The 72089-nt window shown below is 36.3% G+C and overlaps 1 long non-coding RNA gene across 1 annotated transcript; it reads left to right on the top strand.

Annotated features, from left to right (window-relative positions):
* The first annotated feature begins 36157 nt into the window (after positions 1 to 36157).
* Positions 36158 to 62144, top strand: LOC122238667. The gene is made up of 3 exons (XR_006217710.1): positions 36158 to 36524; positions 37642 to 37734; positions 61865 to 62144. It is a non-coding gene; the product is annotated as an uncharacterized LOC122238667 (long non-coding RNA).
* Positions 62145 to 72089: the final 9945 nt, after the last annotated feature.

Below are 72089 nucleotides of genomic sequence, written 5' to 3'. Positions count from 1 at the left end.
GTGGGAAACTTTGATCCACAAACTGATCTATGCCTGTTATAGACCTTGTTATTACTTTCTATTTTTCTCCTGATTGTTGCATACTCTTTCAAAAACCAGCTGACTATACAAGTTGTCTCTGGGAGCAGATTTCAGAGCAAGAGTGGTATATAAAAGCACGTAAGTCTCTTTTTTTTAATCAGAATTTATAATGTTTGAAATAGACCTTTTATATTTTCATTGAGAGTCTAAGTTCACTTAAGTGTAGTATTTAATGTTAATGTGTACTTTATGTTGTTAACATAATTTAATTTCTCTGTTTGGTCATTTTCACTCAAAGAGCGATTTTAAATTGCATAATACGAATTGGAGCCCTATTAAGTAATTCTGCCTTGTTTATTTCTTAGCTAACAATAATGGATGAAAGCAATTTGCATATATTTTCTTAGTCTGTCACAAAATCCTACAGGAACTTGGTAGATGATTAACAAACATGAAGCTTTTTGTTTTAATATTGAGACATTTTCTAGAATATTTCTGCATTGGAATGAGAGTTGAGTAACATACACAATTACCTCTTGTGCATCTTAGAAACACCTGCTAGGAACCAGTATGCAGGTTAACAAAACAGAAAGAAGGTATATCCCTCTTGACAGTGAGCAACTGTAAACATCCTCGACTGGAAGCTGTGAAGCCACAGATGGGCTTTCAGTCGGATGTTTGCAGCTGCCTACTGCCTCAGACTTCAAGGAGCAATTATCTTGTTAACTAAAACTGAATACCTTGCTTTCTTTTTGATTCATTTTTACAGAGCTTGGGTGAAAATGGTATGAATTAAATGACTTTTAAACTATCTCTTTGCATCTTCAGAGGACTTCAGCGGGGCAGGAGGAGAGGTGCTCTGTGTATTGAATTTGCAATATCAAAAAAGAAAGGGAAAGAAAAGAAAAGAGACAAAGTATTCCTGAGAGAAGTGAGGAAATGTTTTATAGTATTTCTGTTCTAAAAAAAAAAAAGTGTACTAGGGCAATAGTTCACAAATCACTCTAAACAGTGATTTGTCCTGCTGTTTATATGTAATTTCAAAATATGTGTTTTTTAGAGCCATTCACAAACATTTCTATGAATGAAACCTAAATTATTTGAAAACAGAAAAAAGCAAAGCCCAGAGTAAAGAGTTAATTCACTTTCACATTATTGAATTAAACTTATTTCCTCATAGGTTCAGTCTTTAAGTAATAAAGTAGTTTTCAGTTTAAAAAAGTACCTAAGAGGGGCGCCTGGGTGGCGCAGTCGGTTAAGCGTCCGACTTCAGCCAGGTCACGATCTCGCGGTCTGTGAGTTCGAGCCCCGCATCAGGCTCTGGGCTGATGGCTCGGAGCCTGGAGCCTGTTTCCGATTCTGTGTCTCCCTCTCTCTCTCTGCCCCTCCCCCGTTCATGCTCTGTCTCTCTCTGTCCCAAAAATAAATAAAAAACGTTGAAAAAAAAAAATTAAAAAAAAATAAAATAAAATAAAAAAGTACCTAAGATAAACCAATCTTTGAAAAATCTATTCTTGTTTAGGCTGATTTTAGGCCATTGTTGATACTGCCTCCATTCAATTGAACTGTTGATTTGTTTTATGTAATAGCACATATCTCTTAAAAGTGATACATGCATCAAATGCTACCCTAACTATATGAAGGCATCCTAATACTTTTGAAAGAATCCTGTTATGGACCTCTGTGAAGGATCCAACAACTTGTCTTTTTTGTAAATCTATGTCTTATGGCAGATTTTTTAAAATATGAGACACTTAAATAGTAGAAATGAGATACATAAAAGGAGATGAAAATGGCATCCTTTGTCCTCTAAAACACTGTATTTTCTAAACATGCGTTGTTGCCATTAATGTAGAATTTATAGTTATTGTTTCCTATTTAATACTCACTGATGATGTCAGTAAGAGGTAATACTGAAACAGTGTGACCACTATTTAAATTTTGTCCAGGCTACAGTTGAACATTCTCATTAGCTGAGATGGAAGGAGCATGTATAGAAGTGCCTTTAAATTTCTTTCATACATAAAGCCATCAAGTGAAAACCTCAATTAGTCATGCTGGGCCATGAGAGGTTAGTAGGCTGTCACTGGGAGGGATGAAGGCTTTCCATCTGCTAGGCCTTGAGGTCTGGAATTAAGAATGTGGCTTGTTTTTTAATAGGTAAACTTAAAACACTGAGAGCAGGTAACTCAGCTATGTCCCGGGGAACTTAACCACATTTCCTAGGTAAATTATGATAGGTTTGGAGAAATGAGTAAACTTTTCCTAGTTCTTTGACCTTCACTTCTTTAGATTCTCCTCCTATGTTATTTCATATCCCCGACCTTGCCTCATTGCCCTCTAAATTTTCCATTTCCCACCTATTTAGTTATTTGCCTCATTTAAGTGATTACATATTAGAATATTTTAGTTTGTAAAAATCACAACTTTCTCAAATATTCTTAAAGAAATATAAATCTCCAGAAAATATGCCGGATAGTTTTGAAATTAATATCTGTAATATTTTATGTCTCAGGCCCTATATTTCACTAGGAAAAATCTAAAATGCTATTTTAAAATAATTCAAAAGTATCCTGTTTATATTTGGAATAAGATCTGGATGCAATTTTTTTATTTCACAAAAATATCCAACTTTTAAAATTTACAGTGTTAGATATCTACAACTACATAGAGTTATTTGCACTTAAGTAGGATAAATTAATATTTAGCATAAATTAGAAACTGTTGCTAATTCCTTTCATGTGGTTTTCCTTCTTTATAAAAATTTTTAAAATTTTATGTTCATATCAGCATAGTAACATATCATGTATTATTAGGACATAAAACTCTTGAAATGGGCCACCATAGGTCAGTTACTGAGAATAAAACATTGTTAAAATGTGTGCTAGATAAATATAACATGACTGTTGCTGTAAAGTTTATAATGTAAAACAAAAAATAGCACCACACTGAGTAATCATCATAACTATTGCATGTTTAATTTTTGTTTGTGATTTGCGAAAATAAAAATGGGTACATCATTAAAAGGGAGATTTCTATAGGAAGTGTAAGAGGTCTAAAAGTGGCACTGGTGACTCATTTAAATGATACTAATTTTCCCTGACCATAAAACTCTAATTTGAACCTGGACTCCATTTTGTAGTGATGCTACCCATAATATTACACATGTGTAAAATCTTTCCTCTGTTAAAGAATAACTAAAACCAGGGGTGAGGACAATGAGGGCAAAGGAAGCTACATAAGAATATAGTCTTAGTAGCTATACCTGTGAAACATATCCTTGCCCAAACAGATGCTATCACAATTGCCTTGTTTTCTTTAAAACTGTAGCTAAATATTATGGTTGGGGTGTGGAGGGGAAATATCTTTCTTGAGTGGTGTCATTTGTGGTGGCTTAAAAATTATAATGTAAAGATACCAGTTGTTTTTCTGTATCAGAGTGCAACTGGAAGTTATTTTTCTTAATATTTAAAATGACTTACTGAATTCTTAAAGATGGTTCTTAGTGAACTGTTTTAGCAGTCTCACTACAGTAATGGAGAAAACTTTCTTCATATGGTACTATGTCAGAATAAATATTCTAGTTATAGAAAATATGGTTGATAGTATATGCTGTAGTTGTTTGTGTGCACTGACCAAGCTATTAAATCATTTAAGAGATTGGGTTTTTTATGATTATTGTTTTTCCCCTTCATTTTTACTCTTCTTGATGGCAAAAATCCAGTAAATAAAATGAAGAAAAAAAATCTCATCCTCTGAATGTGCTATTTATTAGAAATAGTAGTCAGTGAATTAAGTATTCTTAACAGGCTTCTTCAGTTGTTACACACGAACAAGTATCTCTCACTAATACACACTTCTTAAATCTTCAGTGTGGGGAAGGTGGTGGGCAAGTTAATATTGCCAAGTGATACTTAATCTGCCTTTCCTAATTTGTATATCTAATTATTATATAAACTTAATGATGCAGTACTTTGAGAGTAGAGGCTTTTTAATGCAAATTAAAACAAAGTAGAATGGGGATTCATTCAGCATAAACACTAAATGTGAACTTACTGTCCCCAAAGGTTTCAGTGCCCTGCATGGTTAGAGAAATTAATGAATGCACTCCTTCAGGTACCTTAACAACGGAGTAAAATCAGAATCTCTCCACAGCTCTCATTTCAAAAATGACACCATGAGATCTCACATATGAGGTACCTTACTGGAAAGAGTGTTGGAAAATATAAAATGTTATGCAATGTGGTAATGTGTCATAAGCTTGTTATTCTCAATATGCTTCTTTGCAGAGACTGAACTACATTTCTGAATTTTGGATTTGGTGTTTTTCAGCTAAGGAGTTAAACTCTGGCAAAGAATAAATGTTGATGATACATACCAGTGAAGGAAAATGTATGTAAATAAATGTCTCATGCCATAAAAGAGTAGTACTTGCAGTCAAGATTCCCACAGTAGAAATACATTTATTTGCAGGATGTGTGATGTTAATGAATAGAAACTATTGTCCTGCTTAAATGATTTATTTGCACTGAGTGTTAAGTATGTTGAAATGAGTGTGAGAATTGGTAAAAGTTATAAATTCAAATATTCAGCTTAGAGGATTGATGTTTTATACATAATACATCTTTCCAAGTGCCTATTAAGGAAATTATTTTGCTCAATTTCTTACTCTTTGTTATGTTAGATAAAATTATTTTTGGAATTACAATCTTTCAACTATGGAATGCCCATCTGGAAAATCTAATTTTGAAACATTTATTCTTTTTCATATGCTTTCAGTAGCTTTCATGGCCATATAAGATATATAGTTTTCTTTTTCTAATTTTCATTCTACTCTCTTACCCAAGTAAATATGTATTTTGCTTAAAATAAGTTCTGACAGTCAAGCATTGAATAAGAAATTAGGAAATTTGCACACTGTTCATGGGAAGAATAATGTTCAGCTGTATCTTGAACCAATCATCTAATCTTCCATAGTTTTGGGGCTGATTCTCTTGATTTCTTGAAACTTATTCCTAAATCTCTGAGTAGTTAAAATGAATCATCATGAATTATTAGAAATTCTAAAAATGTAAGGCTAATCAATTTAATCTATTAAATCTATTAAATTAACATAATAGCAATTTAATATATATATATATACCGTATATATATATATATATATACCATATATATATATATATACGGTATATATATATATATACCATATATATATATATATATATATATATGGTATAGAGAAGAATCCATTCAGGTGGTTGTTACAAATTCAGTGTGTGTGAATGTGTATGATATGCTAATAGCTAATTAAAACAAGGTTTAAAATCGCTTTCAGTTTCTCACCTGAGTTAACACCAGGACTAGTAGTAGGAGAAGTTATGGTTATGTTAAGGGTTAGAAAACAAGCTCCCAGGAGGCCTATGAGCAGTCCATCCCCTGAATCTTGGATGAGGTAGCTCACTTTTCCTGAAAAAGTATAAAACTCCTAGGGTTGACTCACACTTAACACTACTAATTATTTTTAAGTTAGGGAAGAATAGGAGAATACCCATGAAAACAGAAGGATTTTTTTCTTATGAAGAGCGATTAATCTGTATCTTAAATCAAGGTATTACGTAAGGGCTACTGTGCATAAATGCTGTACTGCCCCTCTTTTGGATCCTCTTCTGAAGGAGGTCTTTATGATTCAGCTCATGCCCCATCTTCTGCTGTCCCCAGCTTTTAAAGCTGAAGCCACATCGGAGTTCTGCAAACAACCTTGCTCTATTCCTTTGCATTCCAAGCCTTTGCCTCAGCTCTTGCTCTGCATAGATTGAATACTCTTATTTTCCTCACGTGTACCCCAAAACACATACAGCCACACACACATATGTGCATGCACACTCCTACTTTAAATATCATACGTCATGTCATTTCTTCAGGGGAAGTCATTCCTTTCTCTTCAGGCCATGGGCTCCTTCTTTGTCCTGAGATAGGAATCATAAGAAGCAGTTCATCTTGTGAGATTCTGAGGGGAGATGTATTTCAAGCAGAGGGAACAAACAGTAAGTGCAAAGGAACAGAAGTTGGATCAGGCAAAAATTATAAAGTGTTCTGGTTTGGAGTGAGCAAGATAGGGTCAGAGAAGTAAATAAGGGACAGACATTGTAGGGCCTTGTAGGCCATCTTGATGAGTTTGAATTTTACTGATAAGCATCAGATTAGTACTTGTTACTGTGAAAAGTTCTCTGAATTTTGGATTCAGTTTAACTAAATGATAGGACCTCAATCATGACCGACCCTGTCAGAATGTGGCTAATATAACTGCTTGCTTCAATAAATATTGAATACCTATTTGTATAAATAATCATGAATGTTAGGGGCTTAAGGATACAAAGTTGAAAAGGACTTGATTCCTGTGATTGCTAATAAGAGTGGGATGAGATAATGTCATGTGGACCAGAAACCCAAGATTATGTAAATTCTACCTGAGATTAGCTGCCCCTTACTGAAAAGATCTCACAGGAAATACATACTAAAAGAAAAAAACAAACAATAATGTCACCAAGTAGAGCATCATCTTCGGCCCCAGTATGGAATACAAATGAACCAGGCTACACTGGGGAATCATTTATTTCACATTCCTTTAGCCTAGAGCACTCATATCAAGCAGTTCTATTTATGAGAGCTCTTGAGTAACAGAGAGTGTCTGAGATGATGAAAGAGAAAAATAGGGACCCATCCCAGAACATACCTTACCACTTACTCTTAGGAGGAAAAACAGCCATGAGGGAGTTTGTCCAAATGGGATAAAGACAATGCCATGCCATCGTGAACCTTCAGCTGAGCCCAAGAAAGTATCAGCAACATTCCTCCTGTTTGTGTATGTATCTGAGGTAGGAGCAGGGGAGGAAGAAGGAGGAGGGCATGAAAGGGTACTAACATGCACCTCTATTCTCCCCTCAAGCAATTTTTACTTAGGTGGAGTTGGTGAAATACACGTGACATTAGTAATAGTGGTGCATCGTGTCCTAAGTAGTGGTAATAATAATGAAGTACTGGCTGACATTTATTGAGGGTGTGCTATTGCCAGGCATTGTTCTAGATGCTTTGTATTAACTCACAGTTTAGTCCTCACAATAGTCCCATGAAGGTGGGTGCTATCATAATTTTATAGATAAAAAAACTAAAGCACAGACAGACTAAGTGATTTGCTCAGGGTCATTTAGCAAGTGGCAGAGAACCTAAAATAAAAAATAAGAAGTGATGAAGGATTGTGGAAAGCATTTGAGCTATACTTTCCTCAAGTTGAGGGCGTGAGGAAGTACAAGGGAGAGCGATGTTTGAGCGCAGGGAACGTGCATGCCAGGAAGGTGCCTGGGCTGGCCAGATTGCTGCCTGATTGGCCCCCTTAGCAGGTCATGGGGAACCAGGAAGCCATGCAGTCAGAAACTGCTGGAATATTGTGGAAGTTTTGAATATGTGGCACAAAAATGTCTCTTTAAGCTTATGGCAAGCTACACTTTTAAATCGTGTTGAATTATAGGATAAAGTTATTATGCAGAAATGTTTTGTTTCCCTTGAAAGCTAGAAAACAAGGGATGGCTCTCCCTGCATCTGTAAATAGGCTGCTGTTTTTCTTTCTTTTTGTAGTTGTAAAGAATCATTCATGCCAGCGTAGTTAATGAGCTTCCGCAGCTGTTAAATGAAATTATATATTCTGTTCAACTAGGGCCTTCTAATGCTGCCATTGTCTCCTGGCCATCTTGGTGTCTTCTCTAGCACCAGGATACTTCTAAATCACAATGGCCTGAGTTGTTCTTAGTCCAGGAGATTCTGAGGTCTGGGTCAGATAAGCCTGCAGAAAGAGAGGCTATTTTAGCAAAGGTAGTCATAATAGGATGTTATTTTTCTATATCACAGCTGCCCTCTTCAATAAGGACTGTGAGGAATGCTAGAAGGGAACTATTCACAATTGTCTAAAAAAGATTTTTAAAGCAAAATTCTTATCCATCAAATTACACACAGACACTAACTTTCGGTCTTCCAAGTAGGGCACTTAACCAACTGCATAGATAGCTCTGGCTGAGGGATTTGACTGTGACTTGCTTCTTCTCTTCCTTCATGATGTTTCTTTGTTCCACACTTGTCAGAAGTGGAGCTTCCTGGTCAGGTCTTTTAGTATATGTTTGAAGATTTTCCAATCCCCCAGACTATTATTGCTCTAAATTTAGACTTTCACATCTAGTCTTCCTCAACTGTTTCTCTGAAATGCTCACTTTCCTCTTATGCACTCAAAAAATAATGTCACCTCCCCATGTGCCACCAGGAAGTCATTCCTCATTCTCATGCCACTGGGCTCCACTCTGGATCTCTGATATGCAGCCTGCTGACCTCTCCTGGACTGTGCTCAGTGGGGGTCTTCGCCCTGCTGTGGTAGTGGGACTGGTTGTTCCAGATTGCGGCTAACTGTACAAGTTTCTCTCACTGTGTGGGATTTACAAAACTCCATTGCTTCTTCACAAATGCCCCTTTTTTCCAAACACCTAATTCTCTCTCCTTCTCCATTGAAAGATGTTTGGATTTCTTTCCACAATATATGGAATATATATATTTCTTTCCAAAATATATGGTATTATTGTACCATATATTTACCACTGGGAAAAATTATTTGCTAGGCAGTATTTGACCATCTACTGCATGAAAAACCTAGTCTATGGCTTCTGGGTTAGCATAAATAACTAGTTAAAAGTTAATCCTGGTGAAATATTAATTTAACCAATTAAATGATACCTAAGAGTTGAGCAAAGGAGAACCAGTGAATGAGCATAGGAAACAAAGATGCATATGAATAGATGCATGCAGACATATGGCAGCTACATATACTTTCCATTTCTTTGCCTTCCTGACTCTTATAAGGCCATTCCATAGGTGGTCAGCCGTTTGTTATTTACTCATTTGAGCTGTTTGCATAATAGGTGCCATTAATCTCATTGTGTTAATCTGATCATCAATTATATCCATCTGCTCCTAACACCACAGCAATATGTACATTCTCGTGTAAGCTCTTGTGCATGCCTTCACTTTTATTGAAGAGGAAATTTATTTCAATTAAAAGTGACGAAAATATTTTTGAAGAGGAAAAACATTGATTAATAAAAAGAGAAAGCCATGAGAGCTTTTCATGCCTTGGTCTCTATTTATATTACTAAGGAGATGTTAAAAATACAGTCTGGAGCCTAGCATATATTCTGTTACTGGAGCATAACTGCCACTTCTGAAATATTGCTTAATAACATGTTTTCAAATAATCTGATGCCATCTCTGCCAAATTAATCTCTGAACTAATGAGAGTCCTTTCTGGGCTTTACAGATCTGCCTAGAGATATGTAATAAAAGGTTTATACTCTAGGAATGCTACAGTGATAGTATTTATGTGGCTTGGCTAGAAATAGTCGCTCTCTTAACATGGTGGGTGTTTAAGATGAAGACTGTCCCTGGCATTGTACAGCACAGTAAGAACATTGGCCTGCTGACTAAACAAATATGATTGCCAAAGTGAATTATTAAATTCCAACTGTCCTCACTTGCTAGAGAATTTCACTCCTTTTTCTCCCACACAGCTTCCTACTTTTTATTAGATGAATAGTTTTCAGCTCTTGCAAATAATTGCTGTATTTTGCTAGTCATTACTGCAGCAGTTTCCCACTGTTTATATTTTGAAACTTGCACTTGGAAGAGTCCCGTTGAAGCAGAACAAATAAATATGTGTGTGCATCTGTGCAAATATTTATCTAAAATTTCATTATTAAAAGTCCCAGTGAACTTTCAGTCTAACCACTGTGCCTTGTATCACTTTTGAGACAGTCACATCATCAGGCTACTGTTACTTTACTAAACATGGGTGACTTCATTCCAGTGTTTCCTTTAGAGGACTATTTGGGAGACTCCCTTCCAATAGAGGAAGTGGGTTGATGAGGGCCAGTGTTCTCATTCCAGATCCTTCACATCTCTGAAAAGCTGCATCCTTTGTAGAAAATAGATCTGTATGTGTGCCAAAGTGTAACCCTGATGTTCATCAGGGGAGGGAGAGGAGGTCACATATTCCTTGTCTGTTTCAGCAGTAATCCTCCCATTTGGCAAGAGTTTGAGAGGAAGTATTTAACAATGGGATTTTATAAAATTCAATGTAGTAAAGAATGTTTTTATATTTGAATAGATCTAAGGAAGTTTTCTTTTTCTCCCCCCTGATAAGTGGAGGGTATTTAAGGGTAATGGTATCTGTGGATTTGTTGAGAGGATTTGGCTCTTTTATTGAACTTTGTGGAATAATTATTTTTCCATTTTATCATTTCCATGAAAGGTAATCCTCAGAATAAAAAGCTGTAGTCTCTTCATACTGATCTTAAATATTTTGCTTAAGGGGAATTGGTGAGGAAATAACAGTCTCTCAGGAAGGTTTAAAACTGTGATTTTATTCAGCAACCAGAGCTCTTTTAATGTCTCCCACCATGCTAGAAACTATGAAGTTATTTTCTTTTGCACACTCAAAAGTATTTTTAAAGTCTTAAACCCAAATAGCTTTATGTTAAAAATAAAAAGTTGCACAAAGTAGAGGAAATGATGCTCTTGTCATCATCCCCTGTTTGCTTCCAACCATGTGAGGACTTCAAAGGCTGAAGGCACGTTTTCTAGGTCTAGGGCACCTATCAGATAGGGTCAAATGGTTAGTTAGCAGTTACAGTCGAAAGAGGCCATCTGCTGAGGAATAAAGATAGACCTCTTTCCTCTAAGATGCACTAGGTTTATAATCTAGGATAAAAAAAATGGTGTAGGTCTTCATTAGCCAGTAACCCATGTCACCATAATACAGAGCAATAGTTACCCAAAAGTGTTTCAGTGTCTGCTACCAAAAAAAAAAAAAAAAAAAAAAGGAAGGCAAAATAATCACTAATGCAAATTTTAATTTATTATACAGTCTATTTAGACTTTGTTAATATCTAGTCTTTAAAGTAATTTTAAGCAGATATATTTGGCACAAGATCATCAGAACATCACAAACCCTTCCTCTTATTAGGGACATTAAGTTACTTGGTCCACATCCCTGTCAAATGGCAACTCCATCAATTGGTCATTCAGACAATATTTCATTATCTCCTGATCTCCTATTTTGCACATAAAAAATTCATCCATTCATTTGATAGGTGTTTACTGAGCCCTTCACACAGAGATATGGCAAAGAACAATGCAGCTTCATTTCAAGGAGTTGGTGACTTAGAAGGAGATAAAAACATGAGAATTATTGATTGCATGAGAGAACCTGTGGTGGAAGTCGTGTTGAGAGTTTTAAGAGGAGGGGTGTACAGAGAAGGTCTATTTAACTTAGTGTGAGAATCAGGAAACAGTTCACAAAACTTTTTGAACATATTGAAGGACAAGCAGACCCTAGGTGAGTGGGTGAGTTGAGCAGATACAACAGAAAGGTAAAGAGCACTTACAAAGGGTGGAGGTGTGGAGAGCAGAGCCTACTTAGGAAGAGCAACTGGTGGATCATGCTGCCCAAGTAAGTGTGAGAGGAAGACCGTGGACATAGCTGAGGAATATGACATTTAAAGATGAGCAGCAAAAGATGCCAGGAAAAGAGCCAGGAGAGGAGGAGGAAAATGAGGCCATAGGTATAGAGGGAGTAGAGAATTCAAGAAGGGAGAAGTCCAGAGTATCAACAGCTTCACAAAGATGAAAGAATGTTAGCCTTGAACAGGAGAGGCGTCTTGCCTGTAAATAAGAAAAGATGAGTGGACATAGAACAGACTTGAGCTGGGACACAGTAATGTACTTTATGACAGAATGAACCAGATGAAGTAGGGAGTGAGGTAAGTCACGCCTGAGAGGGATGAAAATAGGGAGGAGGAGCAGGTTTGAAGAAGCTGCTGTGAGCATAGAAAAGTTGACAGAGGAAGCTATTCTGTGCTTCACTGAGGGTCAGCTGAGATTAGAGGCCATAAATTTGGAGAGACATGTATCCACTTGTTAGTGTCACTTTTTCCAGACTTAAATTCAAAATCCAAATATAGGCACAAAGGATGGGAGAGTATTATGCATTGGAAATCCCACCTGAGAAGGAAATGTGCCATTGGTTTGGGGCACCATCACTGTCACTATAAGGGGAACATGATGTTGTATGCAACTTTGGGCTATTTTGATAAATTATATATTTGGCTTATCTAGAAGCAGCTGTTGTAACCCCCTGTCCTCCTGTCAGCACTCAAGAGTCTTTGGTTGTGCCATGACCTCAAAGTGCCAAAAGTCCACAGATCTGGCTTGGCTCAGTAGAGTTTGGAGTGGAATGTTACATTTCTGTGACTTCTCATATTTATTTCCCTCTCTTCTCAAGCATTACAGGCTGACCTGTATACTTCAGTGCTTCACCGTGTACAGTAGTATCTGATTTATTTGACCCTATTCAGGAATGAACTGATCCGCATAATTTCTAGATAAGTGAATTATTTCCCATTTAAAACTAAAACAATTATTTCCCATTTAAAACTAAAACTAAAGACAATTTCTAAGATGTATTAACATCGGTCTCTATAAAGAGAGTAATGGACCTTATTTATAGCAGTTTCTTGATGACTTTGGGCCATGGCTATAAATATCAATTAGTGGACCATGTATGCCTGTTGAGTGCATTCAAGCCTCTGGGTTTTGTTTGTTTGTTTGTTTTCAGTTTTGGTTTTGGGTGTTTAAGAGTTTTGAGGGGTCATTTCCTTGATAATTAGTCTGCCAAATCACATATCTTACATTGTTTTCTGACTGCTAATCTTCTGAGTAGCAAGGATTCCATGCCTGATACTTCTGTATCCCACATAGCACCTAGAACAATGCAAATGGAAGCTCCATAAATACTTGGATAATTTCTAAAGACAGCACAATTCTCTTAATGTCGACAAAATCACATTAGCTTTTTGGGGAGCAGTCATCAGTATTATCCAGGTTGGGCTTAACGTCGATTAAAACTCATTCCTTTTTTTGCATGAATTGCTCTTTTGCCCCAGTTGGTACTTGTTTGGCTCAATCCCTGAATTTAAATAGGTATTTACATTTATCCATAAGACAACCCAAGAGCAGCAGTTATGTCACCTTCACTGCATAAGAAATATCTTAGAAATGTTACCTAATTGTTAAGTTAGATTCAACCTGTTGCACTAACCTGTCAAAGTCCTTTTGGATTCTGGTCCAACAGAATTTTATGTCTGATTGGGAAAGCCTTCATTCTCTAGTTTAACTAAAGATACTGATAAAGATTAAAATTGTTGCATACGAAATGTCCATAATCCTGGCTCTCAGGGCTCTCCTCCAGGTTGATCTCTTGCAGTCCTCGGTTCCTTTGGGGTACAGTTGTTGAGCAGTGAATCTTCCTGATTGTGTTAGGATCCAGATTAAATTTCTCCATAAGTACATGAAAGACTTGGTCAAATACACTTTGCCCAACATATTTTCTCTGTCTGCCTGTTCAGTAATCCTATCAAAAAGGGAAGAAATAAAAATCAACACCCCTATTGTACTAATAATACCTGCCTGCCTTCTCTCCCGGGTCCTTCTCAGAAAAGATAAAAGATAATTTTGGATCCCAGAGGATTTCAGACATTGGTGTATTCATTTAATAAACATATATTAAGCAGTTATTCTGAACTGGACTCTTGTGCTAAGAGTTTAGGATACAGCTGAACAAGTCAGACATTGTCTCTGCCCTCCCCAGAAATGTCCATTATTGCCTGGATGCTCTCAAAGAAGCTGATGGGTGGGGCTTGAGTGTAAAGCAGCTGTTCTAAGTAGTAGACAGACCAAAGCTGGGAAGTAGCATGTGCAGAAGTGGAAGTTTTTCAAGTTACTGAAATTATAACATAAAATATGGTGCCAAGGTCTGGAGAGATTGGGAAACTGGCTGAACTATGAAACAAATAAACCCTAAGAAATTGAAATTTGGAGCAGCTTGTTTTCTAAAACATTTGGTGTTAATAGACTTCACTCTAGTAATTCAAGTGCATACTATGGATAACTTTCACACACACTGGTTAACATGCTATAAAAATGCAACTGTCATCTGAAGTAAATGTCTTTTGAACTTAGAACTGCCATGTAAGAATTTCGATTCTTTTGCCACAGAGGGAAAAAAGACCTAGCAGAACAATGAATCAATTTTTTACTACATTGCCTAAATCTAATGTTCTTCAGAGAGTTTTCAGAGAATTACTTTCGCAACATCCATCTCTCTCACTGTTTCTCCAAAGGCCTCGTATTAATCATTTCCTGAAAGTCCTTCTTTGTTTAGGTGTGTGCTACACCTGGGCTGACTCTTACACAGACTTCAAAGTTAATCATACCCCATGCTAGGATCTCAAAAGGACCATAGGTGGAGAAACATAAGATAAACGGCCCAAGACCCCTTACCCTAGCTCCATTCCTTTTCCCATTTGCCAGTGCAACTTATTCCTGAGTCTAAGTTTAGTAGCCCCACTAGAAAAGACTGCATGAAAACAATGTTCATTCTTCCTTTGGAGCCCACTCCTTTCAGGAGCCTATGTGTCCAGCTTCCCTTCAACCCTTAAGAGATCCCATAGGCCAGGGTGTTTGTGCTCAAACCCAGAAGTTACGTGTAAGACAGAAGGGAAAGAAATGTTTTCTTTTCCTCTTACTTTGTATATGTCCTGCTAGCCTCTACTTCCCTTTTCATGAAAAATCCTTGTTTCTCTATATAGTAGCTTCTGGCATAAATGGATGTAACACTCAGATGTGGAAACTTACCTAAATGAAATTGGGCAAATATGTGACACCAGATATAAACACGACTCACTCCCTTGCTTCATTTAGTCTTGCTTCTTTTAGTTTCAGTAAGAAAGGCCTTACCTGACCCCCACCTCATTTAAATAGCACTCCCTTCCAACTGATCACTTAACCAGCTATACTTCCCTTGAAGCGTTTATCACATCCGTCAGATTATATGTTAATTTCTTAACTGACTTTGGCTCTTCACAGATACCCCGAGATCAGGGACTCACTGCTATATCCCTATAGTCTAGAACAGTGCCTGGTACATAGTAAACCCTTAAAATTTTTAAAGGAAAAACGCCTATTAAATTTTGACAATTAAGGGGCGCCTGGGTGGCTCAGTCGGTTAGGTATCCTACTCTTGATCTCGGCTCAGGCCATGATCTCACAGTTTTGTGAGTCCGAACCCCACATTGGGCTCTGTGCTGACAACGTGGAGCCTGCCTGCTTGGGAGTCTCTCTCTCCTGTCTCTCTACCCCTCCCCAACTCGTGCTGTGCCCCCCCCCCAAATAAATAAACATTTTAAAAAAACTTTTTTTAATTTTGACAATTAAGAACATTGAGGTTCATCTTAATAAGGGAGGTGCTGTTATCATTATCTGTTTTAAAACTTAGTATATTGAAGTTAAGAGCTTTTCCAAGGTCACACAAGTGGTAAATGGAACCAACATCCAAACTCAGACCTGCTGACTCTGTTTATTCATATGACCCTATAAAATGTCTCAAAATAGAGATAAGTTAATTTTATAAATATTTATTGACTTGTCTTTATAGGAAAACCATAGTAAGCATAAAGGGCAGTGCATTAAACTTTATTTATCACAAGCGACTGCTTATCATATGTCAATGTCTTATCAGAATGAATAAGGCCAGAATATCAATTATAATTAATCTGAAGTTTACACATCAAGCGCTCCAGTTTTTCTCCAGCAGCTCTTAACATGGAATATTTATGAAAAAGAAATGGCCAATTCAATTTCACTTTTCATTTCTTTTGTCTAATTCTAAGGTAACTAACTTTTCATTCTTTGACCTTTAATTCGTGTTGCGGTATTTTCCTCCCCTTGGATAGAGAGGTGAGAGAGTGGGGAAACACATCTTTCATGTTTATAAAGTATGCTTCTTCCAAACCCGCAGATGTCTCTTGCTTCCCTAGAGACACTCGGGCGCTGGTGGTTAAGCAACTAGATTTGGAACCACTCAGATTTTTTTTTAGGCATCTGAACTTTTTCTTGCTTCCCTTGCAAACTCCCCAGTCTTTAGATGAGTTGGAAAGGTTATGTACAGTTCTCAAGTGAATTTTCAGATGATAGAGTTTCATTTTTTCTTCACAGATTTTCTTGGGGGAGGAGACAGTAAACTGGGCCAAAAGTTTTGATTTCGCAAAGATAACAAGATAACATATTCTTTTATCGTAAGACCTTTTTTTTACTGAATTACAACTGACATACAATATTGTGTTAATTTTAGGGATACAAGATAGTGCTCTATTTTTATGCATTATGAAATGATCATCATAACAGGTCTAGTTACTATTACCATGCAAAGTTATTACGATACTACTGGTTATATTCCCCGTGTTATACATTACATCCCATCACTTTCATAAGACTTTTTATCATAGTTTATTTTTTTCATCTGAAACATACTTTCAATTTTAATATAATGGAAAAAATGAAGATCTGTGATTAATCTATGTGTGTAAACACAATTTGACATAGAGATTAAGTACCATTGTAACAAAGTCACAAAATATTTTACTACTATTTGCTTTTAAAAATTAAGCACATTTTCTTCTTTGCTTGATTCTACTGGGTTCTGTTTTGTATCAAAAGAAGACATTCTGTCATGTCAATATACAATAGCAGTAAAAAACTGCACAAGGATACCACCCTCGGTGCTACTGAAAAGAAATCATTTTCAAAAGTTTTCTTAAAATATATGGAGTCACCTATTCAAGTTTCATTGAATATAATCAGCCACCTGAGAACTTTTTATATTTTTGCTACTATTTTAAAACCACAGTCAATTACTGTGTGGTGAGCAAACATCTTTTATTTGAATGACCTAAAAAGAGTATTACGTCATTTATCTAAATTTCATCATTGTGAGGCTAGGTGCTCTTATGTACTTCTTTGTTTTCTTAAAAAATTATTGAAACACTGAGGAAATATTAACCAAAATGTTCCCAAATAAAAATGATTATGATATTATTCATACCCAAATATTTTAGTTTTTGCCTATTAATTTATGGTGTCTCCCATTTTGTGCAGATGCAGTCATGTGGTATATTGAAAGTAGATTATGCCTTTAAAAAATATTATACTTAAATATATTAATCACTTAAATGACTATATCATGTTTCTATACCACATTGTACCAAATTACTGTACTGTTAAAATTGTTTTCATTTTGATGAAAATATAGTTTCATCAACTCAAAATATATATCAAAATATAGATTTTTATTTCCATATAGTTTTTCATTCTATCACTTCAGTTTTTTCTATCACTTTATTTTTTATGGGAGACTAAATTAGGCAATTTCACCAAGTCCAAAACAGATTTTTTCACTACACATGAATATAACAGATTTGCTGGGGGCCACGCCTGTGCTGTGTATATGTTTAAATGTTGCTAATTTGGTAGTTGCAACATGCTAACTCCAAAAATTCATTTACTTGAATTTCTTAGTTACAAAAAATTCTAGTGATTTCTATTTTATTATTTGTACTTATTCTTTTGGTAGTTATGTACTGATATGTGGAAGCAGGCATTTCTTGACTTCATTATTGCATACTGAAACATTGATAGGCAAGGAATAATAAAGACATTGCATGATTCCCCAGAGAATTAACTTGATATTTTATATAGTACCCCATGAAGTTATAAGAGACTATAAAGTATCCAGATACATCTGATCCTCTTGTACTTTTATAGACATAAAGCTTTTAGAACCAGAGTATACTTCTGTTCTTTCATACTTCCTCTGCTTAGGATGTGCGTGTTTACGTAGATGCTGAGAGAAGTAAATCTGAGTTTAGATCTTAACTTTTGTGTGATTTTGAGCAAGTTTGAACCTCAGTTTCCTCATCTGTGTGGGTTTATTTACAACACTATGTTAATTTGCATTTGGCATGTGGCTTGGAATGTGAAAAGCACTCAGAAGTGTTAGCTATTACTATTAATGTCTAATCAAACATGATAACCCTAAACTGTTATGTGGCTTATTCAGATAATTCAGAGGAATTAACTTTTTAAAGTTTATTTATTTATTTTGAGAGAGAGAGGGAGAGGGAGGAGCAGAGAAAGAGGGAGGGGTGGGGAGAGAATCCCAAGCAGGCTCCACGATGCCAGCACAGAGCCCAACAAGGGGCTCTATCTCACAAACCACAGTATCATGACCTGAGCCGAGATCAAGAGTCAGACACTTAATTGACTGAGCCACCCAGGCACCCCTGGAATTAATTTTAATAAATGCATTTTCTTTTTCTATTTGGGAAATTAATAACATTCAACATTAACAGTAATTGATGGCATTAGACCCTCAAACATGCTGTACTAGATGTGTTTCCTAAAGCAAATCTAAGTGATGAAAGCATGCTCTCATCATCATGAAGTGCATGTAATGCTTCTGCCTATCAACAGGGAGGATTGTGCACCAGGTAGTATACTGTAATAAACATAAGGGTTGCCCATTATGACTTTATAACCTAAAAGACAACACAGTGACAATAATAGAGACTGTTGCTCTTTCATAAGTTGATATAAATAAATTGTAACAGACTTCATTTAATAAGAGACAAACTGTAACAATGGGTAATAAGCTGAACAAATTAAAGTCTATGCAAAAGGAAATATAGAAGCCATAGTGGACCACAGGACAAACAGTAATCAAGAACTCAGGCATCCTGCTGAATAGTAGGAGTGTGAGCTGTAAAGTCAGGCAGACCCAAATCTGAACTTCTCCATCACTTACGAGCTCTGTGACTCTGGATAACCTCACTGAATCTCAGAAGAAGGGGAAAAAAACTGTTCATTTAAGTGCACCATTTGTTGCCCAATAGACACATAGTAAATAATTCTTTGATTCTTATCTTCCTCCGTTATTCACAAAAGTAATGTGAAATACATACCAACCATAATATATTTGAAAACTGGCCAATGACTCCTTCAACATCTTCATCTAGCAGTATATAAGAGAACTGGAGTTACTAAATTTGGAAGTCCATTTAAAAGAAATGAATGTTCTTCTTTTCTAATGTAAGCATTTCTAATATAAGCGTATACATTTCCCTCAACATATCTTAACCGCTTCTCACAATTTTGATGTTATATTTTCATTTTCATTCAGTTCAAGATACTTTCTTATTCCCCTTGTAATTTCTCTAATGACTCATGGCTTATTTACACAAATATTGTTTAATGTCCAAATATTTGGGGATTTTATAGATATCTTTTTTTTATTTTTAGTAAGGGAACATATTCTGTATAAATGCATTCCTTTTCACTGTATTGGGATTTTGATTAATGTTCTGTATGTACTTGAAAAGAATATGTGTTCTGCTGTTGTTTGGTGGAGTGCTCTATAAATATCAATCAAACTGGTTTGTTTCGTAGTTTTGTACAACTCTATCATCACTAATTTTCTGTCTATGTGTTCTACATATTACTGAAAGAAGCATTACTTAAGTCATCAACTATAATAATAATTGTCTATTTCTTCTTTGAAGTCGGATAGTTTTTTGCTTCATGTATTTTTGAGTTCTATTATTAGATATACATATACTTATTGTTATAAATCCCTGCTGTATTGATTCTTTTATCAATATGAAATGTCTTTCACTCACATAATACTTCTTGAAGTCTATTTTATCTGTTCTTGTTGTAGCCAGTGAAACTTACTTATGCATACTGTATATCTTCCCAACCTTTTACTTTCAAGCTGTTTGTGTTTTTATATTTAAAGTGTATCTCTTACAGATAGCTTATAGTTGAGTCTGGCTTTTTTATACATCTTGACCCAATAATATGTACCTTTTGATTAGAGTATTTAGTACATTTACATTTAATGTAAATAGTGATATAGTTGAATTTGGGTCTGCCCCTTTGCTCTTTGTTTTCTATTTGTGTCATGTATTTATTGTTCCTTTCCTGCCTTCTTTCATGTTAAACAAATATTTTCTAGTATGTCGTTTTAATTATGTTGGCATTTATAGCCATATTTCTTTGGTTACAATAAAGATTATAATATGCTTCTTTATTACAATCAAATTAAAATTATTGAATTAACTTTGGAGATTATATACCTATGTAGGTATGTATGTATACATATATGTGTATATATATATATATACATATATGTATATATATATACACATATATATATACATATATATATAACCTATAACTCTATAGTTTCATTTAGGTCCCCTCAATCCTTTGTGCTGTTGCCACATATATTACATATATATTTTTTAAAACCCAAAATACAGTGTTATACATTTTGCTTTAAGCAATCATGTGTCTTCAAGCAATTAAGAGATGAGAATTATAAAAGTAATATTAAAATCCCTGGGTAGTTATTAAAATAAATTATGTATCTAAAATCTTATAATTCATAATTATAATATTAATTTTGAGAATTTCCAACTGTTGTTTCTTATTACTTTAAAAAGTGTCCCAAATATCCAGTAAAGAACAAGAAAAGTACTAGGCAATCAACCAGACTCACTTGTTCTCTGATAAAATCTTAGTCAAACCATACATGATTATTATCATGGACTTCAGGTTTGCTTCCCAAAAGGCAAAACTGAAAATATGAAATATTTGACCTCCAAAGATCTATTTATTGTATTTTAGGTCATTTAACGTGCATTGTCATTAATTGTAATTTTCTAAAAGTGAAGGCTTAGGGCGATCCATTTTAATTTAGTTTAATTTAATAACTATAGTTTAATAACTATGAAAAATATATGGAAAGCCTTGTAAGATAGTACTTGTTTGTTTGTAATGTACATTTCTTTCCAACTGAGTAGAGAACCAACATTGCTTTAGGTTACAGTGACACCTGGTGGTACTGTTTTTTAGAATATTTTCTGAGTTCATCTGTTTTGTCTGGGGACTTTCTTTAAGTAATCATTTCATCAGCTAGGATGTGCCTTAAGAGGACTCTCTCTTCCTGGCCCTATATTCTTTTCTGTGGCAGGGATACTTGAGCCAGAAGCACTACTGACAAGAGCAGCCAGTATCCCTTACATTTCCCACCTTGGGCAAAAAAAGAATAAAAGAGATCTGTGACCTTGAACAGGAGAAAACTAAGGCAGAAAGAATAAAGACATTGTCACATGTTAAAATTGGAACTATTAAGACTAATAGCATGTTATGAAGTATTTATACAGATATATATTTATTAAGAGTGAACTTGGCATACCCCATGAGATACATCTGTATTATTTTATCATTTTATAGATGGAAAACCTGAGGCTCAGAGAGAGTTTTAGAGAGTACCCAAAGTCACAGAGTACCAATTTGGTTAAATCTGTAGAGAGGTGAGAACTCCACTTGAACCCTCTTTCTAATTTTGTGAGACAGAATCTTCATTTTAATTTAAAAATTAAATCTGTGTATATAGATATAATTTTATATAATGTGTATAATATATATTATTTAGATAGTGAGTACATTCTCTTTTTTAAAAAACCAGTTTATTGCCAATAAAGTTGAAATTTTTTTCGATAACCAGCCCTAGTTCCTTCTTCCTTTCCCCATAGGTCACTACTGCTGTCATTTTGGTGTGTAGCTTTCCAGAAACATGCCCCCCAACACACACATACACATCCTTTGTATTAAATGTAGGGATGGGTTGTGTGTTTGGTACATAAAAGAATTTGGCCAAAGAAACTTTATTCTGGTAAAACCTCTTCAGTGGAGAGATTAACCTCATCAAAATATGAAGTTGTGCCACTAAGTATTATAACATTTTGATACTCTACAGCACTGGCAGTTATTTCTAAAGTTACTTCAGATGTCTGTAGTAAATATTTAAGATTTAACTTAAATATTGGCAGGACCACCATTTGAGTTTTCTAATGAACGTTCCAGTGGAAACACTGCCAGAATAACTTCTCTTCTGTTACAGTATGACACTCCCATTACTATGGCTGGAGCCAAAATTAGAAGACTTTTAAACACAGGACCCACAATTATTTATTGCAGCTGAAGTTATCAGGATAACAAGTGGTTTCTGTGAGTAAAGCTGTGCTCACAGAATATATGGGAAGAGGACTCCAAAAATTGCCTTTAAAAAATGTTTTTGAGCCCAGTTTTTCTACCACTTTCATTGAAAATTTGCATACTTAACAGGAAACTATACTGATAGGCAGTTAAAATTATTAATTCACCCACATTTTCTTATCTGGGTACAATAGCTTAAATGAAATAGTAAGTGTAAAGGGTAAAAAAGTTAAAGGAATTAAGAACCCAAAAATTTTTAAGGAAAGCATAATTGAATAGGTTACATCACACTGACAGGTCTCCTAACTCTCTTTGAATCTACTTATAGCATTCTACACAAAGATGACACAAACTATTGGCTATTCCCTCACAACTATAGAATTTATTAGATTTTAGATTTAAGCTATAGTGACAGCTTGAGACAGAAACACTTCAGCCACAGATTTAAGGGATAGAACTTTGGGGAGCAGGGAGAAGAGCTTTTTCTCCAGGATAAACATGAGAAGGTTAATTAAAGAAGGAATGGACTTTCTAGAGCAAATGATTTGAAAATAAAACCATGGAATTTTTGCATTGGATAAATCTCCCAACTCATAAAATGTCTTAATTTTATGAAGATATTCTGCACCTATATCTATTTTAAAGTCAAAATATTATTAATTATCCATGTATTGTAACATGGTAAAAAAGTAGTCTACACTTGTAGTTTTCCTTTAGGATCTCTGATAAATACAAACTAGAATAAGTTAGAGTAGAGTTACTATAAGTAAAAGAAGCTGAAAATAGAGTGCATATCACAACATTTTAATTATGATTGTCTGATAGTTGTTTCCTGGAAATTTCTGTATAGTCCATTATTCATTGAGAGTATGTTGGTCACATTGTGGGAGGTTTGGATTTAGTTTTCAACTGAAGGAGAGAGGTGATGGCTTCCTATTAAATTTTCATCTCAGAATGTGCAAAATGAAAGGAGAATGGAAGGTGAAATGGCAAGTATATGGCCCAGACTAGAGAAGAGAGCAGGTGGCAAAGTAGCTTGTGGAGATAGGCAGGTAGAATAAGATGCAAGCAGGCATCCTCACCAGGGAATTTGCAACAGCTTAAAATGCAACAATGATAGGATATCTGGAGCTTGACTAAGAATTAATAGGGCAATGATAGGGCAAGACATGAAGAGTTGAAAATCCTGAGTACACAAGATACATTAAGCATTGAAAGTAGTAATAATGATTTTTCTCCAGTCAGTCATCCATGGTACTATGGAGCTCCTACATTTTGACCTAAAAAGTGAGATTTGGAGAAGGCTACTGTGTATCCTGAAAGCTGATGGGTACTATTGCAGATTTTATTTTAAATCAGATAATAGATTAAAAGATTTTTAATACAAAATGTACCAAATGTAATCAGATATAATATACACTTGAAATAAATTTATCTTTTCATTTAGCGCTCAAAGGGACCAAATTACTTAGTTTATCAGAGATCGGTTCTGTGTGACTAAAATGACTGTTAAATCAGAAGCCCTACTTGAAAAGAGTAGATTTCTTGTTACGACAGGACCTTCTCTGACTTGTCTTTGAGTGGTTAAAATAATCATTTTATGTAGCTAAAATTGTTTTAATGACTGTATTTAGTTAGGGTGTGGTTCTTCCCAGTTAGAACATTGTAAACTCTTAAATGATTATTCAATAGTCAGAACCAACTATTAGGGTCATTTCCTTTCTTTCTTGTCCATTTATAAACTGTTTACATGCACTTCTCCTCCGCACTGTTTGTACCCTGATTTTTCTTCATTTGGAATCCATCACAAAAAAAATTAAAATAAATGAAACTTCCATCATGAAAAGTTAACTTTCCAAAAGGTTTTGCTGTCGTTTAAGAAAAGATTGCTTGTGATGCAGTAATTTATCTTCTTAGGTATAAGTTCCTTGGAAAAAGTAATGGAGCCTAACCTTGAATTATTTGGGAGTTTAAAAATAAATTTTCAGGAACTGGTTAAGTACTCGTTATTTATTTAAAACCCAAATAACCATCTTCAAATTGTTAACAAATTGCCAGGTGGCACATGGCATCATACATTTACTCATTCATTCATTCAGCACACATTTACTGGGAACCTCCTATGGTGCCAAACAAACATGTTGTAAAAATATTTCAATTAAATGAAATGAAGTGAAATGAAACATAGTGTTTTATAGAGATATAGGCAAGCAAATAATTGCAATAAAGCTCAAGTGCTGTGATGGAGGAATATTCAGAGTACCCTGATGGTCAAAAGGAGGAATAAACAGTTCCTCCCCAGGCAGGTGGAAAGGCACTGATATTAGGGCTGGCAGTGGCCAGAGGAGGCTTCAGAAGAGAGAACACTGGATTTGGGGTTTGAAGACTGTGTGAGCATTCGCCACCTGGAGGGTAAGTGGAGGTGCAGAAGCAGGAGAAAAAAGAACAGGCTTATATGATTCAGTCCTTCAAAATGTCTTCATCCCTTCAGTTATAACAGAATTAAATATTCCTTAAATGTGAACTTACGAAATTCCCAGCCCGGATCCACTCAAGGTATCATTGGTATTCTTCTGAGCTCTTTCCTTTACCACCCCTCTTCATATCCATTCCCTCCTGTGTGAAAGGCCTTGTCACCCAAACCAGACTTGGGAATTACCCAGACTTCTCCATCTCCTCAAGCAGTCATTCACTGAGTTCTGTTCTTTTTCTAATTTCCCATATTTATTTTCTGTGGGTCCTTACTACTACTTCCCTAATTTAAGACTCTCATCCTCTCCTTTATGCAATTAAACCTTATTTTCCTTATCTGCAGCCTTACGTTAAAGTACAGGCATGGTCATGCCACTTGCCTGCTTATAATCTTTCACTGGCCTCTATGGTCTGGAGATAATGCCCACATTTCTTAGCCTGGCATATAAGGACCCCCATCATTTCCCACTCTGATCTACCCCCTAGCCTCCCCTTAAAAAACCTTAATTCTTGAAGGTCTCAGCATACATCATCTTTGTCTTTCTTTCTCCAGCTTTGTAACTGTTTTTTCTGGTATGTTTAAAACTACACTATCCCCTTTCCTGCCCACCCCTTCCAAACCCATATTAGCACCATCTCAACCTAGCCAACCTTATTCAATCTTCAAGATTTGGCTTAGGTTTCAGTCAATTCAGTAGTGTCATTCTGACCCACCACAGCACTTGTCACTCTTATAACAATGGTTATGTGTCTGTATGAAATATTAGGCCATGTTTTTCTCCAGGGCAAGGATGATACCATTCATTTCCCATCACTCAGAATTTAAAACATGGTTGATAAATGACAGGCACTAACAAATGTTTGATAAATGAATGATGAACAATGTCCAGTAATAGTTTGAAATTAGGTGCCACTTTGGTTTACAATGTGATGTGGAAGGTTGTTTTGTGATATATAGTATTGATGGTTTTCTTTTTCACCAAGTGTTTAGTGCATCATAGATCAATATAACAAATGAGGTCCAAGCACCAGTTGAATAAATCATTTTTAGAAAAGAACTTTAGATATTGACTAAGTCTGTTTATGTATATGCCTCTAATTACAGATTTACTTCCAAATATTAGATTTTTTTTAATTTCAGCGTTTTGTTGGCAATTTACAATACACCATTTTATGCCTATAACTTGTGTCCTAGCATATTTACATTTTCCCATTTGATTGAACTTATGTCTACGTAACCCATAATTAAAATAACTTTCAGTAATTACACTGATGGATGGTCTTCTTGTCTGCAAGCACAGTTCAGCCATTGTTCTCAGTTACATGCAGGAGTGAGCCTGAACAAAGTTGTATAGCTCAGAGAGTGAGAGGCTGGATTTCACATCTTCCCACATACAGAAAGGAAAGGGGCGCCATTTAAGGGATGGGTAAATCACTTGAGACCATTTTGGGAAATCATGGAATATTGAAAATCCAAAAATAACACAATCCATGAGTGTGCAAGGCCAAAACTGTAGACCCCAGGAAAATCCTAGGATGTGCAGAGCAAGAAGACAAAAATTCAGCAGGCAGCGAGAAAGTAGTGTCATGTGGCCTCCCACCCACCCTTCCAGCCCCAGTCCTAAAAGAGCCATAATTTACTTCCAAGTATACTTTTCTGATCTTTTCCTGTAACACATTATGGTATCTTGAAATGATGCTGGGTTTCCTGAGGCTTGTGCTGCTGACCGCCAACCCCACCCTGAGCGACAGATACTGTAAACATCCTACACTCTCAGCTGTGGAAAGTAAGAAAGCTGGGAGAAGGCTGTTTACTCTCTCTGCCTTGGAAATCAACTAAAGAGAAACGGATTTGGAGTATTTTTATATGTGTCTTGTAATTAATCCTATCCAGTATTTATTTATGAGGTCAACTCCAGAAGGAAAAAAAGTAAATTGACTGAGTCATACTAACAAATATACAATAATTTGTACGACCAGTTCTCCTTGATCTGTCTAACGCTGTTGGGGGGAAAAAAAATTTACCAACTACCCAAGAGATGAAAGTTCTGGTAACTTGGACGAGGCTGAGGCTATATTTTGTGAGTTGTTGTAGCCTGGTCTGTGAAAGCAACAATACATTAAATGCCTGCACATTAAGCTGAACAATTCTCCATTAACCTGAATAGCATTTCTATGCTGAGCATAGCTTATTTTAAAGCAGGACTTATGGTGTCCTGGGACTTGTTATCTTATCAAGGATCAGATACAACTTGGAGACCCAGGCTTAGAGCGGTAATGATGAACAGTATGAATGAGGTCTGCTGTTTATTTTTTTTATTTTTTTAATATATCATTTATTGTCAAATTGGTTTCCATACAACACCCAGTGCTCATCCCAACAGGTGCCCTCCTCAATGCCCATCACCCACTTTCCCCTCTCCCCCACCCCCCATCGACCCTCAGTTTGTTCTCAGTATTTAAAGAGTCTCTTATGGTTTGCCTCCTTCCCTCTCTGTAACTTTTTTTCCCCCTTCCTCTCCCCCCTGGTCTTCTGTTAAGTTTCTCAGGATCCACATATGAGTGAAAACATATGGTATCTGTCTTTCTCTGCCTGACTTATTTCACTTAGCATAACACTCTCCAGTTGCATCCCCGTTACTACAAATGACCAGAATTCATTCTTTCATTGCTAAGTAGTATTCCATCGTATGTATAAACCACATCTCTTTATCCATTCATCAGTTGATGGACATTTAGGCTCTTTCCATAATTTGGCTATTGTTGAAAGTGCTGTTATAAACATTGGGGTACAAGTGCCCCTATGCATCAGCACTCCTGTATCCTTTGGGTAAATTCCTAGCAGTGCTATTGCTGGGTCATAGGGTAGACCTATTTTTAATTTTTTGAGGAACCTCCACACTTTTTCAGAGTGGCTGCACCAGTTTGCATTCCCACCAACAGGGCAAGAAGGTTCCCATTTCTCCACATCCTCGCCAGCATCTACAGTCTCCTGATTTGTTCATTTTAGCCACTCTGACTGGCGTGAGGTGATATCTGAGTGTGGTTTTGATTTGTAGTTCCCTGATGAGGAGTGACATTGTGCATGTTTTCATGTGTGAGCCCTGCTGTTTAAAGCCAGCATATAGTTACACATCTTGGGGAAAGGTAGGACTGGGGTGGGGGGAGAGATGCAAGGTAGGATGCAGGAGAATGTTAAGAAAAATTTACACAACTAACTCTTACGTCAGCCTTAACCAGAAAAACCATAACTCTTCATTTTTTATTCTATGTAAATAATTTAAAGATTTACTGAATGTGACTTACCCTGAATCTGTTGTTTTTTGCTAATCCATATTAAATGGGTCTTCTTTTTATAGAGCATATTTAAATAATAAGGTATATTCTATTACAACAAGCACTTAAAAAGGTTAAAAAATTAACTCAATGTTTGTTTTGAATATAAAATGAACCTGGGCACAATTACTTAAATATATTGTCTTGATGTGTCAACAAATGCCAGTCATTTAAACTGAAAGACACTCGACTGCTTTAAAAGTATTATAGAAACTTTTAATTTCACCTCCTTGCCGATTTGCAGAATCTAAGACAATAGGAGCAATTGTTTTATGTACATGTAACAAAAAAAAAATGTGTATAAATACAATTACCTTAGCATGTGATTTCGAGGAAGTATTTGAACAAGCTGGCCTTGCAGCTGAGGCAGACACTGTTGAAATGCTTGCTGAGCAACTCCAGCTTGGGTGAGTCATTAACCTTTTTAGACTGCCTGCAGGCTTGAGGAGGACCTCATTGGAACAATGCTCTACAGTCTTCTCAAAGAAATCATTATTGTGGATGTTGGAAATTTTACTTTATGCTAGGAGGTGCAGATCATATGGTTAAATGTAAAAGCCACTCAGAGTAGGAAAGGAATGACCTAGATACTTTTTCATAGCGTGTTAGTTATTCTGTTTAAATGAGAAGTGGAAACATTTAGATATTCCAGATGTAATTTGATTTTTTCTCTTAGTCATAAATGTACATTAGGGATATAGCAGTGAACAGAAACAACATCCCTACTCTCATGAACCTATAAATAAATATATAACATGTCAGGATACAAACATCTTCTTTATTTTATGTATCTAAAATATCCAATTTTATTCAATGGTATTATTGTCTTTTCCATTCTTTAAAAACTAAATGAATTTAAATATTCTGAAAATGTATGTCATTGTCTATGAAAAACCTCTAGTTATAAATCTATTTAATGTTTTTAGCCTTTATATTTAGCATTATTCTTCCAAATATGTTCTCATTGTTACTAACTAGCCAGTTTTATGACATAGGTAAGTAGTATTAATAGACATGCTTGAGAGGTCATTGTTATTTATAGACATTTACTGAGAAGATATTGCTAAGCAGTTATGTAATACAAGGGTTAAATGTATGTGTGTTTTTACATATGTGTGTATGTATATATGTGTAAACAGAGTAAGGTCCAAGTTAATAAAATTCACTTGTCCTGTATACAATGATAATTTGAATATATAAATATGTATATGCATGTATTCAAATATATACAATATATTATATATTCAAATTATGGTATATTGTATGTATGGTATATGTTCTATTTTATCAACTTAGACCTAACTTTGTCAAATATATAGTTCTCCAGATACTGATAAGTATGATTTATCTTTACACTGTATATGTATATTTATTATTTGCTAAGCAAATACTTTAAAAGAGTAAACTATTTTAAATGTAAACTTCCATTTATATTTGAAAAAACCTAAGCTTCAACTGACCATTCTTTGCAATCCTGTGTCATAAAAACTCAACAGAAATAAGTCTAATATATACTGCATTAGATTATGAATTCATAGTCTTCTTGTCCTCATTTGTTTAAATTAGTAAGTCTTTATAATATAAATATTTTTAGGCCAAGTGATGATCTATTTCTATAAAGTTCTCTTGCTTAGATTTCTCTGGATCTAAATATAGTTCATTTCTCCATTTTAAACTGCTGAGAGCAAGTTATCAATCACAACAGTGGTTCTTGGGTGTTCTTTTTGTTAACTCTGTCATTGAAAAGTTATGTGGATAATATCCAAACTTCAATTTTATTCCTTAAATTAGCAACAAACAAAAATGAAATTTTAAAAATACCATTTATAGTAGCAACAAAAACTATCAAATACCCCCAAGGATAAATCTAACAAAAGACATGTAAGACCTCGACACTGGAAATTAAAAATTATTGAGAGAAATTAAAGAAGACTTGAATAAAATGGAATGATATACTATGGTCATGGAGAACAAGACTCAAATGGTAAAGTAGCTAGTTCTTCTGATCAAATACATTCAATATAGTCCCAAACAAAATCTGAGCGTGTGTGTGTGTGTGTGTGTGTGTGTGTTTGGAAATTGAGAAATTCTAAAACTTATAATTTAAATGGCAAAAGGATAGCCAAGGTAGTCCTGCAGAAAAGATGGAGAAATTACCCTACCACAAATCAAGATCTATCATAAAGTCATAGTAACTAAAGTAGTGTGCTATTTGTGTAGCAACAAATACAGACAATGGATGGACAAACAGCAGAGAGACACCATAATGAGAAAATGATATAGATTACATTAGGGAAAAGATGGTCTTTTTTAATAAGCATTATTGGGTTAATTTAATACCCTTATTGAAAAATATGAATTTTTAGCCTCTACCTCACACCATGCATAAAAATCAATTCCAGATGGATTGTAGATCTCAATATGAAAGATAATTAAGTTTCTAGGGGAAAAAACATCTTTATGACCTTGGAGTGGGCAAAATTCCTTTAAAAACTCACAAGACAACACTAGTGGAAAGAAAAAAATAATATCAAGAATTTCCATTCATCAAAAATCATCAAGAAAATGAAAAGATAGGGACACCTGGGTGGCTCAGTCAGTTAAGTATGCAACTTCGGCTCAGGTCAAGATCCCACGGTTCATGAGTTCGAGCCCCATGTCAGGCTCTATGCTGACAACTCAGAGCCTGGAGCCTGCTTCAGATTCTGTGTCTCTCTCTGCCCCTCCCCTGCTCCAGCTCTGTCTTTCTCTAAAATAAAAATAAACCTTAAAAAAATTTTTAAAGAAAAGAAAATGAAAATATAATGTATAGAGAATATATTTGCAACAAAAATACCAAACAACTTGTATCCACCCAGAATATATAAAGAATTCCTACAAATTAATAGAGCAGACAACCTACCAGAAAAAATGGGCTAAGACTTGAACAAAAAGAGGATATGCAAATGAGAAATTAACATAAAAAGTTGCTCAGCCTCATTAGTTATCAAGTAAATGCACATTGAGATCACAGCTCAGTGCCAAGACACAACTACTAATATGGGTAAAATTAAAAAGAAAAAAGTGTTGGCAAGGATGTGGATAAACACTACAAATGGAAGCATTCGCTGGGACCCAACCACTTAGAAGACTGGTGGTATCTACTAAAGCTAGATATATCCATATTCTATGTCCCAGCTCTTGTCTTCTATCCCACAGAAATCTGTAGAATGCTCTCCAAAAGAAATGACCTAGGAATGCTCATAGCAGTATAATTTGTAATAGCCCAACTGGGAACTACACGGATACCCACTAACAGTAGGATTTATAAATTATACATTCATACAACCAAATACCACACAGCACTGAGAATGAACAATGTACAATTCACATGAAATTATCACTGAATTTCAAAACATAAAACTGAATGAAATAAGCCAGACACAAAAAAAGGGTATATATTTATATTAATTTCAAACACAGGCAAATCTGATCTATATATATGATGGTAGAAGGCCGAATATGGTTACCTTGCAGGGTGGGAAACCAGTGACTGTAGTTGGGCATGAAGGACAGGACTTCTGGGATGCTGGTAATATGTTGATTCTTGGTCTAAGTACTGGTTACACAAGTGTGTCACTTCATGAAATGTCTTCAAACTGAAATTTATCTTTGCAATATTCTGATTATGTATTATACTTTAATAAGTTTTTTAACTAAATTTTTAAAATTAAGGCTTTATCATCTGATCTTGAATTAGACAGGTAGAACTCTTAGTCAAGCAGTCACTAAGAGAAATTCTTCCTCCCAGAGAATCTTTCTCTCAAAACACAGTAACAGCATACATCTTGAGGAACATCCTCTGAAACTGGCACAAACTGTTCAACCATCCATAAGTTCACACAGCAAACTGACTTTTAAACAAACATCCTATTTTCTTTAAGATACTGTCCTATTTCACAGAACACCATTCTTCTCAAAAATCTCACTGTACTGGGCGCCAGGATGGCTCAGGTGGTTAAGCATCCAACTTCGGCTCAGGTCATGACCTCACCATCCGTGAGTTTGAACCCTACATCGCACTCCGTGCTGACAGCTCAGAGCCTGGAGCCTGCTTTGGATTCCGTGTCCCCCTCTCTCTCTGCCCCTCCCCTGCTTGCTCTCTCTCTCTCTCTCTCTCTCTCTTTCTCAAAAATAAACATTAAAAAAATTTTTTTTTAAATCTTACCGTACCAACTCAGTCTAGTCACCAAATTACTGAAAGATCAGAGTGAAATGGCTAATGTTGAGAAGCATTCATTCCGCTCTTGCTATGTTGCTACACCACTTCAGATACATGTTTCAGGGAAGGACAAGGAATCAAAAAGTTAACTGACTTGCACAGGGTTACACAGGTGTCAGCAGCCACTCAAGAACTGAAGGAGACATAGCCAGCTGGACTCTGCAATGCCTTAAAGAATTTCCACAGCCAAGTAATACAGGATTGGGTTAGAAACATAAGCCCTCTACCACTCAGAGTCAAAAATGTAAACAAGTAGTAAATTTAGCATTCTTACTTTTCGGGTTGAGAATGGTTATTGTGATTGAATTTGTGTCTTTTCTTTCAACAAAAGAATGTTTTGTGGTTGTTAAAATTGTCTTTTAAAATTTAGTTTTTAAGAAATGACTTCAACTTCAAAACCAGTTTAAGGATGCTTTTATATTCAGCCAAAACTAAAAAACCTTGACTCCTTCACATATCAAGTCACATGTACCAACAAGCTCCATTTAATGATTCTCATCTGGGAACAGTGCAGCCCCATGAGGGTGTTTGGAAATGGTTGTAGGCACTTTGGGTTGTCACAATAACTTGGAAATGACACATATAAGGCTTGGGATAGTCCCAAACAACAAAAAATAATAATGTTGGCTTCAGTAAAGTAGTTCCCTTTCCCCGAAAATAAATTCACAAATTCTTACAGATAATTTACTTTTGAATTTTATTTTTGAATGATACACTTTAGAACCTCCAGTTTAACACACCTCTGTAGTATACTACCTAGGAGCCTGCATGTCTGAAAGAGAGAAATATGACGATCTGGATGATCTTAAAAATAATCATAATTAAAGCATAAAAATTGCCTCCAGACTGACCAGAAAAATACCCTATGATCTTCGAGTGACTGCCAAACATTCTGTAATGTTGAGTTCATCAAAATATTTGTCACCAAAACACCAAGTATGGCCTTAACGTGCTTCTTTTTTGACTCAAAGAGAAAAATGCATCCTATTTTAACCTCCAAGTCTCAGGGTAAGTTATTTCTGCGGTTTGGTAATGCCCATTACTTGAGAATCTGCCAGCCTCCAGGACTTCACTGTGTAATTCAGTCACTTGGAAAGCTTTGAATTTCTAGATGCTTTCAACACCTAGGTTTAGTAAATCCAAAAAAAAGGCGGGGGGGGGGCAACATGTCTTTAAAACCACCTTTAAATTTTAAAATAAACTGGTTTTAGTGCTGCTAGCCTAGTCATGTGAGTTTGCTGAAGAGGCCAAGTCTCCACCTTACTTCCTGTGTGCTCTGATTACACATTGTTTGTACTGTGCAGTCACTGCAGTTATGCTGGGCCACTTCCATCTCATCCCACTCCACAAATACTCATTCGGCTCTAGCATAAGCTAGTGCAGCGATGGCACTGCACAACAGTGGGCAGCAATTAGATATTCCCACCTTCAAGAAACTTCTAGTTTTGTGGGGACTCACCTGCTGCACGTGCTGCAAAGTCTTATGCTTTAGTGAACCTTTTTTAGGTTCTACAGAATCCAATCCAGTGCACTCAGTAGATTCTGATTAGATTTTTATTGACTTTTCTTTTTGTATGCACAGCTATGAATAAGACAGTGCTGCGCCAGTTCTGGTGATAATCATCATCATGATAACCACCAATCCTCAGTAAAGATTCTCTGTGTTCCAGAAGCCATGTTAGGGGACAAAAGTAAATACCTAGTGTCCTTATTATGCACCAGGCACTGTTTTAAACCTTTTGCTCATATTAACTGATTTAATTTTCACAATTAAATAATAGGCATGAATATTATTTTTCAAATGAGGAATCTGAAGTGAGAGAAATGAAGAAAAGTGCCCAAGTTGTGCTAACAACCCTTAGGACTGAGATTCCAACCTAGGCAGCATGGCGCCAGAGATCTGCTCCTGCACATTTTGTGATATGCACAAGTACCTTCTACTATGTTAAGTATTATTGTCTCATTTTTTCCCAGGGGAGGAAAATGAGGTTGAAGGAGTTAAGAAAATGTGGGGTTGTTGACAAATATTTCAGTTCTCCTCCTCTTCTGGCATATTAAGAAGCTTGCACTTCTCCATATCTTCTTAGTTTAGGCGTGACCTGCTTTGGTCAGTGAAATGTGAACATATTTGTATACAATTTGCTATGTTCCTTTCCCCATGTGTTAGTGAAACCCTTGTCAAAATGGAACTTTTGTCACCTGAATCCTTGAGTGACTATGCTCGACAGTGGCCCTCTGCTGGACGAGCATTGGACATACAAAGGAAATTTTTGTCCTGGCAAGCTCTTGAGATTCAGGTTGAGGATAGAGAAGGAGGTTGTTTGTAGCCATAATATAATTTATCCTAAACTTAATAGTTTACCTAATAACTTGCTCAAACTCCTATAGCCTGTTGGTGCCAGATATATGTCTCAAATCCAGGTCTCTCTGACCCAATAGGTCATTTTTTTTTCATTTATTATGTCTCTTGGTATTCCATGACCTGCAGAAAACTAAACTTAGTTTCTTGGTTTGCCTTTTAGTTTTGTAATAGTAATGAAAGCACTTAAGAAGTACAATCTTGATGTCTATGATTAATCCAAGATTAATAGTATGTGGAAGAAGAGTTCCTGTCATTCTCTGGTCCATGCATTTGGTCTGCAACTTAAAATATCATGAGCTCATGGCCTCTTTTCTACCTTCCTTAATTCTGAGATTCATACTATGCCAACAGACTGTTAACAATAATGTTAGCTAAAGAATGCTAATTTGTCCTGAGTGTTAGTTAATTTCTGACTGTCCTTATAGTATTCATGGTGTAAGTTGGTATATGATTTCACCTTTTTTAAGGTTAATTGTCCCTCAGACACTATGACTCTGTAAAGTCACTCCATCATCCATGTATACTTTGCTCTCTCTGTATATGCAATCACCAAATTTTCCAGGTTCTCATGTTTAAATTCAGTTGTGGGAATTTCCAAATCCACCAGCCAAGTACACTAAACAATTTAGCTGTGTAGCACTGACTACCATGACAATGAACATGAGAGATTCTGAAGTTCTTTCCTGAGGATTACCCTCCTGAAACCTAAGTAAACACAAGATCCTAGGACCCATTGTGTAAGTTTTTGAATGACTAACGGGGCAATAGGTGTTCCTACAAGATGAAAAAGACGAGGAAATTTCATCCCTTAAACTAGCAGAGTTACCTTTTTAAAGACTTGAGGTTTTCACTATTACTTGCCAAAAAATGACTGTTAGGTTACTTTAACTTTGTAAGGTTACTTTATTCATTTAGTCCCCAAATCCCTAGCCCTTCATTCAATAGTTGTTTTTTTTTTTTTTTGAAACATTTTAAGTTTATTTGTTTATAATCCTGCTTCATTACAGAAATGATCAGAGGCAATCACTATGTGTGTTTAACCTTGGCAAATAGTTGTTAAATGATACTGAGCTAACTTGTAAAATGATCTAGATGATTGTGGTAGGTTGTATAGTTGTTTTCTAACTTTCTATTTTGAAATAAGTGTAGGTTTTTAGGAAGTTGCAAAAATACTATGGAGTGATCCTATGTACATCCAGTTTCCCCCCAATAGTTACATCCTTCAAAGTTATAGTACCCTATCAAAACTAGAAAACAATGTATGTGTGTAGTTCTGTACCACTTTATTAGATGTATAGATTCATGTAAGCACCACTGCAATTAAAATAGAGACTATTACATCATCACAAAGATCTCACTCTTTATGGTCTTACTCCCCCCCTCTTCTCTCCACCATCTCTAATTCCTGACAGTCACTAGTCTGCTCATTATAATTGTGTCATTTCAAAAACATTCTATAAAGTATTATTTTTTTAAACTGATGAACATTTTAAAAGTTATTTCTCGGGGCACCTGGGGGCTCAGTTGGTTGAGTAGCTGAATTTTGATTTTGACTCAGGTCATGATCCCCCAGTCGTGGGATCAAGCCCCGTTTTGGGCTCTGCACTGAGCATGGAGCCTGCTTAAGATTGTCTCTCTCTTTCTCTCTCTCACTCTCTCCTCCACTTACACACTCTGTCTCTCCCTCTAAAATAAAAAGTAAGTACATAAATAAAAGTCATATCTCATTTGTTAATTAAAACACTCAAAATCTGGGATATCTCAAACATACCAAGATTTTTGTTCATATTAAACAATGATGATTAGTATACAAATTTGTTTTGGGATACCATTTTCAATCATTTTTTGTTTAATCTACATATGTGTTAAATTTTTAAGGTATCTTAAAGGATGAAGACTTTCTTGATGAACAGCATCAGCATTTTCTGTTGATAATAGCAACTGGCAAATAAAGACTATAATGACACTGCTGTGTAGTGTGACTCTTCCAGTAGGCCCTGGATTTGGTCTAAGACTTGCTTAATTATGGTGAGCTTTTTGGTTGTTTCATTCTGGGAGTTGGGATTTGATATAAATACAGATGTGGCCAACTTTCATTTAAAAATCCTTGAACTTCCATGTAGAACAACATGGTCATTCACTGTATTAAGCTTATATGGGTGTGCATTATGTAGGAGAATTTTACAGAAGATAAATTGCTATAAGATATATTCATTGCTGAATAGACATTTTCCAAAGAAGACATGCAGATGGCTGATAGACACATGAAAAGATGCTCAACATCACTAATCATCAAGGAAATGTAAATTAAAGCCACAATGAGATTTTATCTTACACTTGTCAGAATGGCTAAAATCAAAAACACAAGAAATGACAAATATTGGTGAGGATGTGGAGAAAAAGGAACCTCTTCATGCACTGTTGGTGGGAATGCAAATTGATACAACCACTGTGGAAAACAGTATGGAGATTCCTCAAAGAATTAAAAATAGAATTACTATATGATTCAGTAATTCCACTACTGAGTATTTATACCTAAAGACAATGAAAACACTAATTCAAAAAGATGTCTGCACCCCTTTGTTTATCACAGCATTGTTTACAATAGCCAAGATATTTAAACAATCCAAGTGTTCATCCATAGATGAATGGATAAAAGAGATGTGAGATATATATACAATGGAATATTACTCAGTTACAAAAAGGTAATGAAATGTTGCCATTTGCAACAACATGGATGTTCCTAGAGAGTATAATATTAAGTGAAAGAAGTCAATCAGAAAAAGATAAATACCATATTATTTCACTCGTATATGGAATTTAAGAAACAAAACATACAAAAATACAAAAAAAAAAAAACACACAGACTCTTAAATACATGGAACAAACTGGTGGTTGCCAGAGGGGAGGTAGGAGGGAGGAATGGGTGAGATAAATAAAGGGGACTAAGAGTACACTTACCTTGATGAGCACTCAGAAATGTGCTCATCACATTAGATAGAATTATTGAATCATTATACTGTACACCTGAAGCTAATATAACACTGTATTTTAATTATACTTCAGCAAAATATATATTAATTGCTATCTTAATTAGAAATAATCTTTTTATGCTCATCTTATGTGATGATTCCTCCCTGTTCAGTCTATCAGGTCACAATCTATGTAAGGAGCACATAGGCAACCAGTTGTCCAATGGAATGTCATTCAGCATAACAAGGAGGAAAAAAACACTAAGGTAAAAGAAAAGTGCCAATACATGCTTATAAAGAGCTAATAGAAAGTGTGTGATGTTACCTACGCTGGTGATACCAAAAGAAACAATGGTAACTATTATAAAAAATAACATGTGTAAATTTTATTCTTTGATTAACCATACTAGGGTAGGGGGTAGAAAGACAGGGAATGAAGACTTTCTGAAAAAAAGTCTACTGAAAGAAATTACTTGACCCATTTATCTGAAATCAAAACTAAGAATCCTAAGTTTTACAAGATCATCAAATGTTCAGCTACATTTTAGGGTAGGTGTGTATTACTGTTTAACAGATAAAGAAGATGGGTTACAGTCTACCCATAACTTGTTACATACCTTAAAACATACCACTTTAAGAGTCATCAATTTAGAGGGAAGATTTGAATGGCATCAAGACTCTGTTTCAGTCCTGCCCTACACCACATCTTTAAGTTCACTAAGATAAAAATATTGTTGGACTTACGATTAATTTTTTTAAAGAAAGCGAGAGGACAGAGTCTTACAGTACATGAATCAAGGCTCCAGTAAAATCTCAGTAAGCCTAGTAAGCCAAAAGGATGGGCAAGGCTGGATATAATGAAAATGAGTTGATATAAATGTAGAAGTCCAGCCTTGGGGATTAGACAGCTACCTGTACAAGGACCTCGTAGGGACCTGTGACTTGTCATCAGCAAATGTGGAAAAAGACTCGAGGCTTGTCCTAACCACTACCTTTGCAACTCACAGAGTGGCATGATGGTAAAACAAAACAAAACAAATCACTATATATACAATGACATTTTATTAATATATGATATGTCCAGAAGAGAACACATTGTCCTATTTTATGTTGGTCAGACTTTCCAAGTAGTTTTGTGTCTATTTCTATAGAGATATAAGTAAAGTAGGACATGTCTAAAACAATGTGGCCATTTGGTAAAGGAGATTCAAAGAGGTTTTGTTGAAGAGTAGGATGCATTTCTGACTTCCAACAATAAAGCACCAGAATTAAGATAGGGGTTTAGATTTGAACCTTGATGACCTCAAGGCATAACCTTAACCAAAGTTAAAGACACACAGAAGTAGAATTCAACACACACCACAAGAAAAAACTTTTTAGCCATTTTACAGAATCCAAATATTTGGAGGCAATGGGTTCATTATTGCTGGAGATACTCAAGAAGAAATTTCAGTAGCCACAATGGGTGTGTGTGTTATAGCAATGATCTAAGCAACAGAAATGTTACAATATCTTCAACCCTGAGAGTTTATTAAATGTGTATCAACAATTCCCAGGTGTACCACTTACCAATTTCTTGGCTATCACTTCTCTGGGCCTCAGTTTCCTCCTATTCAAAGGACAGAGAGGTGATAGTACTCACAGAGCTGTTAGAGAGATTAAATGAGGTTGAAGAACAATAGCAGTAACTTGATTCCAAATCTCCTCACGACATTCCCAAAATAACCTTACAATCAACAAGAAGAACAAATAAAACTACACAGGATCTATGACTTAAACATTGTTAGGGAACAGAAAACACTGCAACTTTCAAGTCACTTATGAGAAAAAAAAAAATCTGACAAAGCTCCCAATACCTGCAAACCATCTCAGTGAACCTGTATGCATAGAGAGGTGGGGTGAGGGGCCAATAGGGGGAAGTGAGACCTACAATAAATTATCAAACACACATTGGGATTTGGTAATTCGCAGCCCTGGCTACAGGGAAGGGGCTTGAAAATGTTCAAGGCTTAAAGTAGCACCCTCAGAGAGGCAGTGATTCTTGGGGAGGATTATAGAGAGAGAAAAGAGATTGTACTCCTTGGATAAGAGGTGATGGAGGGAAAGAAAAGGAGAAAATTGAAGGTCTTGCTGGGTAAGATTTGTTGATTGTATCAATGTCAATATTATGATTGTAATAATTGTGCTATAGGTTTCCAAGATGCTACCAGTAAGGAAAACTGCAGAAAGAATTAATGGGATCTCTTTGTATTATCTTTCACAATTTCATGTTACTCTTCAATTATCTCAAAATAAGTTTTATTTTAAAAACTTATTCTATTTTCATAAGGTAAAAAGTGGACAACATGAAACCATATTGTTTAGAAATTTATATTTAGGTGGAAAGACTAAAGAAAAGAAACTAATTGTTATAAGTGTCAGTAGAGTGGTTTCCTCTAAAATGGGAGAAAGAAGTTGTCACTGGAAAAAAGTTTGAGGTGGAGGTGTTTCCTAACTTCATGATTGTTACACTCTGCATATGCTTTAAAATACTCCATTAAGTTCTCCATTTATGTTTTTTAAAAAACTTACAAGAAAAGTTACAGACCACAGACCTCCAGGCCATATTTGTAAACCACACTGTTCTAGGACACAAAGAAAACTTTGATAGTTTCCATAACATGAAATACTAAAACTGATTTGACCACAATACATTAAAACTGGAAAATAAAACTAAACAAAAAATGAAAGACATCTCACTTGGAAATTAAAGATTTTTCATGAAGTAATTCTTGGGTGAAATGGGAATAAAACAAAATTAATGTATTTCTGAAAAAATAGCAATAATAAAAACACTATATACCAGAAATTATGGAATGCACTTAAAGCAATGTAAATAATTTGTAACCCTATATACCAAGATCAATAAAAATGAAAGAATAAAAATAATTAAATTCCCAACTCAAAACACTGAACAAGGAACAAAATAAGTAAATCAAATGAAATTAGAAGATGGGATTATTCGAGTTAAAATCAGAAATTAATGAAATAGAGAATGGAAAAACAGTAGGTCAAATTAATAAAAATCCTGGTTCATTGGAAAAATAAACAAAAATAGACAAAGCACTAGCTAATTTAATCAATAAAAGAAGGAGAAATCACAAATATACAAAATGAGTAATTATAAGTTGGGGATAATTATGATGCAAAAGAAAAAATTTTAAGTCATTTGCCCTTATGCAAATCAAGTCAAAAGCCTAGAGGAAATGGATAAATTTTTAAGCAAATATAGTGTACCAAAACTGATCCCAGTAAATGTAGAAAATTTAGACCAGTTTTCACAAAACTGGGAACAAATTTCTAGCTACCCCACATGATAGCATCAAGCCCAGATGATCATACAGGAGAATTCTATCAAACCTTTAGAGACCAGACAATCCTAATGATACATAAATTGTCTCAGACAATAAGAAGTCAAGAATGACTTTTGACTTCTTTTTATGAAGCCACATAAAGCATGGGTATCTAAACCTGATAAACATAGTACAAAAACCTGTAGATCAATATAATTTATGAGACTGATATAAAAATTTTTAAATAAAGTACTACTGAACTGACTCTAACAACACATTAAAAAATACAACAGAATCAAATAAGGTTTATACTAAATGTAAAAATGCTTAATATTAGATGACAAATTAATTTACCATTGTAATGTCTATGGGTAAAAATGATATGAATTTCTTTATATGTGTTGAAGAATGACTTTAGCAAAATTAAGTATTCATTCCTCATAAAAACTATCAGGAAAATAGTAAGGAATGGCTATTTCCTTACTTAACAGGGAAACATTAGAGGGATTCCCACTGAGGTCAGTAACAAAGCTAGCAAGCCCACTATCTCCACTGGTATCTAGCATTGTCTGAAGGTAATAGTCAATACAATCAGATGGGAGAAAACAACCAGAGGTACAGAAGTAATAAATAAATCTACCTCTGTTTGCAGATTACATGATAGTATACATGGAAAATCCTAGAGAATCAAAGATAAAATGAATTCAAACAATAAAATAATAAGGTAGCATGATATAAACCTAACAGGTAAAAATCAGTAGCATTCATATGCACAAATAGTAACCAGCTAGAAAATATAATGAATGCACAAAACCATTTACAATGGCAACAAGAAATATAAAATAGGAACAAATTTCACAAGAAATGCTCAAAATCTGTATGAAAAAATCTATTAAAATACTTCTGTAAGACACAGAAACAGGCTTAAAAGAATGGAAAGACATCTCTTTTTTGTATGTTTTATTTTATTTTTTGAGAGACAGAGCACGAGCTGGGGAAGGGCAGAAAAAGAAAGAGACACAGAATCAGAAGCAGGCTCCAGGCTCTGAGCTGTCAGCACAGAGCCCAATGCGGGGTTTGAACCCACGAACGCAAGATCATGACCTGAGCAAAAGTCGTACACTCAACTGACTGAGCCACCCAGGAGCCTGACATCTCTTATTCTTTATTAGCAAATCTCAACATCATCAAGATGTCAATTCTAAGTTAATTTTCAAATGTAATCTGATCCCAATAAAAATTCCAATGGGCTTTTTTATAGAGCTAGATAAGTTGGCCTTAAAATTCATATGCAAAATAAACACACAGGGTCAGAGAGGTGTGGAGAGATGGAGCAAAGGAGAAGTGAGGTAGAGGGGTAGTGTGAAAGATTCAAAACATGAGAATGGTTGACTAGCCATTGCTGTCCTTGAAGACAGAGAAAGGGGGTTGTTAGCCAAGGAATGGAGGCAGAGCTTAGAAGCTGAGAACAACCACCAGCCTACAGCCAGCAAGGAGACGAAAACATCATTTGCACAACCACATGCAACTAAATTCTGTTAACAAAATGAAAGATCTTGAAAGCTAATTCATCCTCAGAGCCTCCAAAAAAGAAGCAGACTTAAGGACACCATGATTTCAACTTTATGAAATCAGAGCAGAGAGCCAGCCAAGAGAACCCAACATATCACCTATAGAAACATACAAAGATTGAAATGAACAAAACAACAAAGTCTTCCAGGGAACATGAATAAATGTGGTGTGTTCTGGATAAAAAAAGAATTGTTAAGTTACATGGAAGTTCATCTATTTTTAAAACGTGAGAATAGTCAAGAAAATTTTTAAAGAGTATATTGAGAGAGACTTGCTTTGCCAAGATATTGAAAAATTTTCAAAGCTACAATAATTAAAATGGATAGTACTGTCTCTGGAATAGACAAATACATCACTGAAACAGAAAAGAAAGCCTACATACAAAATTATGTCTATGATAAAGATCACTATAAATGAATAAAGAATAAATTATTCTTTAATTAGTACTAGAACAACTGGTTAACAGAAAAAGAGTTAGATCTTCACCTCATACTGTACAGTAAAATAAATTGTAGCTGGATTAAAAAGTTAAACATTTTGTAGGTCAAATAGGTGAATATTTAAATAATCTGAAGATGAGAGAAAATCTTCTAAGCATTACAGGAATTTTCAAAATCCACAATACAAAGGACTGATATAAATAAAGATAATTAAAACCTTATGCATCAAAATACGCCAAACCAAATATGGAAACACATAATAGTTGGGAGGAAATATCTGCAAAATTTATGACAGTGAGAGGATTAATAGACAAAATATGTGAGACACTCTTAAATAATTAAACAAAGACTTTAATAGAAAAAATGGGAAAATATATCAAATGAAAATTCACAAAAGACATTAAACTGACTGATAAAATGCTTAAAAGTTTCAACAGCAAGAATAATCACAAAGTTTTCTAAAATGAAAGTTCTTTAGCATTGAGGGGCAATCTCTTCTGATTGAAAAGTTAAGCCTTCATGAAATGGTCCATTGGCTTTTCATAGACACATAGAATTTAGTGTCTAATTTGGTGTGATACATTTTTTGAGCTGCATTCTCATTATTTTCTTTTACTTTTATTTTTTGAGTGCTTTTTTTTTAAAGCCTTAGACTGTGTCAATGGAGTGTAAAATTCTGTTGATCAACTAAAATATGTGGTGTGAGTTTGAGATTACAAAATATCTTCCACAATTAATGAGAGAATCGTTCTCTTTTTGAAGGAACTTTATGGGGAATATAATTTTTTAAATGCTAATTTATGCCAGAAACAAAAGAAAATGTACTATGATGATAAACATAAATTCTATAGGATCCAAATTTTTTTTTTCTTAGAGAAAGCTTGCGTGCATGCATTGGGGGAGGGGCAGAGGGAGAAAGAGAATCTTAAGTGGCTCCATGCCCAGCACTGAGCCTGACACAGGGTTCAATCTCACCACCATGAAATCATGACCTGATTTGAAATCAAGAGTTAAACACTTAACTGACTGGGCCACCCAGGCGCCCCTTTTCTCTGCCTTTTTTAAAAATAGGATCTGAATTTTTAAGGCATAATAGATCTTCATGGAACACTGGGGTCAACAGATATAATTTCTTGAATCACAGATTCAAAGCAGGTGAAAATTGATCATAGTTTTACTTACTCTAATTTAAAGTAGCATGCTTTACCACGATAAAACAGGGCTGGTTTAATCTTCTCTGGTTTCTTTTAGGGGGCATGTCAGTATAGAAATAATCCCAAGGCAGAAACAGTGGGCTACAATTGTCTTGAGTTAGTTTTGGAACCATAAATACATACAATAGAGGATTCTACTAATTCAAAGAGTGATGAGATAAAAGATTGTTTTCAACTGTAAAGTCCAGAAGAAGAAGCTACCAGAACACGATGATGGCATGGTTTTCTTTCCCCCTTGGTGGGATGGATTTTTGATGAGAGATGAAAAGTAAGAAGAATGAGAAGATACTACGAACCAGGCAATAAAATTAACTTCTTTTCAAGGCTGTATTAAACTAAAATATTTTTCTTATATACTCAACTCATAAAGAGAAGGAATAAAATGGCTATCATTCTTCCATTTACAAAAGCATTTCCCATAATCCAAGTTAAGTATGATTCATTAATAATAATATAGTGAAAGTGACCTTTGTGTTGATTAAAATTTTAGTTTTATTAAAAAATAAAAATGAAAAATAACACAAGGATGGCTAGGAAATTACTGAATAGGAAGATCTGTAGGGTGGCGGGTGGCAGTGGGGGTTGGGGGACAAGAGAAAGAACTGCAACCAGCTATAAAAATGTGCTACAGTTATTAAATGGTATGGTATTGGCACAAGAAGAAGCCATCAGACCAATCAAAAAGAATAAAACTCCCAGAAAGTGATCCAACTACATATACAAATCTAGTTTATGATAAAAGAGGTATCTCAAATCACTGGAGCAAAGATGCTCTGTTTAACATATAGCATAGGGATGACTGGATAGCCACTTGGAAGAAGGTAAAAGCAGATCCATTATTTTCATCACACCCAAGAATAAACTCCAAAGGGATCAGAGATATAAATATAAAAATAAAAGTATACAAGTACCAAAAGAAAACATAAGTGAATTCTTCTAAAGTGTGTGTATAAGGAAAGGCTTTCTAGCTATGATCTAAAGTCCCAGATACAGTAAAAGAGGACGTTAGTAAATTTGACTATTTACTAGTTAAAACTAATAAAATGTTTTGCATGGCAAAAACATTAACAAAGTCAAAGACATCTGACAAACTGGGAAAAAATATTCACAGCATGTCACAGATAAAGGGTTAAATGCCTAATTGATTAAGAATTTTTTTAATTGAGGAAAAAATCCAGTAGAAATCTATTTTCACCAGTCAGATTGACAAAATTCAAAAGTTTGACAATATACTCTGTTGATGAGGTGGTGGAAAAATAGGCACTGCCGTATATTGCTGATCAACATGAAAAATAGTGTGACCGCTAGGAAGGGGAATTTGATACCATCTAACCAACTCTATGCAACAAAACCAGTCCACAACACAGAATTCCCTCTATGAATATTTCCTGAACATCTACCTCCAACAATATGAAAAACACGAATGCACAAAGTTATTCACAGAGTATTATTTGTCATTGTCAAGCGTAGGAGATTGGTTGAATAAATGATGGTACATACACACAATGGAGTACTATGCAACTATGAAACACAACACAATGGAGTACTATGCAACTGTGAAATACAATTAGGAGGAGATCTATGTGCTGGTATGGAATGATTTCCAGAAGATATTACTAGTGAAAAAAGAAAAATACATAAAAAAGTATCTAGTGAGCTAATTTTTGTGTAAAAATAAGGGGGAAACTTTCAAATTCACACAATGGCTTATCATTACAAAAAGGAACACAAGAAGCACAAACCTGAAGACAATGTAATTGGTTGTCTACAAGGGGTTGCAGAAACTGTGTAGAAGGAATACAAGAAGCAGTGAAGCATCTCAGATTATACCCTTTTGTATTGTTTGACTTTCAAAATCATATTATTATTCTACATATTCAAAAAATTAAATTAAGTCAAGAATACAAGGAAACTGTTAAAACTGAAAGCAAACTGAAACACACAAGCCTACTTGTATTTCACATGAATACTATAGCCACACTTAAGGAAGGGAGACAGGTAGGGAGGGAGGGAGAGGAACACAGTATTTGACCATATACCCTTATCTTGGGGTACATGGAGAGTGAGACTACGAATAAATCCCAAACTCTTCTTAGTACGTTGTTTATTCTAATGTCATGGGAAAAGCAATTCTGAAACTATTTTAGATGTACTAAATAAAGGATCGAACAAATGAGTAAATGGCTTGATGTTGTTGGAAACTAGAATTCTCACTATGGAAGAAGGATATACAAATATGGAAGGCTGGAAGACAAGAAAGAACCCATTGGGAGTGTATTAGAACCGGAGGTATTGGTGTAAACTCATGATTTTAGGAAATATTTACATGAAGCTTATGTGCACATATATGTACATCCACATGTGTATATGTATGGGTGTCTGTATACTGGTATGCCGGCATATACATACATGTGCATATGCATCCTGGTTCTCTTCACTGTAAAGGGCCAAAGAGCAAAGGCCAGAGTAGCAACAAGCAAACCTAGCACCCAGACTTCGGTCCCACTAAATGAAACCGAGGCTTCTAGGAGAAATGGCTGATTCTAGGACTGGAACAGGGTAGCTTAATTCCTAAAAAGATAGGCTGCCTCTGGCATCCAGCACTTGTTCTCTTCTTCAAATCCTATGAATCTGTACACATGTTCTATCTACTGTTGACATGACTCTTAGTCAATCTTTCTTGACTGCCGTAAAGTTTATTATGTTCCTCAGGTCTTTAAAGAACTTCCACCAATTCCAAATTGTCACTTATTTTTATCTTGTGTTCCTGCAAACATTCCTTTAAAGGCCATATAAAACTCATTTTTAATTTGCATCATGATAAGCTTCTCTTATTTGCAACTGGTTCCACCTTTCTACTTCCATAAAGTTGTATGACATTATAAGTCTAAAAGGTTTGCCAAAACACAAATGTCAGAAAAATTGGGCACAACTAATTAAACAACACACATGGCAGAAGCCATGCGTTCAGTATAGCGTGTTAAAAATAAAAACAAACAGACAACAAACCTCATTGGCTGAGAGGATTTGCAGTGTGGACATGCTATAAAACTCGGCCAAGACTACCTACCCTACAGGCTCACTGGCTGACAATACAACTGTTCTCAGAACACAGGGGAAAATATGGCAGAGACCAACTGCATCATAATAAATCAGACCTTTATCATTTTCCAGGTGTCCACCTAACATTTTTATTACCAGTAGCATTCACTTGGAGACTACAGCTTATGTCAGTATGTCCATGATAGGGTTCCCTCGCCCGGGGGCTAACCTACCTGAGGAAGGGCCACTAGGCAAAGGAGGCCCTCTCACCTAGAACTGCTGATGCAGAGACCGGCCTTCCATCTACCTTGAGATGGTCTGAGCTCTGATCCAGACCTGCTGACCTTTCAGAAGCAGGGGCAGAACAGTCACCAAACAGGCAGGCCATGCCTCTTCCCTTGGAGTAAGAATCCATGAGGGTGAGGAAGGGAAACAGAAAACTATTCTTCCCAGGGCTTCAGAAAAGGTGGGAGTGCCTAACTGACGAACCCAAGAAGAACCTGTGTGTTATGGCAAATTTCTAGTTCTGTAGTTTGTTAAGTGTGAGTTCACTATTCTTTTGCAGGCCCTGCTTGCTTCTGCTCCTCACTGCTAAGCCATTTCCCCTTTTTTTGTATGTGCTTTTTACAGCTGCTTCTGCTGACTAATTTTGGCACACAGGAGAGGCTCAAATGACTGTTATAAGTTTAAGGCTCATCCAATATTAATCTTAGTTATATGCACCGTATTGCCCCCAGTTTGATTGTTTGCTTAATTTGCTTTTCTCTGGATGAAAAGGGAAGGGAAACTCAAACATTACAGAGAGACAATAGATTTTCTTCTTTTCTCTGTCTATCCGTAAACTGGCTAATACAGTACTTTCAAGTGGATTATGGAAAGGATTAAAAGTGAAGGGTTAAAAGACAAATAGAAGTGGTTTCTATTGTCAGCCTCTGAAATTCGATGAACAGACTGAAAGTTCAGTTGAGGTCTATGAAAATATTAGCAGATGCCAAAAGGCCAGCAGCCAGGATTTGTGTCTTTGTGCAAGAACTGAATAGTTACCAACAGCTAGAAAATTTTAATAACCATGGAAGTGATGGAATAGTCGGTCTTATGAAAAAGAGAGTGAGAAAGAGAGAAATTTTCTGCAGTGATTAGATTTATGAACTCCTAAAAGAGTGTTCTCTACAGATTCTAAGCCCCTGAGCATGTAGATAACTGAAATATTAAGACTTGGAGATAACATTTCTTTATTTTTTTAATTATGCTGTTAGTAATAGCAGTTGAAATGAATCTGACCTAACTTGAGATCTTGTAGTGAAGCGAACTAGTATACATAATTATTAGTCAAAATTTAAGTTTGCAACAAGCTTCAAAAGTTGTATTTTTAGGTTATTCAGAATATTAATCACACAACATCTTAACAAGATGGAGATTCTTTTCTCAGTGGTAAATTTAGTTAATTACATGAATAAAATCATGATTGGCCCTCCTTAATGATTTTGTGCTTCTGAACATTTAAATTGGAAACATATTTATTTGATTCATCTTTTTAAAAAAGATATTAGTCAACATGGTAAACAATTTAGGCTACATAAATGTCAAAAGTTGAAAGTGTTCTCTATAAACAAGAATTTGCATTTTTAATATAAAACATAAGTGACAAAAACATGATTAAGACAAATATTTGGGATTTTACTTGCAGATCAAATTACAAAATGTGTAAATGTTTACTTAATGATAATTTCCTTTGTTATAATTAGAATCCATAGTTTTAATTTAGTTTTATCAGAATGAATTTATTGCTTTTATTTCTATAAGGACAACTTTTCTATTAAATCAAGTATCTTAACTGATATTTGACTGTAGTGACAGAAAAGAAACAGGAGAGGGCACTTTAGCTCTCTAACAAAATAAAACCATTCCTAAGCCCTTTTATAAATCAGTAAAACGATGAGAGGATTTGAAATATCTGGCAAAGGTTAAACAAAAATGTGAAGCAAGTTCCTCTGCTTCCCATAGCTTAATAAAATATATCTCAGGTAAATGGCAGTTTCTTTCTTTAATCATTCCATAAATCCACTGGGTAACATGAAAAACAAGTGTTCTCAGATCTGCAAATATGTGAATCCATCATTTCAAGAACACTTCATTTAAAAAAATCTCACGCTTATTTGGAAATTGCCTGATCTATTGAGTGTATTATATTTAAATAAGTAAATTTTCATAATCCAGGATTTTTGAGAAGATTGAGTTCTCTAACTATTAAGAAGTAGCGATATGAACACTGTATATGTCTTATATCTTGGTTTGATGCTTACTAATAATTAGCCTGTGCCATTAGTCATGTTTTTAGTCAGTTTACTCAAAAATTATCTTTAGCAGCAGCAGCAGCACCTCAAGGAAAGGCTCTTGCTTTCAAGTAGCTTCCACTTTGTTGTGGTTGAAAAGGTAATATTAGTATATGAAATAACAAACAATAGAGAAGATAACACACAATGAAATCTAAATGGTGTTATTCGGTGTGTAAATAATGCTAGACAAGTTATTGTAATTCCCTGGGCCTCAGCTTTTACATTTTATGAGGTTCTGGACTTGATGAACTGACTAAAACATTGACTGACATCCATTCTTACTCTGTATATTATTCTATCAAATTTGATTATCTAGTGCCCAAGCCCTCAATACATTTACTGTGGTTCTTAACCATGAGATTATAAAGGCCCACTTGAAAATCTTACAGAAGATATGGAGCTTATCCTCCTGAAAAATGCTCTAATATATTTCTTACTCAAAATGAGTAAGATTCATTTCAAGAGGTTCAGGGGCCTTCAGAAATCAATCTACAGACTCCCTAGTGGGTTGTTTAGCCTAACAAATTCCTAACTGCAGCAAGAATCTCTGATAGAGGCACACATTATACAGTTCTTACATACATTGGGGGTTATTCCTAGAAATTGCATATGGTGGTGTTGAGTCAAGAGGGGTGATGAGGTTGCAGAGCAAGGTATGCCACGACAAGCAATTTGGAACTTTATCCCATAAGTAACAAGAGGCATACTAGAATGTTTAAACACACAAGTGGAAGTATGCATTTTAAATAGCAAAATCAGAGAATAAAATGTAAAATAAACAGAAGAAGAAAGACAGGAAGCAAGGAGATCGTTAGTTTGTAGCACAACAAACTGGGTGAGGCATAGTGAGAGCCTGTTTAAAAATCTTTACAAAATTAGGGATTTAGGGATGTTCCCTTTTCTAAGATAGGCCTACTTTGATTCTGTATAATAAAAAATGGGACAGAAGTTTTCAAACACCAAAGGACATTTTGAAACTGGACAAAGATTTGTTCTCCAGTTCCATTTATTTTCTACTCAGGACAAGTAGATACTAGCGGCCTTGTAGAATACCCTAGATGGAGTACTGCAAAAGTCCAAGCAGCCTAGGATCCACCAAGGAGGTATGGCATACTCCTCCTAAAAAGGCAGACCTGGAGGACTTTGCTTCCCATTCACATCAGGGGCAGTGGCAGGTGTTCTGTCCCTTTTCATTATATCCCTTAGGGCATAAGTGGCTGGCAGAAATCATGGGCTACTCATAATGTTATTTGAGGCTAGACCAATGAGGAACTATCTCTCCATTCTGTAGTAGCCAAAAACAATAAGCAATCAAAATTTCTAGATGGGGACATTTCTCAGACAACCATATTTTAATGAAAAAGTGTGTGTGTGTGTGTGTGTGTGTGTGTGTAGATTGTCTTCTAAGAAATTTGTACACAGATCCTGATATTGCCATATATTGCCAAATCCCATTTGTTTTCTATAAGAAAAGGAAAATGTAGTTAATTAAATGTTGAGGATTGGATACAGAAATGTTCTTATTCTTATAAAGGGGAATTTGGCCAAAAGCCCCCAAGAGTCAGGGCAGAAACAAAACAGAGTCAGTGGCATTGGAGAAAATAGATTAGATTCAAACATCAGTGTATTGATTGTATTCAGAATTCAGTATTTAGTTAGATGTGGGAAGTGAAAGCAATGGTTCCAAAGTCTCTATAGAACAAAACCCACACACCTCATTCAAGGCACTTCACAGTCCAGCCCAACTCACTGTCCAGTCTCCTGCTCCCACTTAGTCTGCATTCAGTGACATCAGACTGCTAAACAAACCTCACACCTTGTTGTGTCTGTGAGTTTGTGCACATTGTTACCTTGGCCCAGAATGCCCTCTTCATGACTCTCTATCTGATGAAATCCTATCCCACAAATCTCAGCCCCAAAGCCACCTTCTGTGTTAAGCCCTTGTTAAGGTCCTCTGCCCACTTCCTGAAAAAAAAAAAATCACCCCTTTCTCTGGGCCACCTACACACCATCCATGTGTGCAATGATTTATGGGAGTATCTTTCACATCTTTCTTTTCCACTGCATTGTGAGCTCTTCAAAGAAGGAGCCTGGTCTAATTCCTTTTGTTTCCCAAGCTTCCAGCACGATGTCAGCACATGACACGGAGTTGATCAGTATTTCTTAAAGAAAGGGAGAGAGAAAAAGGAATTCCAGTTAAAAGGCTATTATAGTAATCCAGACAGCCTCTTATAAGCCTAATTATGAAAAATGGCATTGGGAATGGAAATTCATAATTATGAAAAAAAAATAGATTCAAGTAGCCAAGTGATTAAATGTAGAGAATGAGAGAGAAGAAGGATTCGAAGATGATTCTGACCAAGTTTTCTGGCCCAAGAGACAGAAAGAACAAAAAGAGATGATATTGAAAACATAGAGTAAGAAGGGGACAGAAAATGAATTACTGTTTCAGAACATGATATGCAGAGGAACATCCATTTTAAGATGCTCAGCAGGTAGTTGTATATTCCAATTCAGAGCTGATGCTTTAAGAAAAGTTTGGGGCTTAAAGCACAGCTGTGGAGGTTATGGTATGGATGATATTGAAGAGGAGAGGACCAATGCCTGGATTTGGGGATTCTGCCTCTATTTAAGAAAAGAGGAAAAGAATGGAGGCAGTGAAGAAATCTGCGAAAGGCCAAATGAAATGATCCAAGAAAACAGATGGTCACAGGAGCCAAGAAAAGAGCAATTTTAAAAGAGGGTGAGGCCAAAGGTACAGAGAGTGTTGAAGATGAGCCAGAGATGGACGGATGGAGCCTCTGTCACTGTAAAGGAGAGCAGCCTCACCAAACAGCAGAACAGAGCTGGAGCCAGTGAGGAAAGGGAGTAAAGACAGTGTGACCTGTTCTTGAAAATGTTCATAACAGGGATGAAGGATGTTTCCATACATTCTGTAAATTATTTCAGGTTGTGACCTACATTGTCTTTTAATTGAATGTTGGCTTTAATCAAGTTTCATTAAAGTGTCGACTGCCCATAGCTACTAAGATAATTTTTGCTTTTTTAATTTAAGAAGTTAGAAATAGAATCTATGTATAGGCCTGGAGTTGAGATTGAGAAGCAGTTTGAGGATTCACTGATACTGTCTTTTAAAGTGTATCATTTAATTTTAAATAAGAATCAACTCAGTTTTGGTTTTTCCCTAAAGATGAACCCAGAAGACCTTTAGGACCTTAAATAGTCCCTTCCTCAAGGAAAAAAAGAAAGCAAGAAAGAGAAAAAGAAAAAAGAAAGAAAGTCTTCCATTAAATCCAGCTGAAATTGTGTATTATCAATTGATCTAGGGCTGGGCCCTGAAATAGGGTCAGGGTTTAACTGTGAGCCCTATACACTTGAAGTCATTATTTCTCACTTGGCTTTCTCCTCCTATCTCTCTAGATTGCAGGATGTATTATTTAATGTAGCAAAGGGAGAATCAAAATGTCTGCCTTCCTCGCAGCTGAGTACTTTTTATTATCTCTTTCCCTATTTTTTTACTGAGGAGATCTGTGGATTTCGGATCATAATCAGTGAGACTTGTGGCTGTCTTTATCCAGTACCATGCCTGTCCACTAGGTTAATGCCATCGATTTTAGAACTGAAAACCTGTGTGTTTTAATTTGGTTTTAGCCAATTATGTTTGAAATCTATTTTCTGAACTGGTTTTGGGAAATGTATTAAGATCTACTGAAAAAGCCAACTTGTCAGAGATCAAAAAATATTAACTAAATAATACAGGCAGGGTCATTTTACTCTGTCAGTGACTTTCTGGAAGTTATACTTGATGAATTTCTGCAAAGGAAGTATTCCCTTCCCTGGGGGAGAAACAGGAAGCCAAGATGAAAGAATCTAAAAGGGACAAAGAAAACAGAGGGAAGAGATTTCTCCTTCTGGGAATAGCAGATGAGGCAATTGCTGATGAAAAGCAATTTTAAGAAAAGCCGTGCTTACAGGAGTATATGTATTTAGATATAACTGAATTGTGCATTTTGTTCACATACATATCAATGTCTCCCTGCTAGAACGTATGCTACAAAAGGGCAGGGATTTTTTTTAATTTTGTTCACTTATATGTCCTGAGCACCTAGTACAGGGTCTGGCATGGCATAGTAATTTTTTTTTATTTATCAAAAACCCCCAAGCCCTGGGAGCATTTCACTTTCCTACCACAGAGGAGCTCTCTTTGGCATTCCTCAGCCTGTCCCTGACTCCTTACCCTCCTCTCCCATCCAGCCCACTTCTAGTGCAGCTCACTCCCCTGGAGAACACAGCCCACAGGAGAGCAGCCCCTCTCTGCTCTATAGTTTAGGGAAGAGAATCCTCCATGTGTCTTTTGTAAAAGTGAAAGAAAGAGGCCCATAGGCCACATAGCTGGTGGGGGGGACAGAGATAAAAAAAACAAAAACAAACTGGACACCAAGCTTTGGACTTAATCCAAACAGAGACACTGGATATTAGCATGACTTCTGTCAGACTTCGGTAAGTATTGCGGGCTCTATACCTAAACCACAATTTTTTTTTTACTTATTTATTTTTTAATCTACATCCAAGTTAGCATTTCATACTATGATTTCAGGAGTAGATTCCAGTGATTCATCCCCTACGTATAACACCCAGTGCTCATCCCAACAAGTTCCCTCCCTCTAATGCCCCTTACCGATTTAGCCTGTCACCCCATCAACAACCCCTCCAGCAACCTTCTGTTTGTTCTCTGTATTTAAGAGTCTCTTTTGTCCTTCTCCCTGTTTTTATATTATTTTTGCTTCCCTTCCCTTATGTTCATCTGTTTTGTATATTAAATTCCTCATATGAGTGAAGTCATATGATGTTTGTCTTTCTCTGACTGGCTAATTTCACTTAGCATAATACCCTCTAGTCCAACCACATAGTTGCAAATGGAAAGATTTCATTCTTTTTGATTTCTTTTTTTTTTTTTTTAATTTTTTTTTCAACGTTTTTTATTTATTTTTGGGACAGAGAGAGACAGAGCATGAACGGGGGAGGGGCAGAGAGAGAGGGAGACACAGAATCTGAAACAGGCTCCAGGCTCCGAGCCATCAGCCCAGAGCCTGACGCGGGGCTCGAACTCACAGACCGCGAGATCGTGACCTGGCTGAAGTCGGACGCTTAACCGACTGCGCCACCCAGGCGCCCCATCATTCTTTTTGATTTCTGAGTAATACTCCATTGTATATATATACCACATCTTCTTTATCTATTCATCTGTCGATGGACATCTGGGCTCTTTCCATACTTTGGCTATTGTTGATAGTGCTGCTATAAACATGGGGGTGCATGTGCCCCTTTGAAACAGCACACCTTAAACAACAATTTTTAATTATGTGCCCTTTCCTGTTAAACAGGAATCTTGTTGTTTTGAGTGCCCCAGGACAAAAGGTAAAGGTTTTGGTAAAAAGCTGATGTATTTAACCTCTGTGGACAATGTTCACACCTCCCCAGCCCCTTACTGAACAATAAGAGTGGCTACAGTATTGTACGGAGGCAAGAAACTAAGACACAATTTTACTATATTCTATTACCTGTGCCTGTATACACTTTGGCTGGTAGAGTCACACTGGCCAAAGAGTAGCAGCTTTCAAAATGTAATGAAGTGGGAGAAAAAAGAACTTGTGTTTTCTGTACCTACAAAGACCCTCTTATCCCCGTGTAGTGGCCACGAAGACCACTGCTCAGATACCCTTTCCAGAGTCCCTAAACAGGGAACGTTTGCTGGGCAGCCTCCAGGGGCCACATCTCCGAATCTGCCACAGCATTCATGCCTGGAACAATGTTCCTCCCACCCTCAGCTTCTCCCAGGCAGAGCTGGGGCAGGCAGAGTCACTAGCTGCAGGCCATCCTGCCTTATGGGGAACTCTTCTAATGTGCAGCCTTTGCTCAAGGACTTTCAGTTGGCCTTCGGGAGACTTTTTAGAATAGCACTGTGGTCTGAGACTCTTCCTATCGAATCCTTCTGCTTTTCACAGGTGTCAGATCAGCTTCCAGGCTGAGAGGGTCACCTACCAGCTACTGCTCCCTCCTTTTTTATCCCTTGCTGGCATTTCCTCCCAGTGTATCTTTTGCACATCTAATCCTGCCTTGACACTAGCTTTTTGGAGGACTTGAACTAATACACCTCCAAGACCCAATAGATCCTGCTAATTCACAAAATTCTTGAGTATTAATATTACAGAAAGATACTAGGGGGGAAGATGTGATCTCTTAAAAGCCTTATGAGGGGGAGGGGGCGGTTCCTTGGTGGCTTAGTCGGTTAAACATTGGACTCTTGGTTTCAGCTCAGGTCATGATCTTGCAATTTGTGATTTCAAGCCCTACATCAGGCTCTGTGCTGAGTGTGTAGCTTGCTTGGGATTCGGTCCCTCTCTCTCTCTTCCCCTCCCCTGCTCGCTCTCTATCTAAAAAAATAATAAATAAATAAATAAACATTAAAAAAAATCCTTATTGGGGATAATGTACACCTGAATGTAGGTGGCAAATGCCATCTCTGATCATGTCAGTGAAGGAGGCTCTTGACCTCTGCTTCATAGGTGACTTTAGGAGTTCTTAAACCCTTTAAATTTGTGTGTATGATGTTGAGGGGGTGCACAATTCTCCCTGAAGAAGATCTGCAGCTTTCCTCACATTGCTCTACAAAATTCTCACCAGTGGCAACTGTCAGTTAAGTCAATCATTCAAAAGTCGTATTAACATGAAATCTGTATTACAGTGTAACTTATTTAATGCAACAACAATAATCATGCCTCTATTTTCTAGCCTTAAACTAAATGTCATCTTTAAAGCCCTGCAAACTAAGACTCTAGTACAAAGGTAATCAGTACTGTGCTCTTCTAATACCGAACTTGAAAAGAAGCCATGCTCTAATTTAGGTAGTTATTGGCATAAAAGAAATAAGTAATTGAAAAATCGATAGGTTGGTTTGTCCTATTAGAGGAGGGAAAATCAGTAGCAGATGCTTCAACTCTTAGCCCAGACAATGCTTGTAGTTAATCCGCTGGAAGATAGTGAAAAAAGGACCTCTAGCAGCTGTTCTCAAGGAGAAGGTTTATGTCAGCACCATTCACATCAACTATACGCAGAACATTTGTGTCAGCAGCATAAATGCTGACATGTCAGCAGCTCTGTTTTATACCCCACCCCCAAAATGTGTATAGTTTAATTAGACCAAAGACAGGGAATGGTTTGTTGATAGCTCAACCTGGAAGTAATGACTTCCTCAGAGAGATATTCCTGCCCCACCCTGGGGAATCATCTAATATGTGTCACTGAAAAACCAGCCCCTCATGGCTGTTCTCTGCAGGAAACTATTCTCATAAAGTAATCACTTTACCCCTGAATCCAGTGGAATGCTTACTATAAATCAGGATAAATAATTTGGACACTCCCAGAACTCCATGCTCTGCTACTACCAACCTCAGCCAGGCACTCTGAACTTATCCCAGTGCAGGCCTATCTTATCTCTAGGCTCATTTTAAATATGACAAAGACAGCTTCTGCAGGGAGAACTAGCAGGTGAACAGAACAGCCCTATCATCCACTGGTAGGCTGGGATAAGCAAGTCCTTAAAGGGGAGAACAAGTTCCCCTGAAGGAAGGGTAGACCCATGAGCAGCAAAAGGCTTCAGAAGTGGGGGATACAGATCACTCGCCCTCTGCCCTTAAATGTTCTTTGGATGTATTTGGCCCTTGCCTTGGCAGAAAAGTTCTCACTCAGTACTCTTGATTTCTCAATTCCTGGTAGTATTGAATGATAATTTTAGGAAGCAACTAAAGTTCATTCTTGGAAAACCAGGATCAGAGATTTTGTGGGGGCAGGGAAGGGCAATGGATGTATAGGTTGCAATCTTTTTAGTCACCAAGGGGAAGAGGAGAATTAAATCCAGTAAGTTTTAGAAAATATTGAACCCTTTGAACCCCTCTCCATGAAGAGCCAGGTAGTGGGAATAAACATCAGAGAAGAATTAAAAACCATGCTCAGACTTTTGAAGAGAAACCAGAGATTTTCCTATGATGATGACAATCTGATAGTAACTTCTGACAAAACAGATTTATTACCTCCAGCTGAATTCCTTCCTGACCTCTGGCTGAGTTCATTACTTATATTTCTTCCTCTACTGGAACCTTTTCTTTTTTTAAAAAAAAGTAGTCATCTACATTGTGAATTAAACATCTGTTTTGAAATACACACACCCACTTTTAAAGCATTATTCTTCATTGTAGAGATTTAATGGGGTAGTCAGCAAGTCTAATATAGTCATCATGATTTAGACCAAGTGTGGGCTCTTGTCTGGGTATCGTATATTTACTAAAAAATCTTTACACCAGGATCCTGACAGAGACCCAGAAAGGGTTTTGAATTCTCAGCTTGGGGCTGCCAGTGTCCTCAACCAGTAGCCCTTAATGCTCCCCAGAATGCCCATCGGCATAACACCATTGGTTCTAAATTGTTTTTTTTAAAAAGGAAAAGCATAAAAATCTTTGCTTTCAGTTTGACCAATGTCTGTTGCACATTTTAAAATATACTCTCATAGACATAATTCTGTAAAAGCCAGAGTTATGGACATGAAGATCAGAGTAAAATGTATTAGGTGTCATATGTTACTTTGTTAACACAGAGTAATAATTTTACTTGCACTGAATCTTTTTGAAGGATCACAAATTGGTTTACTGCTGTCACTACAGAACCGCTCTTCGATCTGAGAAATTATAAAGGATACACAAAACATGTACACAAAAGATGAAAGAAGGGAAATGTTTTCCTTATCTAATAAAAAGGAAAAGGGAGTGTCACAGGAAATTATAGACTGCTAAACTTATATGAATACCAGAGCAAAGATCAAATGAGTCATTATATATTGCATAAGATATATAGCAAAGAACATAACTTTTTGAAGAGCATCATCCTAACAAAAACTGTGTGGGGTGTTTTGGGGTGTTTTTTTTTTTTTTGGCTTTTTTGAAGAAATGATATGAACAAAGCAGTTTTAATACCTGTAAGGTTTCTAAGTCCACTGTGTTGAAAGAAATATAGTGCCATAGACTATGAGTAAGAAGACATGGATCTAGGGGTGCCTGGGTGGCTCAGTTGGTTAAGTGTCCGACTTTAGCTCAAGTCATGATCTCACGGTCTGTGGGTTCAAGCCCCATGTTGGGCTCTGTGCTGATAGCTCAGAGCCTGGAGCCTGTTTCAGATTTTGTGTCTCCCTCTCTCTCTGCCCCTCCCCCGCTTGTGCTCTCTCCCTCCCTCCCTCTTTCTCTCTGTCAAAAATAAATAAACATTAAAAAAAATTTTAAAAAAAGACATGGATCTAGCCTTGTCTCTTCCATGGAGTCTCCATGGAACTCTGAGTAAATCACTCATCCTTTATTTCTTGGATTCTCCTCCAGTAAAATCAGGTAGCAATTCCTACTGGTCAATGTCTCCTGGACTAGAACTGTTAAGAAGCTTAGAAGTGGGGTCCAAAATCCCAGGCATATTCATGTCTTAAATACATGATACCTAGGGTGACTGCTTGCTTCAGAGAATACCCACCTGCTGGAATTAGCCCCTTTAATGCAGAAAGTTTGGGATAGAAATTAATCATACCAGGACTACATCCTATTCTTTTTGTCTACAGCTAAATAATGAAGGCACAGACATTTGATTCAAACTGAGCTGATCAAATTTTCTCAGAACACAAATGGAGAGCTAGAAAGGCAAAAAAAAAAAAATGGGAATGGTCAATCTAGAGGGTCATAAGGCATTTTGTAAATTGTGAAATAATAGAATAGATTATAGGACAGTAAGCTTGGCCTCATGCGTTGGAGTAGAATTACTCTTGATGGCTTGCACAGCATTTCTTTTGTGGAATTGTATGAGACTGGGCCAGGATAGTGCTGACGCACTGATCTGAGAACCCTACATATCACATTGGTCCCTAAAAGTGGTCAAAAAGCATTACTAGTAGGAAGAATAAAGTTTGTTTTGCGAGGCTTTTGTTTCATATGTACATTTATATAACTTATATAGATTCATAATATACATAACTAATATTTGTATAATAGCTAGAGATGTTTCTATAAATACTATGTTTATATTATACATTTATATTTATATATACTGATATATAATAAATTTCTTCTTATTGTAAATCAGTAAAAACATATTGCCCTTTGTGGGGCGCCTGGGTGTCTCAGTTCATTAAGCATCTGACTCTTGATTTCAGCGTAGGTTATGATCTCACAGTTCGTGGGTTCCAGCCTGCATCTGGCTGACAGCATGGACCCTGCTTGGGATTCTCTCTCTCTCTCTCTCTCTCTCTCTCACTGTCTCTCTCTCTGCCTCTGTCTTGCATGCACATGTGCTTTCTCTTTCTCTCTCTCTCTCTCTATGTGTATATATATATATATATATACACACATATATATACATACATATATATACATATATATATATATATATATATATATATAGGCAGAGCCAGAAACTCTTAAGTTCCAAATGGAACAAGTTGTAAATGGAGACAAGACACACAAACTTCAGCTCACAATTGCATCTCTTAAACAAGGCCAAACAAATGATCACCTCAGGGCCCATTCAGACATCTGAGTCTGATCATTAATGCAAAAATCCAAAAGTATGACCTTCACATTTCATTACCTCTACCCCATATTCCATTTTGCACTGGCTTTTAAAATTCTGTCATGTTATTGATCAATAATTGAATTATAACATTATAATCTAATAAATTAAACTAGATCTTTTAAATCCATATGGAAAATAAACTTCAAGATAAGTAAAAAATCAAAATTTCAAACAATTTTACATTTGCATGACTCCTAGAAATATCAAGTATATTTTTAAATCTTCCTTAATCCATTCAGTCAATCGTGTTGCACGTCAACATGTTAGCCCTGTCAGTGCCTGGCCAAGCCTGAAAGAATCAAACTCTATGACTCAGGGCTAAAAGGATAGTTTTTAATGCTTGAAAAGCTGTCAACTACCTCATGATTTCTTCTAGTTTACGGGTGCTCATTATAGTAGTATTCGTCGCTCTTAAAAATCCATCCATGACTTACTGTCAAATATACTTCCTTCAATTAAAAGGTATCCTCCCTGATAATGTTTCCAAAAGTATACTCCCTTTTTCTTTAAAAAGTGTGGAGTTATTAACAACTATGAGAAAATAGACTTGATCATCACATTCTTTGACAAATAGCATCACTCTGCCTACTCTTTTCTTTGAGACCCCCACAACCTTTTTATGTTCATGCTGTCTGTGTGTGTTTATGACATCCATCACCATGAGCCATACCTGCTAGGGTAAAGATACAGCACCATAGGGAGAGACATTGCTGGCCAAATCCCTTGTAGATTATGTCAGAGTGAATGATGATGCTGGAAGCATGTAGAAGAACAGCAGAAACTGTGAGAGCCTGGGATACTTTATCTAGATCAGAATTTGTGCAAAGCTGCAGTGCTGAGTATTTCTGGAACATTTTTCATATTCAACCGAAGCCAAAATTTTATCTTTAAAGCCAAATCATTCCACATCCCAAGTTACTGAACTAACGGTATTTTTCAGTATTTGTTATCCAGTCTGATGGGTACACAATAATTCAATACTTCTAGGAGAGCATCACAGTATTATACGGAAATGATATAAAAAATGGGAAGATACAATATTGGCTTATGACTGCCAATAGCTTTTTTTCAGAGAGGGGAACTGTTGTGTTCTCTGTTACCTTTATTCCAATTTTTTTTTAGCATAGCTTCAAGGCCCTTAATAATTTCTTATCTTCCATTATTGCTTGGTTAATGTGGCTCTTTAAAACATACTGAACATCACATCCATTCGCAACCATTTTCAGTTTGCAATCACCTTAATATGCCATGATCCAGGTATATATGAACAAGTAGGCATGCATGGAGGAGAGCCATTTGGCTATGGTGGAACATTTATAACCACTTCAAAGTTAGGCTTTTGCATTATTCTCCAGATGATATTACACATACAGCCACATAAATACACTGACAGGATATTCATCAAATGTTTATCGTACGATTTTTAATATGTCCCATCTAGGCCTCAACTGCTTGGATGGCTTTTTAAAATAAATCCTGTGATTTCTTTTGAACAGCACTTTTTATATGTGTTAATGGTTTTAATTGATTAAAGGTAAACATTTAAAATTACCACAATTTGCATAAATTTGTTTTGGCATTTCTTCAGTTTGAATAATCTGATACTCTCAGTAGTTAGACATGGCCACAAGCTCTGCGTGGTTCTTTCACACATCACTGCCTTGGAACTTGCCGTGTCATTTCTCCCCTTTGCTATTCTTAAAGAAGCAGTTCCAAGCAGAAATAGTGATTCCCTCCTCTCTGCTCTCTTGGTACACATGTTCATTAGGTCCATCACATTCTACATTATATGTTTTTACAGGTGCATGTCTGTCCTCTGTGCACAGTGAAGATTCAAAGGCAAAGATATTATTACCTTTCTTAAACGCAAATCACCACAGCAACAGATGTTCTTCCTTCCCCTCCTAACAAGGCCAGCTGGTCCAGAGGGCCCACTAAACACCGGCTGGTTGGCATCTCTCAGAATGTCTGCATACCTCAGTTGTCCCTTTGGAGTTGTATGCTAATCAAGAGTCACTTGCATTTATTGCCACAACTGTATGCCACTTTTATTTATTTTGATTAATTAATTATTTTAATTTCTTTTTATTTATTATAAGTATGCAATTTCATTAGATATTAAACAAAAAAATGAGTACAGCAAAAATGAAAGTTTTCTTTTTGTGAAATGTGTCTTGAAAGTTTTTGGAAAAATGGAGAACAATTACACACACACACACAATTATCAAATAAATTATGGCAAATACCATATACACAACTGGGGGGGATCTTAAACATTTAGGAAGATTATACATTCAGCTTGATTGCACATATCTTCAAGTCTTTGCTCCATTTTAAAAAAATCACAGTTGAAAACCTGCCTGAAGATCTGTTTTTTTTTTTTTCAAGAAGAGCAAGATAGAGCTCCAAACAATATTCCCAGAGTTAAATTAAAAAAAAAAAAAAAAAAAAAAAAAAAAAAGTTTGGCTTTACATCAAAAGATTGGCAAACTAATTTGTTAAAATAAAATGTTTAAGAAATATCCTTTTAAAGCTTTCCCTTCTTTAATCTACTTTTAAACAGGAACTAACTGGGGTGCCTGGGTGGCTCAGTTGTTTGAGTGTCTGGCTTTAGCTCAGGTCATGATCTCACAGTTCGTGAGTTCTAGCTTTGCGTCAGGCTCAGTACTGATAGCTCAGAGCCTGAGCCTAGTTTGGATTCTGTGTCTCCCCCTCTCTCTGCCCCTCCCCTGCTCACGCTCTGTCTTTCTGTCAAATATAAACAAACATGTAAAATAAATAAATAAACAGGAACTAACAAATCCATGATAAAAGACCTTTTCCTGAACTCTGCCCTACCCCTCACCTTTGCAATGAATATTGGGTAAAAAACTGGAGCCAGACAAACTGAAGAAGAAGGTATTTCCTCTCTGATGGTAAAACTGAAATGTGAACTGAGGTGCTACCTGTGGCCATGAGTCACCGCATAGAGGAAGCTGGAACAAATCAAGGATGACAGAAGGAGACAGAAAGCCTTTGATTTGGGTGTCTGAGTACTTCTTAGGACAGGCAGGCATCCACTTTCCATTTTAGGAAAAGCAACACTAAAACATCTTTTCTTTTTGCTTAAGTTCATGCAAGTTGGGTTTCAGTCACATGTGGACAAAAAGAGTCTGATAATACAAAAAATAAAAGACACCACTACTTTATATGTGGTCATTGTTGTGGAAGTTGTTAGTTGACTCAACAAATATTATTATGGACATCTCCTCTGTGCTAGACTGTGAGGATAGGAATAAACCAGACCAGAGGCCAGGCTCTCATAGAACTCACAGGCTAGTGCCCTAATGGCTGGAATGAATTGCAGATATATTTTATGCTTATACCACACTAACATTTACATCATAGTATAGTTGGATTCATTATGCATTAATGGTTAATAGATCCAACATGGACATTAAAGAAAGGATATTTTTAAGGGAGTAGCCATAACCCTGTTGAACACCAGTGAGTATAACTATGCCCAATCATATCCCCATGCCATTGTCAAATTTAGAATATGGTGTTGGAAGAACTCTGACTTCCTATAAGTAGGGCAATTTCTTATGTTAGCATGATTTAAATATACAAAGAGCCCTCATTTGGCTTAGTTACTGTTATATGAGAGTGCTGGCAAAATTTTAGAGCGGGAACAGGCCTACTTGCAAGGAAAATAAAGCACAGAGGAATTAAGCAATTCACTCATGGTCAGCCAAACTGTGAGTACAGCAGATCTCAGCCAGGTGTCGAGAGACTTGGTAGGTCACAATCAGTTGGAAGTGTGTCACAGTACTTTGTTACTACTAATAAAATAGTGACATGTGGATAGTGGGAGAGAAGGGTGTCAGTCTGTTCCCTGGCAGTGATCCAGGAATTGCACACACCCAGGAACCCTCCTGGGGAGATCAATATTTTGCAGATCAATAATATGAGTGTTTTCTGTCACTGGGGACAAAAAAAAAAAAAAAAAAGCTGAAAATCATGTGAGCTGGTAGAAAATTCAGGACTAGAATCCTGAGTTTTTTCAGAGGGTTCTGTTTTTAAATCAACTTACATCAAGAAAGGAGAAAATTTAACATGTGGTTATTAATGGCCTGAGGGAAATAAATAAGCCTCCATCAAACAAAGCTCAGTCTGTGATATCTGTAGACCCCTTTCTTCCTCTGTTCCTCAAAGAGTAATTGCACTGATCTGGAGGGAATTTTATTTTTATCCTTTCTAACTTCTGCTGTTGTAGAGGAGGTTAATGTCTTGCCTAAGCCTGAGCTTCGTAAAGTGGTATTAGTACCCGCCAACTAATGTCTTATTCAAATACCTAAGATGAAACAAAACATCATTGACTTGGGCCTGCTCCTGTAAACCTCAATTTTCAAAAGCTTTCAGTGTCAATTACCTCTCACAACAAAGCAGTTCACAAGCCTCTTGATAATGCTCAGAATGTCATCTCATCGATCGCAGATCTGTTTACACTACACAGTAAAATCCAATTCCTTGTAGTTACCACTGAGAGTGAGGCTGCCTTAATCATAGAATTCCTAAAGAAAATGAGCATCTTAGAAGTAAACCTGAACTTATTAAAACCAGCTTCCAATCAAAATTTCCAGTAGCAATGGGGCTTCCTAATTAATTTCCTTCAATACAAGCTACTCAGCAGTTTCGGGGATATATTTTCCAGACTATGGTGAGATCTCTCCCCATTAGAGAAAAAAAAATGGAATAGAATGCAATTCATACAATATTAATAACTTGCTCTACTTTACAGCTTAGTAATAAAGTTATTTATGTTGCCAGAGGCGTTTCATGACATTAGCAGTGGAAAGATAGCTGTCGACAGGCCAGTCAACCCTGTGCCATTTACAAATGGCAGAACAGCAGCCCCTCCCTGCAAAGCTGCATAGCAGGGCTGTGGCCAAAGGAAATAACCCTGGGACGAAATCTTTGTACTATACACAGAAGAAGAGAGAGAGTGTCTAAATCAATTGCTGTCCCATCTTTTGGAACAAATGAATAGTAAAAAATTATAATTTAGATGAACATAGCCTGGACAAAGATCATTTGGTTGCCACACCACAAATCTCTTTCATGGATCAAACAGATTCTTCCAAGATTTAAATTGCACATTACACCTAGTTCCTCTTACATTAACACCAGTTATGCCCTCAACCATGCTACCGCCAGATAGATAGATGCACATTTCAATCTTTGAATATGCACTCTTTTATATTCTATTATTTTATTTTATATTATTTATTTTGTATTACATTTCCTATATTCAATTCTAAGCACCCAAAAAGCAATCATCACATCTTATCCAGTGCCTCTCTATCTCCCATAGCACCCGACACAGTAGTAAATTAAAGATCTATGCTGAAGAAGTATTTGTAAATAAAGAATATGATGCCAGAGTGTTGTCTGATAAATGGTTATAATATAGTCATTTTCCATGATTAGATCTAGGATGTACGAACAGAAGAAAGTGATGGCATAAAAAATTCAAAATAGATAATTGGAAAGTCATTTATATTTTACTTTGAAATGCATTAAGGCTGGCCACAATTTTATAGAATAGCCCACTCATAGACTGGCCAACGAATGGTGAGTGGTGTGCCATGGTAAGAGAAAAGATGGACTGGGCATGGGAAACATTTGCCCTACTTTGTCTACCCAACACGCATCCCCTTATTTTCTTATAGCATCCTAATATCCTCCTAGGTAATTATCTCCTTTATTATGTGCAATCCTGTTGGGAAACTGAATCCAGGCATCACTGGAGGCTCCTTCAAGTAATTTCCTTGTGAAAATTGCCTGGTGTAGCTAAGGGATGGTATATCACTTACACTCAGCCAGTCAGACCCTCTTTTCAAGGGCCTTGAATTTCAAGCCATGTTATACAAAGGCAGAAAAGAAAGAGAACGTTCCAGGGATGGCACATACATGGCTGTCCTTCAGAACCTGTTTATGAGACCTTCTGTACATACTTAGGTCCCATCCCAAACAGGGTTCTTGTGATCTATCCATAGTTTCTAAGGAATTCACTTTTATTAAGCACTTAATAGGATTATTTTCCAACACACTCTAAAAACGATGTTAGGCCAATGCTCCCCTGAGAAATGTAGAAAGAGCAAACCAGGACACGGGCACAGTGTACACAAGGGTAGAGTCTGAGTTAGAATACCATGAGTTAGAATAGAGAGGCCAGAGAAGAGACAGAAAGTGAGTGGAGGCTGTTATTATTCATTAGTCAAAGGTAAGAGAGAGTAAAGCTGGTTGGCTCACAGAGTAAGAAAAAGGACAGGAATCATAGGAAGAAGCAGATATTCCATGAAGGTACATGACTCTGAAACATCTGGGCTGGCCTCACTTCCAGTCCCCAACATATTTTCCAGGAGAGTCCACTGTATATTTCTGAGGAATTTCATCACTTTAATAAGACCCTCTGGATGTTTCAAAAACGAAGTACAGAGGTGAACATGTGAGCTCTAGGGTCTGATTTCCTACGTGAAAGCCCAGTTCCAGCCCTTATTATTTAAATTTTCCTTCTCTGTAAATTAAGGCATAAAACGACTACCTCATGGGTTTTGATGAAGTTTCAGTAAGATAATCCAAGCATAATGCTCAGCCCTACTGCCCTTCAGATATATCAGACACAAATCTTAGATACCTCTTCAAACTCTCCCTACCTCCCACCTCCCAGACAGCCCACATTGCTGAGAGTGCAAGGTCCCTCTGCTGAACACCCCAGGCGTCTCTGCCAAACTTCCTGAGCAGTCACTGAAGGTGCCTCACGATGCAAACTGTAAGTGGGAAGGAATCAGACACCCCCAGGAGTACACTGATCAATGGGAAAGGGATGAGAGGGAGTCAGGCAGATAACCCCCTCCTTTCCACATTCTTGGGCTGCTCTAAAGCACAGTTTCTCCATAAGACCTGTCTGGAGAAGTCCCTAGAAGACCTGCTGTGTCTCGTCACAGCTCCCACGAAGCAGAAGCTAAGGTGGTAATGCGTCACACCCCATGATTCATCTTTCTTTGCAGTTTCCCTTCTTCCCCTCTGGTTTCTCTGGCTTTGCCTTTCCTGAAACAACTTCGGGTTTTAAAATTCTGACTTGCTTCAGTCTTTACTTTCTAGAAAAGCCAGTCTAAGATAACTATTATTCATGTTAGTGTTATTCCTCGAACTAGCTTGACTGAGTGTCCATTACTTGAAACCACAGGATCCAGAATAAAACAGTGAGGCAGAGTACATATTATGTTCCACTGGACACTGAGAGATAGGTGAACTGCTCTACACCTCAAAGCTGAGACCTAAAGACTTTTTTTCTGAAATTTGAAGTTAATTCTGAAGAATAATACTAAACTAAATAATTCTTAAAGCAGTTCACAAATAATGTACAAAGAGATTTTTCTGTAAAAGTATAAATTTTTCATATATATATATATATATATATACACACACACACACATACATCTGAGTGAAAATCTTAGGGAAATAATTATTTAATTAGAGAAATAAAACATTTATTCCTTCTTTTTTCTCTCCTTGAGGAAATTTTCTTAGGCTGCTTACCTGTTTCTTCCCCACACATTGATGTTCAAAGTCTTATTCTTTTGAAAGAAAACATTTGAAGGATGACGGTTTATATGGAAGATGAAGTTATGAAACATACTTCATAATACTTTAATATTATAATAGTTGATAGGAAAGATAATTCATAAAAATTATATGCTGCAGGGGTGCCTGGGTAGCTTAGTTGGTTAGGCGTTCAACTCTTGATTTCAGCTCAGGTCACCATCTCAGAGTTTGTGAGTTCAAGTCCCACCACACTGACAGTGCAGAGCCTGCTTGGGATTCTCTCTTTCTGCCCCTCCCCACTCGCATTCTTTCTCTCTCTCAAAATAAATGAATAAATGTTAAAAAAATAAAATAAAATTATATGTCTCATATCTGTTTTAAAATATGAGAATTCATCTTAAGTCTGAAAAAAAATGTTGACAATGATAGTCGTTGGCTGGTAACTAAAAGGTAATCTTAGAGTGGTGACTAGGGTATGAACTCTGAATCCAGGCAGAATGGGCTCAAATCCCTGCTCACTACTTTCTAATTGAATGTTCAGAGCCAAATTACCCCATAGCCCTGAGGTTTGATTTTTCTGTCTGTTGTAATAGATATAGGAACAATATAAGATAGATATAGGTGAGATACAGAAAGATATAGGATAGATATAAGGATCATATAGGATAGATAGAATAATAGAACCATCTCAAAGGGCCATTGCAAGAAATATTTAAAATAAGATCTTTCTCATTCTGGTAGATATTACATTACTCACCTAACTGCTCATTCTTGACTTCGCTGTTTCATAACTTTCCCTCGTCTCCTCCATCCTGTGCATCACAAATCCTATCAGCTCTCCCTCAAATGTATCCTGCATCCTTTCTCTTGTCACCTACCTCCACTAATAAAATCAAAGCCACCATCATCTCCTACCTGAAGTATACAAATAATCTCCTAATTGTTCCATTCTTCTCCCCATATAATCCATTATCTACACCACAACCAAGTGATCTTTTATAGCACAATTTGCATCATGTCACTCCCCACTTAAACTCTCCAAAGGCTTTCCATTGCACTTAGAGTAAGAACGATGCTAATTACCATCACCTACAAGTTCTCGTGACCTTCCTCTTGCCTACGTTTCTATCTCCTCTGCTAATCCTCATCCCCAATTCACATCATTGAACTCTAGCACATACACAGTTCTTTCTGTTCTTCAAATACATCAAGTCCAATCCTGCCCCAGGATCTTGGTGCCTGTTCTTCCCTCTGGTGGAGTGTTCTTTCTCCAGGTCTCTACATGGCTCATTCCTTTTTACCATTTGGGTTCTTTTTAAATGCTACCTTCTCAGACTTAACCACCCTTTCCTTAGTAGACCTCACACTATCACTCTTTATTCCTCTTTGCTCTATCATTCCCTCAGATGACTTAATTGCTATACATGTGGTCCAGGAACCAAATTCCCTGGCTAAGACTTTACACGAGAATGAGGCTAGTGGGAAATCTGCATTAGTTCTCTAAGTAACTGAAATAACTCTTCAACTCAAGCCTGAGTGATCTGAAGAAGCCCAGGAAAGTCTCTGAAGGAAAAAGAGAAAGCTAGTCATCTGGCAGGAAACAATAAGCCTCCCCCACCAGACACCATCCATGCCATCCTCAGCCGGCCACCTGCTGTAATTCCAACATGGTCCAGATCCTGCCAAAGTAATTAACTGACATCAAAGAAGTGGACTCAAAACTAAAACAAAGGGATTTTAAAAGTTAAACTGCAAGTTAAAAAGTGCATAGCTGCTGACACTAAGTAAACTGCTTTGAAACTGGTGTTGAATTGGCATTGGGTTCATAATGGGACTTGATTATTTCCACATGGTATTTAACAGGCACATAAAATCCCACTAATATGAAAGAAATGTATTTTAAATGTTGGTTGACAGGGAGAAGAATACTTTCAATTACTAAAAAATGCAAAAAGGAATGTTATGGCAACTGAAGTATATTATTGATTAAAAACTTCAAATAAGACAGAATAGCTTAAATGACTACTTGGTATTAATATATATCCAGCTAGTTGATTAGGATGGAGCCTTTTCTTTTTTGTATAGAAACTATTTTAGACTTTTTTTTTTAATTTTTTTTTTAACGTTTATTCATTTTTGAGACAGAGAGAGACAGAGCATGAACAGCGGAGGAGCAGAGAGAGAGGGAGACACAGAATCTGAAACAGGCTCCAGGCTCTGAGCTGTCAGCACAGAGCCCGACGTGGGGCTCGAACTCACGGACCGTGAGATCATGACCTGAGCCGAAGTCGGACGCCCAACCGACCCAGCCACCCAGGCGCCCCTATTTTAGACTTTTAAATAAGCTTGAATTACGTTTGAAACCTTGTAGCAAAACATTTACCAGAGATTTCCAAGACTCCTTGATCTAGATGTCATTTGGTGTCTAACATCTGAAGCCTCCTGCCTTTGCACTGTGGCTGGCCCATCCTGCTCTGTCCCTGTTTGGAGTCGCTGACATAAGCACGAACAACTAACAAGTACTCCGCATAGTGGGATTATTAACATTTTATATTCTGGAATCAGACTCTTGGGGTTCAGATCCTGGCTCAGCCCCTTAATGAATGTATGACATTGAGCAAATTACTTAATCTTCTGCGACTTTGTTTTGTCCTATGTGAAATACTACCTACTTCAAAGGTTGAGAACCAAAAATGAACAAAACAACAAGAAAAAAAAGAAAACCCCACCAACAGGGCCATCTAACTAAAAAAACCCAACAAAACAAAACAAAAAACAAAACAAAAACTTCATCTAAATTTTGCAATGATACACAATATTCTGCACACCCCAAGCCTCCTTCCAGACCACTGCCTCAAGCAATTTGTACAACTTCTCCCCTCTGTCTAATCAGCTCTGCTTGAACAGTGCCAGGCACAAAGAAAACAATAAATGTTGAGCAACATTAGTTGCTCATCTAGATTCCTTAAAAGCAAACTCATTTCCACAAACCACACAGGGGCCCCAAGACACACCAGGACTAGCATCCAGTCCAAGCCCTCAGGTACAGATGAGCAACAGCAGTCAGGCTATAAAGACATACTGTCTTGATAATTGTGTGCCTCTTGGCTTGGACCACATAGTTACAGCCACTAGAAATAAAGATAACTTCACTTATTGATTCCACTGTATGAACACACTGCACTTGTCATGTATAGTATGATCCCATTTAATCTTTGCTTTCATCTTGGCATTACTGTGGGAGAAACAAAAATGTCAGACAATGCCTGATGTTGATTGTCTTTAAGAAATGATCATTTCATTTCCCAAGTTCCTAAACTAATGATACTTTTTGGTTCTTTGTGTCAGGATTTGACAGATACAAAATGATTCATTATTCAGTTCTGTTCCTACTCAATATTTTTATGAGGGAACTACAGTCTTATAAAAAAAAAAAGCCAGTATGTAAAGTGTGCCAATATTTAAACCCATTTTGGGGGGTTTCACTTTTTATCAAAGTATGAGAACCATACCTAAAAGTGTGCACATAATAACTACACTGCTTGCTGTATTTTCACAAATTGAACACTTCAATATAAACAGTTCCCAGATTTTTAAAAAAAAGAACATTATCAACATTCCAGAAGCTTCCTTTGTACTTCCTTCCTATCACCAGCACTTCCATAATTGTAACCGCCATCTGTCTTATAATCTACTGGTGTTGTTTTGCCTATATTTGCCCTCTGTACGTATAGAATCGTAGAGTAGGAACTCTACTATATTTAACTTCTACCATTCAACATTCCGTTTGTGAGAATCATGTCTATTGCTGTGTATAGTTGTAAATGACCTATATAGAATTCCATTCTTTTCTTATGTTTATTTATTTATTTTGAGAGACAGAGCATGCATATGAGCGGGGGTGGAGGGGAGAGAGAGAATCCCAAGCAGGCTTTGCACTGTCAGCACAGAGTTCAATGTGAGGATCAATCCCATGAACCCCAAGGTAATGACCTGAGTCAAAATCAAGAGTCAGATGCTCAACTGACTGAGCCAGACAGGCACCCCTATAGAATTCCATTCTTAAATAGACTAAAATTTGCTTATAAATTACAATGTCAATTTGATGGGCAGTTTGAGGCTGTAATTAATAGTATTTGTCTTTTGACACACATGTATATGTGCTTCTATTAGGCATCCACTAGGAGTTTAATTGCTACGTCATAGGGAATATATATATATATATATATATACATATATATATGTATATATATATTTATATATATATATAAATATATATATGTGTATATATATGTATATATATATATTTATATATATATATTCTGCTGAATGGTTTTCCCAAATTGTTATACCAATTTACAAGCTCGTATAAATGAAGGAACATTCTGGTTCTTCCATATCCTAACACTTGGCATTTTCCTTTTTTTTTTTTTTTT

The sequence above is a fragment of the Panthera tigris genome, chromosome B2 (genome assembly GCF_018350195.1).
Source record: "Panthera tigris isolate Pti1 chromosome B2, P.tigris_Pti1_mat1.1, whole genome shotgun sequence".
NCBI classification, from domain to species: Eukaryota; Metazoa; Chordata; class Mammalia; order Carnivora; family Felidae; genus Panthera; species Panthera tigris.
This window is presented reverse-complemented; position numbering and strand designations above follow the sequence as displayed.